This window comes from Ptychodera flava, chromosome 14, assembly GCF_041260155.1.
Source record: "Ptychodera flava strain L36383 chromosome 14, AS_Pfla_20210202, whole genome shotgun sequence".
Lineage (NCBI taxonomy): Eukaryota > Metazoa > Hemichordata > Enteropneusta > Ptychoderidae > Ptychodera > Ptychodera flava.
Genome location: NC_091941.1, coordinates 1,769,513 through 1,841,601, shown reverse-complemented (window position 1 = coordinate 1,841,601; position 72,089 = coordinate 1,769,513). Strand labels below are relative to the sequence as shown.

General features: G+C 35.9%; 1 protein-coding gene across 4 annotated transcripts; it reads right to left on the bottom strand.

The window, feature by feature from the left end:
• Positions 1-34,860: 34,860 nt before the first annotated feature.
• LOC139148942 (RAC-gamma serine/threonine-protein kinase-like) lies at positions 34,861-70,660 on the bottom strand. Of its 4 annotated transcripts, none has more exons than XM_070720405.1 (13): positions 70,474-70,660; positions 70,000-70,081; positions 56,224-56,349; positions 54,617-54,728; positions 48,184-48,307; positions 46,152-46,283; positions 43,989-44,054; positions 43,222-43,413; positions 42,515-42,643; positions 41,706-41,920; positions 40,999-41,086; positions 40,286-40,391; positions 34,861-39,224 (listed from the first exon to the last, which is right to left on the bottom strand). In XM_070720405.1, exons 2-13 carry the CDS (start codon positions 70,046-70,048, stop codon positions 39,142-39,144), a joined length of 1,422 nt encoding a protein of 473 aa, XP_070576506.1. In that variant the 5' UTR covers positions 70,049-70,081; positions 70,474-70,660; the 3' UTR covers positions 34,861-39,141. The 4 variants fall into 4 exon arrangements, with proteins under 4 accessions (XP_070576506.1, XP_070576508.1, XP_070576507.1 ...); XM_070720407.1 differs by having other exon boundaries at positions 48,187-48,307; positions 70,474-70,651; XM_070720406.1 differs by having other exon boundaries at positions 70,481-70,651.
• Positions 70,661-72,089: the final 1,429 nt, after the last annotated feature.

The following is a 72,089-nucleotide window of genomic DNA, read 5'->3' as shown; positions in this document are numbered from 1 at the left end:
GTTACACATTATAGCGAGCGCAGTGAGAGCAGCCGAAGCGAGCATTAAGACTAACGCGTGTACAAGAAAATTAGAATGAAACATTATATACCTACGAGTTTTGAAAGGAGAGCACTTCCATGGAGGCGGCCATTTTGAATACTTTACATGGATTGCGTGAAATTAAAGATATAATCTACCCCAAATCCTACTCGACAATGTGTATTTCCGACAAAAGAATCTATCTATTCCAAAGAAAGTGTGAAATTTGTTTCAAAATGACTATTTTCAATCACTTTTGAAAGCCCGGATCGGTCATCACTAGGCGCCGCCATTTTGAAACTAGCCAACTCTCGCGAGATAGAACGGTCAACTCACACGAGAATTAAAATAGTGTGCTGAGACTACCGCCGACGGGAATAGTACGTGTTTTACATTAGACTGCCTCTGTTCCCGCCCCTGTTACAATAAACTGATCTGATTATATAATTTACCAGTTTTAAATAATTTTCGTTTATGAACTTGGCATTTCCGAGTTAAAATGCTATAATAATCTATAAATGTTATTCTAGAAAACAATTGACAGCAATTCAACCTCAATGGCCAAAATATACGTCATGCATCAACATGAATGACGATATACCCTACGCTGCGCTCGCTCTCAGGTCAGACCTGTTACACATTATATGCTTCACTTAAGTACTTATCATGAGAAGTTCACGTACATACCATAATGGCACTTGCTTTAGATAGGATGGTGTATTTCACCATGGTGCTGGATGGATGCCATGGTGCTAGATGGATGCCAAGGTGTTAGATGGATGCAATGCTAGTGGACACGATGGTGCTAGATGGATGGATACCAGGGTGCTATATGGATGCAATGGTGCTAGATGGACACCGTAGTACTAGATATGGACACCATGGTGCTAGATAGACACCATGGTGTTAGATGGACACCATGGTGCCTGATGGATGCCATGCTGCTAGATTGACACAATGGTACGTGTTAGATGGACACCATGGTGCTAGATGGACACCGTGCTGCTCGATGGATGCCATGCTGCTAGATTGACACCATGGTGCTAGATAGACACCTTGGTGCTAGATAGACAGTGGTGTTAGAATTGGACACCATGGTACGTGCTAGATGGACACCATGGTGCTAGATAGACACCATGGTGTTAGATAGACACCATGCTGCTAGATGGATGCCATGCTGCTAGGTGGATGTCATGGTGCTAGATGGACACCATGAGCCATGGATGCCATGGTGCTAATTCTATAAATCAGGTGCTAGATGGATACTAGATTAACATTATGGTGCTACATTGGCACCATGTAATGCAGTTCATTTTCCATTAACCTTGAAACCAAGAAATGATCCACCATTTATGAAAAATGCCATTTGGAATCTTTTTTTTTCATAATTATAATGCATTATGCTACCATAGCCAGTTGCAACTTGTTTGCTAGGTCAACAGCATACTATGAAATAAAACATACTTTAAAGATTATTTGGGGATGAACACAATAGTCAAGCCACTGAAACATAAGTACAGTTGTACTATGTTCTATTCCATCAATCTCCTCATATTAACAAACTGGGGGAAAAGCATAACAATACAAATTCTGATGAATTTGACAGCAGTGTAGTACACACAGTCTAAATGAACATGTCACTAATTCCATTGCCAAAGCACATTTCTGTCACCATAGTCCTTTGAATAACACATATTTATTAAATAATTAGTAGATAACCATGTTTCAATCACATTATACCTTTAGGTAAGAAAACACCACTGCACATAGTCTCAGCAACTACAGGTGAAATTGAGTCTTGAAGCCTTAATGTTACTCACTGTAGATTATTGTTTCCTTTCAAACGTTTTAAAGTTTTACATGATGACACAACTGTGTAAATGTACTGAATGCTTGACTAGCCAAATGTCATCCTTTACTATGATTTCAAATATTGCCATTAATTTCAGAAAATAATTCTTAAATTTAACTTAAATGCCATATGTATATCGATCGAACAAAAATGAATAATTCATGAGTGAATTGTTGTGCATACTACAATGTTAATACTTCTTCAATTTATCAAATTGGAAATATCACTTTGCAAATTACAGGTCAAGGCTTGATCAAGCCTCTTGAATACACAAACAAAGGCTGCATTGACAGACAAACTATAGGGACATGAAGACAATGATATAATCTCTTTATCATCCAGGAACCAATCGATCTTTGACTAAGCCTTTGTAAAATATTGAAAGCAACCTGCAGAATGAGGTGTTCCTTCACATCTGAGGTCATATAATAGTTATCTACACATTTAATGAAATTTTCAATGCAGCATGCTCCATCTGGTAATTATATATGCACATTGATACATTTGAAAAGACAACAATAAATTTTAGTTGGCCTTTTAACGTTTAATACAGTGCTCCTGACAGAAATGTTGAATACATATGTATACTTCTGTACGGTTTATTTTGGTGATGCTTACTGTTCTATAAGATATAGACACTGTAGAGTGTGATACACAAGACAGAGAAAATTACAGCAATCGGTACATCTGATTCTAGAATTAAAATGATTTGACTATATAACCTAGATACTTCAGTTGTATAATATTTGAAATGTAGGCACAAGCCAAAATTTAGACGACTTACCAGAAATGTTTACACTAATGGACATATACGAACATTCTACATTTAGGGGATATACAACTTACAATTATCTCTTAATTTGCGTTGAAAATATTTCTGCAAGAATCCCATTCCTGGATAAACATCTAGTCTCCAAGGTTTCCAGAATTATAGCTGCTCTTTTCCCTTTCCTGCTTTTGTTTTGCAGCAAAGATCTCATTCTTGTTGATGTTCATCCCAAAATGCAAGTTAAAGGCAAACAGCAAATAACGTAAACAGACAGATATTTACCCAGCATGCAACATGGACTGAATTGTCAACATGTTTCTTAAAGGTGCAAGGAAATGCACTGCATACTGGCAACAATTACCATGAACCTAATTCATCATAATATAAACACAATAGCAATGGATTATTTTGTGGAGACAGTTGTGCTCATTGAGGAAAATTCATTTCAGAGTAATCTGCCAATCATCACCAGTACAAATGGACTTACAAATGTATGAATCAACCAGTTTATAAAATCCTTTCCCTCACAGCAATAATGATGTACCATTACTGCAGAGTCTGAGACTCTAGGAAAGAATACCTTGGGGAACTAGAAAAATTCCACTAAAAAAATAACAAGATTGAATTTATGAGGGAAATTTTTTTTTCACAAACCATACAGAATTGTAGCTAAAATGGAGAGAACACATTCCCATTTGGACAGAGAATCTCTAAGAATTACAGACTTTTCAAAACATAGAAATCAAAGACAATTTGCAGGTGTGAATTTCTCCCCCAACCACCATCAGGGCGTACCATCACCTTTACAAAAACAAACATGATGCTTTTCATTTAATTAACATGCCATGCCATGTCACAGAGTGAATGAAGTCATAGATAAAATAAATAAATCAGTAAGTAAGTAATATTTGTGGCCCTCTACTGTAATATTACATTTATTGCCCTGGTTCTTGATGGACTCAATGGATGTGTTTTCCTCTCTGGGAGAGAGTTATATTCATACAGAAATAATAGAGGTCAATGTGAAAAGGTCATGGGACTTTGAAAAAAGACAATTTATGAAGACAGAATGTCTACATATCCATGTAATTCGAATGGTTGTGATACTTGAAACACTGGTAAAATATTTGAGGAGTTAAGATTTGTATGTCTTAAGCAATAACGTCACATTGTTTTCATGAAAAACACAATTCGGTGAATCAACTTCTGATGAACATAAACAATGGAATGAACCAATACATTACATTTTACTTACAGTACTTATTCAGGGGTCACTTGTTTCTCTAAAAGTGAATCTTTGTAATCAGTTGTGTGTCACAGAATTTATTATCCTTGTGACAAAGAGGGAATGTGACTGAAAAGTCATAGAAGAATAGAGTAAAAACACAAGTCTATGGTGTAAAAATGGTGTAAAAATAACGTATAACAAAAATAACAAATTTGCCAACTTATGAAAACATAAATAATTGAGGTGAATTTGAAGAGTTCACAACCTCTTTGAAAACCACTTAATTTTACCTACTTTCGAAAAAAATAATTTTTTCCAAACTTATTGATATTGGAAAAAGCATGGATATTCAAACATATTACATAAATACACATTCATGCATTCAAGACAACTAGCATTGACCAAACAACAACCACTGACCTGTTTAACCTTTCATGCAATGATCATTACATTTGCAGTGGATATCAATAGCAGAAACAATGGTTATACTGTCTGAAGATGCAATAAGATAATCTCATCAGCTCCAACATCTAAGATGTTCATGCCATCAGTCTTGTACACTTCCTCATGTCTCTCTCATTTCTTATCTGTAAATCATTTATTTTTGTGAAAAATCATAATCTGTAGACTGAAAATGAAAATGTGGCACCTGTGATTGGTTGTCTTGATTGTTGAATATTTTGTCCACAGATAATTTATTCAAAGTTTATCAGCAGTATATGGATCAGGGAGAATTAAATGTAATTCATGCAATACGGACATATCATGCATTTCTCGTCACTGAGATATCACAACAAGCTGATATGCAATATCAGCTCCACAAGCTGGGAAACAAATTTTGAATCCTTATCAAAGTACAGCAACACAAAAGCTATAGAAGCTAGACTACCTGACATGCAACTAGCATAACTGTCACAAACAAGTAGAGATGGAACAACATGGTGTTCATATCAATTTCGGTCACAAGGTTTCATTAGATGAAATTACATTGTTCATTTTATGCATACATACAACAAACAGTAATTAGCTGAGCATTCTCTTCCTATTGTCAGAAAGAGGTCGCAAACAATTAGCAAAATTAGATGTCATCTGATTCAGTACTGTTAATGCCACATCAGGTTAAGTCAATTAAGACGATGAAAAGACACAGACAAAGAGCTCAAAGTACACTGACAATGACAATGACAAAGCATTTTCTTGATTTATGTTTTTTTCACTTTTGATCTAGCTTCCTTAAAAACATAAAATATTGACCAGAAGACGTACCGGTACTGCATATCACATGCAACTACAACGGAAATTAATCCATTCCACCCTACCTATATAAGTCACCCAAGAATGCTTTTTCAAAAAATATGTTTGTTTAAAACACAATCTGCTTTTGTGGTTGACGAAAAGACATTAAACAAGCATGTATGTGTATACCACTTCATCAATTACTGCAGCCAAGTGTTCAACAAACTGAAAAGTTTTGCATTTTTTCTATTCACCTGCAGTGCAGACTGGCAAATAGCTGTGTCCTAGCCTATTTTCATATAGCCCTAGACTCCTTTCATTCTGTAGGTATTAAAGGCTATGCAGGAACAGTAACTGCTGTCACACTTGTCTTTTCAGCTAGCATCCTTTTTTAGTTAATTTTATAAATAAGTCTGTCAATTGACTGCTGTTTTTAACTTTACCCTATATCTATTATCATGGTTAGGATGTCTTTTTAGCTAATCTAAAAACCAAATTACTGATTGCGATGAAAATTCCAAAACGCTAAAGAAGCATGAAGTGCTTTGCAATATTGTCTTTCTGGTTGAATTGAGTTTACAAAGTGGTATATCTGGCATATCCATTAACATTGAAATTGCATATATCATGCTAACTAAACAAGTTATGTCTATTCCATAGCATTACATTCAAAATGTTGTTGGAACCAGAATAGAGAAATCTATATAAAACAGCATAATTATATAATACTTTCCCTTGTTACAGTATGACTTGCATTGAGAAAAGAGCACACTGCGAAATCCCATGCGTATTCAATTAGGTCTGACACAGAATACAATTGAAGCATCATCTGACAGTGCATCTTTCATTTCTCCTGCAGGATCTACTCATGAAACAAGTAGCTACTCCTACAGAACAACACAGAAATCTATCTCTGTCACCAAGAAGGATTTAATCGCAGGAAACGAAGTGTTTTCTCCAACATCGACAATTGCTAGTTCTGATACAAATGATACTATAAAAACCTTAATTCATACATGTTTTTTTTTCAGTGTGTGTTTGTGTACGATCAGTGTCAGCCTCCATGGTAATGAATTAATTGCATGCATGTGTAATTGCTTCATAATAATGCGAGAGCCAGCACACAATGGTGTATATCACAGATATCGTCCATTAATTGATCACTATGTGACTGTATTAAAATATATCAGTACTTCATAACACATGATCAACCTTGGCTTTATCTTTAAAACATACACAGATAATAATTGGAGTAAAGGTTGATGAAACATACAGATCCTGAGAGACAGTACAGTCAATTTTTATTCACCTTGGGAATTACAAAGAAATAAATATAGTTCAATAGAACGAAGGCCCTTCCATTTTTAATTTACAAATGAAACTATTGAATCACATATGAATAATCCCAGTAAATTCATGCCGTAAGCCTCAGCTGGAGTGTTGTAACATTGTGATGATTCTTGCTGGTGCCTCTACCAGCAATATATTGCCACTCATTTTATTTGAACTGTAACTGATCCTCACACTTATATAATATTGATTTTAAAGGCCAGTAACTGTACCTTTTCTGATTTTTTTACTTTTATTGTTTTAAAGTCAACAATTGTAGTTTCCTGTTCTACTCTTCTAAGGGTATTAAGTTTAACAGTATAACCAGTACCTTAAGCTCTCGTCAACTCACCCCGTACATGTTATGTTTATTTTTGACAATGAATTCTAGTCTGAATAACAAAATCAAAAGTAGACAAATAACGGCATGTACAGACATTGTGTTTCCATTCTGAATAGTGAATGTTTCAACATGTTTTAGGGAGCAGAACAAGAACTTGCAATTCATACAAAACAAAATAGTGAAAATCATCAAAGTTACAGCCAACCAACCTTTTAATAAAGACTGAGAGTTTTCAACTGTGTAACCATATCTTTAGGCAAGGAATGCATTAGTCATGATTTTTTTTTTGCAACAATAACAATTTTGTGCATGTAATTTTTATTTTTTGAAGTTGTATAAACACTGCTGCCATTGTTGCTAAAGGATATGTGTGTTTGCTGTTTATTTACTCCAGTATTTTAGATATTGAAATTGTTCTCTGATAGTTTAATTACCAAATGTTCAATTTTAAATATAGAATATTCGATGATTATGGAGGTATATATTAAAAGTGAACATATGTTCACCAATTAGTTTATCATAACATGCAAATTGCACTATTTATAATACCAGGTACTGGAAATATGAATGGACAAGAACTAGTTGGCATTTTCATTCAGGGACAGATTGTCAGACTCTCAAATTTTTACAGTACCTTTCTGATCTACCATTTCCTGGGGCTCGTTTTGAATCTCTCGGGAGTAAATAAAATTGTCACATGATTAGCCTGTGAAAATTGAGTTACCATAGGGATGGCAGCCATTTAGTATTTCAAATATTGGTAAATTTTAGTAACGGGAACTTGTTTCTGTGGTGCCAAAATTTGCACAGTGACGCCTGATTTTTATTCTTGATTTTGAGAGTCACTAAAAGTTGCCTTGAAGTTGAGAAAAATTTGAACAAAAATGTAAGTCTTTCAAGTCCAAAACGTAAACTACCTAAGTAGAGATTTACGGCTGTTTAACATCTGAACAAAATAAAGTCCACTCATCTCCATACTGTCAAATTTTTCTTGCTCCTTGATGCATTTTTCTACATGTATAATTATTATTACTGACAGTATCCTATTTAATGTAGCTAGTTGAAATACAGTGAATGTAAATTTAAGGTTATAGCTGCAATTTAAATCTCTGAATGCATTACTACTGCCTTGACAACATACTCATTTGTTGCACAGTTCTAACTTCTGTACGACACAATTGCATAGCAAACAAAATAATAAAAACAAATGCACAACTTCCAATTTGTTTGACAGTAGCAATAGATAAAAATTTGTATCATAACGGCGTAAAGTTAACTTAGAAAAACTGATCATTTTTACCATAGTGTTTGGCAGGTATAATTCAAATTTATCTGTCAAAATAATAAATGATTTTGACCTTGATTTAGCCCTTGTATTGAATAACTCTGATGAACATTGAACATTCCATATTCTGTGTTAAGAATTTTCTACATTGAATTTTATACCATGTATAATTTTATACATGTAAAACAACTTATCTAAAATTACCCTTCAAATTTGCATTGAGATGCTTAATCAATAAGATTCCACAATGAAAATAAACTCTTTCATGCAGAAAACATGACATAAGAACAGACACGTCATATCAAAGTTCTGTATTTCTTTGAACTCCAGAAAATTTGCATCTGTAAATTGCCACCCCAGTCATATATAAAATCTAAACTGCATGTTGACACCTTGGATTTTTACACAGCAAAAGTTAGATACAAACTGAACCTTGTGTTGTCAGTTCCACATTACCTGTAGATATACATGGATAAAATAAGCCCCTTCACCAATTATACTTTGGCCCACATCAATTGTTCTCAATGCTCAGAGTGGACTAATTTACAAGAAAATGGGGGAAACTGGTTCTACTACCTTGAGAGCCCTTGAGATGCATCATTCAGAATTTGTGGCATGATGCCCTACGTAGCCTTAATACAACTAGTAGATATCCCAATGCTCAGCTAGTCTGCCACTGCAATAAGACATTTTGTGAAATATAGTTCAAGGAAAGGTCAGATAAAAAAAACAGAACTTTTCAGAATTATCCAAGTAAATATCAAACCATCATAAATACAAATTGGATTAAGTCTGTTTTTTGTTTTACTTTCATCCAAGTTGCTGGTCATGAATACAGCATGCAGAGTGCCTTTTATTATGAAACTTCACAGACAAACGCATCACTGAGGTAAAGGTGAACACATACAGGAAGATTCACTTAGTTTGCGACTCAAAACTGAAAGACTTCAACTTTTGCTCAAACTTTGTGTAAGAAAAGTTTAACCTGTTCCCTTCTGAAATCAAAAATACAAATCAGGGTCACCATGCAGAACATTACGGGAAGGCTCCATTAACTTAGGAATACCCTACTTCCCTAGAGGATCAATTTCACAGACCTGCCTTTCCTACAATGGCACTACAATAGCACCAGCTGGATTAGATAAACATAACAATGGAAAATTCACACCTTGGGGGATTAAAAGTCTTCTGTTTGTCACCCGAGTTGCTCAGGCAAGGACTCGGGTTTCAGGTACCATGCAAGTTAATGCAGTCGTCCCCTAATGAGCTGATGCTAGGGAAACTAATTTAAGACATTTAAAATTCAAAATGGTTGCCATCCCTGTGTTAACGGTATGGAGTACAGTGAATTTTTGAATTTCACATAAATAGGCCGGTGTAAACTTTATTTACTCCATAAACTTTAAAATGATTCTACACAAGTGGTGGACCAAAAAAGAATTGGAAAAGTTTGAGAGTCCAATTACATGTCCTGAGGCATGTTCTGCCCTACAATGGTGTTTATGATATCATTGGCAGGAGTCCTATTGATTACTTTTTTTAAGTTAGTTGTCACAAGAAACTACAGCAACTGTGTGTGATGAAATATTCATGGCAATGAATTCAACATTGATTTGATTCAGAACACAGACCAATTTTACTCCACAAACAGATACATTGACGGAAAAAGCTCCGATTGATTTGAATATCTACCATCTCAAGGAGATCATTAAACTTTATATGCACGTCCAACATTCAATCTTGAACTAAAATCTTAAAGGAAGAATCAATAATATTGGATGTGGATTTGACAATGCCGCTACTGTTCAATACAAAATCTGAAAATTGAAACTTTCCCTGGTGTTAATGTCAACAAGACAGCCTTTTACAGTACCAGCAGTTGTTGAGTCTATAACATGACAGGGCACCCAATTTTTCTTGATGGCTATACTTTTTTATAAATTACTGATGTTGCTTATTTGAATAGAAATAATATTAATGTAGCAAGTATATACTGTCAGATTTTACAGTTTTACAGTTTTTCTCCGATACACAGATAGTTACTGATGTTGCCTTTAGAATTCAAATAAACTTTCAAAATTCAATGATATCACAACAGGAAGAGTAAAAATTTCACAATGTAAAATTTCAGCCATGCAGAAAAGTACATTTGTACACAAAAACTTATCATGCAATTTAGCTTACCAATTAATTACTTGGTTAATTTTGCCATTCTTATCACTAAGCATCATGTCCTCACTCAGATTTGACACAAAGGTCAAAGGTCAGAGATGACAGATTTAATCAATGACTGTTAAATGCTTGGTGAGCATCAACGATAATTGTGAAGAACACTTCATTAACACATATCATCCCTCTGAGGGGACGAAAAGCGTTGCAAGGTCTTATGGGAAATAAATACATTCACACAGACGTAACAGTTATACTCAATAATCAAAGAAAAAATCATAATAAGGGCACATTATAATAATTGCACAGTCTAATCTACACATGTTGAAATATACTTTGCCTGATTACCATTTCCATAATGAATTAAAATATTGAAATATATTTGATTTATTCTTGAAATTCCCTTAATGCTGCAGCAAGCAGGGGAATCCTTTGTACTTATGCACAGGGCATGACACTCCCAGGCGTGAACCAATATGTACTCATATATCCTGCAGCTGTTCTGTGGACAAATCAATGTTTTAAATCACTACCAATACTATTAAGCATGAATTAGAGACAAAAGAAAGTTGAAAATATGAATATTTTTATCCGTAATTCAGAGCTGCAGACTGCCGTTGTGATGCAGGTGCAATTGCTGACAGGTATTAATAACCTGGACTGAGTGGAGATCCTAAAAAATGGATGAATGACCTGGATGAAGGACTTGTAGGGAATAAATGAGTGAACTATTGAAATATACTTTCATACAACAAGTCTGAATAAACTGGCATTTGTGCAGATATGTTAATAAGCAATGACCAAGTGTAACACATACACCATTCAACTGTTGGAATCAAAAATCAGGCAAATTAAGTCACTATGCCAGCCCCACTACAATATTCTCTAATCAACATTGGTATTATATTCATTAAGGATGTATTTAAAGGAGAAATATTCTGTATAACAAGTCTATTTTGTTAGCATTTTCAGCACCAACACAGCTGAAACCATGGGGACATTTGAAATTTCATTGATTTGTTGTTACCAGGGCAATTTGAATAGGAAATAAAACGATGAATCAAGCTCATAGAATTAACTGTTATAAAAGGAGATCGCTCTCACTAATTCAAATTTTGAGTTCATTATCAGAATTGGGTCAAAATTGGGCAAACATCATTAAATGGAAAGTAAGGTACTTTGCATATGACCATGGGTATATGGCAAATATCATACACATAGCTGGTATGTTAATAAAATTCTGTTCATTATGAATGTCTGGCATTTCAGACTATAAGCATGACTTGGGAAAGCCTTACAAATCCTTACAATGAGACTATTGATAATTTTCATAAATTATGAAACTGAATAATTCGACAAATGCTGTGGGTCTAGTCCTCCATTGAGGAAGTGCAGAAGAATGGCCTTCCAATGATGAGGTCATATTCAAATCAACCGCTGCATTAGTCAAACTGAAAGGTCAGCAGAGGTTTGAAGGCACTGCTTTTTCTTGGTTCCTCTAATGATCCGAATGGTTTTCTCTGCCTCATAAAAACTGAACTCATGGAGGGAGATGGAAATAAAGCCGACTGAAGAGATTTGTCAACAGTTACCACTCGAGGTCGTTGACTTAAATAGCTCTATTTGTGAAATCTGTCGGTAGCCCCAACTGTTCCAGGCAACACTGAATATGTATCCAGACCAAGATTTTTATGCATCACATGTGCTGAATAAATTTAAAAAATCAGAATTTACACAGACGATAGTTATGATAGACTGACCAATAACATACGTTTTTCAGTTTGTTAGGGCTATTTAAAATGATGGGTATGGCTAGCTGGTACTTCAATTCAAATATAACAACCCTTGCAGGTACCTCCGTTGGAAAAAGTACATTTACGTGGGTCATAAATGTGGGAAACCCTATTTACAAACCTCAACCGACCCAAAATTGCACGTGCAACAATTAGAGAAAAGAAATCTGTAAGACTCGATCAACATATTCACATATTTGTGAATGCCATACAAGTGACATAAGCTTGATCTGATATTGATGCATGCGTACAAACATGGAACTTCTGGACGAGTGCACATAGTGGGGCCTCTTTTTGCTTTCTTTCTCTGACAAACCCTACCAGATATGCTTGCACGTTTTTTATCAGATCAAATAACAAACTGCTATCACTGATCTATGCAGTTGTTAATACTTCATTGAACACAAAATTTTCAATCCTGAAAAAATACAGTATGTGATATTAATATGAAAATGAGATTATGGAACTAGCAACTATTTCAATATAACCTACTAGTCTACCATAATTATGGATTTGTATTTATGGTCAGATCTCCTGTGATATCCAATTATATGGTTTTTTAACAGTGGACATGTGATATATCAGGAAGGCCATCAATTAGCTACTTCAGTCTTCCCTGATCCATTATATCTTCCGACAGACCTTTAGACACAGTTATTAAATGTGCTATAGAAACAAATAACAATAAACATCTACAATTTTGCCCATCTTTGAATTTATCAAATGAAACAATAGCTATGTGGCAGACACCGATGAGCCAGCAAGTATACATGAACTGTCTCAATGAGGTCATTTACTGTTTTGTAAGGATGTGTTACCAAGGTTACGAACATAATGGAGGGACATGGAAATTATATTGGGTATGATATTCAAATTTCCATTGCCTAGTAGTATTCACCGAGGCAAATAGACATGTTGAAAGCGATAAAGAGACAGACTTACCGTTTACAAATTACAAGTCATATATATCCATTTTGTTTATATTATGTGCATATACTAATATACATTGAAGTACATTTATGTGCACACATATGTATTTATGTTGGCATGCAATTGTATGTATACATACATATAGCTGTCTCTATCTATCTACATGTAGAAATACATCAATGAAAGCTTATCAAAATAAATAAATAAATATATACATATATATATATATATATATATATATATATATATATACATCACTAAAGACCATCAGAAAACAATTGACAATATTTTCTTTGTTTTCAAGCACTTGAAATAATTACTAACTACATCTCGAAATTACAACAATGAGATTTTATCTTTCGAAAATGGCTATACTTTGCAATTTAGGAATTTTCAGAAGACAAACCAAGGCTTTCTCACTTATCCATAATTAATGCTAAATACACCCATGTGTAAATTACAATGACAACAAAGATGGCACCAGGGATAGTAGGCAATTAGCGAATATGTGCACGGTTCATTTGTTTTGGTAAATATTAACAGTGTTTGTACAAGGAAAGCATTTGTCAATCGTCCAAACAGTTTCTCGTATGTATGAAAACACATGCCTATTAAACTCTGGTCCTTGCACATAGGAAACAACAAACAACAAATTTCAATTCTACCGGTAGATGAAACTGCACCTGATAACAAATGCTGAAATCACACCGAGCACGCAGTCATTGATATTTTCAAAACAAACTTGAGAATACATCATAACATGTATTGGTGTTGCAATAACTGTTACTTTTAGTGCACAATACATATTTGCTTCTCAGCATCATTTTACATCGAAAATTAGTACCAATCTGTTTCCCACTAAAATCGTCTTGCTCTGTGGCCCTAGTATCGTAGATTTTACTGTTTATTGTGATGCCATGACTGTCCAATGGAAGCAACACATTATGCTCTTTTTCAGAACTTACTGGTAGTGATATATGAAGTTTCCATTCTTCGTTTCTATTTTCAAAATATGCTCTGACAACACTATTGAAATTGGAGTTAACCCTTTGAGCGCTGCAATTTTTCCCGCCAATTTTGTGAATTTTTCTGTAATTTTTTGGCAATTTTGGACCAAATGAACATCACATTTCATTGGCTTCAGATTTTTATCAAAATTTTCGCAAAATTTAGAAAAAAATTGACTTTTGTATATTTTGATATAGGCAACAAAAATTGACTTTGGCGCTCAAAGGGTTAAATGGGTATAAAATATATGATTCACAAATATTGCATTTTTTTTGGTCACAATCACCATTGGATGATTGACAATGTTTATGAAAATGTTATGAATGTTTATGAAATAAAGGAAACACTGATTTATTATGGTCATTAAAGCATCATTATCATGGCAATAATGAGATAACTTAAAAGTTAAAAAAACCCTCATTATGAACTCTTAACACTAATATAGCCTTCCACTGTCGTGTCTGAACCTCATCATATTATACATAATGAAAAACGATCATAGATTATGACTGTCATTCAGTTGGTTATGAGGCAGCAACATTGTGTGGTTTCACGACGTATGAGCTGATCCCCGACAAACTGACTTGATTCACATGGCTGCCTTCTTTTTCTTCTGCGGACATTTGCAATGTAGACTAAGGTTTGGGGTTTCTTACACCAGGAAAATTAGCAAAAAAGTACACAACCACATCTGGTGAAAACCAGCTGTGCTGGGTAGAGGGGAGGCAGCCATGAAACCCTGAGGGTTTCTCCACAGCCCTCATGGAGCAGGTATCCATGGCAACAATTACAAGGTTGAATTATCCTAAATGAATGCACAGCTCTCCTGCGCTGTACGTCTCAAGAATACCATCGCGTACATTGCATTATGGGTGCATATTCAAGGTGTCTTGTACTGACTCCATATGAATTTCCTTGCTCCATGACCTCTGACCTGACCATTGGCATATCATATTTAAGCAATAATGTACCCCCTCCAGGCCCATAATGGATCAAAGCAAACTTTGCACAACATAATGTATAATAGTATGATGCAAAGCCATATCCATTATAGAGTGCGAAGTTTGCTTGAGTTTATTACAGATCAGCAGAGGGTACATTATTGATAGTTTTGGCAATGCTGGTGAATTTGTATAGATGTGGAAAACATCTGGGGACAACATGCTGGCTAATTCGATTCATTATAAATAATAATTTGAGAGTATGAAGTCACAAAATTCACTGGTATTGACAAAGCTATAATATAATTGTACACAAACAGATCCTGATGTATCTCTAGTTAAATTCAGCTATCAACACAAACAAGGACTGTGGGCCATCTCACTTTGATTCTGCAGCACTTGCAATTTTTATCAATGCCACTTTATGTAACAAATTTGCTTTTTATGATTTACATTTCTATCTATCGACCACTGAACAGTTCTGAGCCTTGTCAAGGTGACAGTGTAAATACTATACCGTTAGATGTGTATACAAGTAATGAACTGCATTGAATGTCTTGAGTTTCAGACAGAACTTCATGATTCTATCTGATTTGAGAACAACAATTCCAAACTTACTAACCATGTCAAAAAAAGAATAACAGGTGTCATCAATACTTCTCTTCTGCATTAACCTGCAAAAATATAAAACTGCCACTGATCCAATCTCTGTATTGTGAGGCACTATTTAGAATTTCACTTTTAAAGTGCCACATTTCTGAATTGTCACTGTTCAACACATTGTAAATCCTGTAATTTTTGTTGTAATCTGCAATAAACAAGTCATCGTTGATGACACAGTCCCCGCTTGTCCATTTTGTTATAATCTTTTGTGTCTAGGTAGCTGTGGTCTAGGTCGCTGTGGAATGACATTGATGCAACGGGTGCATCAGGCCTGTGACTTGCATAATAAAGTAATCTGAGGAACGTTCAATAAATGACTCATCTCTGCCGGTAACGACCACTGAAGGAACTTTTGATTACATTACACATAACGATGCCCTCACTGGCTCTAGTGTCATGACGGCACATACTATACACATGGTTTGGTGGAATTTTCGAAATGGTATGGGATCGGGTATGTTGTTGTAATCAGCCATCAGCCATTTCGGATCATATAATGAAACAAATTAATGTGCACAAGAATGCAGCCATAGTATTTTATCTTCGTATCATGTTTGAACAAAATCAGTCCATCGAGGGACAGTGACCTATGTTTATGTTTAAAAGACATAAAAAAATCACACCAAAATTGAAATCAAATGGCTGTCTATTGACCATATGGATCATAGCACAAAATTAGTAGACATGCATATGTATGCCATAGTACTTTATCTTTGTACCAAGTCTCAACAACATTGGTTAAGGAATATTTGCATATGATTAAGCCTCAAAGACATGAAAAAATCCAAAAATGACCATCGGGCAGCGATATTGAAAAAAATGACAATCTGGCAGCCATATTGGAACATGTCACGAAGTAAATTGACATGTATGCCATAGTGCTTGATCTTTGTGCCAAGTTTGGGCAAAATGGGTGTAATGACCTTTGAATTACGATTCAAAGACATGCAAAATTCCAACAAAATGGCAGTTCTGCAGCCATATTGGATCCTATCGCAAGGTTAATTGATACATGCATATGCATGCCATAGTACGTGCTTTGCCTTTGTGCCAAGTTTGAACAAAATCGGTTCAAGGATGTTTGAGTTACGGTTCAAAGACATGAAAAAATCGCAAAAAAATGGCCGCCTGTCAGCCATATTGGATCATTTCACAAAATAAATTGGTGTTCATATAAAGGGGATACTGTTTTGCTTTTGTGCCAAATTTGAACAGAATCGGTTCAAGAATGTCTGAGTTATGGTCAAAAGACATGAAAAATCACAACAAAATGGCCGCCTCACGCCCATATTGCATTGTATCGCAATATAATTTGACATGCATCTGTAGGTCATAGTGCTATGCCTTTGTGGTAAGTTTGAACAGAATCGGTTCGAGGATGTTTGAGTTATGGTTCAAAGACACAAAAAATCGCAAACAAAATGGCCGCCTCGCGGCCATATTGGATCATATCGCAAACTAATTTGACATGCACATGTAGGCCATAGTGCTATGCCTTTGTGCCAAGTTTGAACAGAATCTGTTCACGGATGTCTGAGTTATGGTCCAAAGACATGAAAAATCGCAACAAAATGGCCGCCTCGCGCCCATCTTGGATCATATCGCTAAATTATTTGACATGGATATGAAAGCCATAGTGTTATGCCTTTGTGCCAAGTTTGAACAGTCTCAATCTGCTCAAGGATGTCTGAGTTATGGTCCACAGACATGAAAAATCGCAACAAAATGGCCGCCTCGCGGCCAAATTTGATCGTATCACAAAATAAATCGACGTGCATCTGTAGGTCATAGTGCTATGCCTTTGTGCCAAGTTTGAACGAAAATGGTTCAGCAGTGTCTGAGAAACTGTTGATGACGGACGGACGGACGGACGGACGGACGGACGCACAGACGGGACCCAATCTATAAGTCCCCGCCGGACTTCGTCCGCGGGGACTAATAAGGATTGTGCCTGAAGATTAATTCGCTACATATTCCTGAGATTCACCAGGTGGACAGAAATATGTCGATGGAGGGAAAAACAGGTACAAGATGGTGTCATTTTTAATGACCTGTGTCATACAATAAATTATTATCACATTGTTTATATATATATATATATATATATATATATATATATATATATATATATATATATATATATATATATATATATATATATATATATATATATATATATATATATATATATGCTTTCAAAATGTCGCCACCAAAACAAATATTATTTGTCGAATTTTAACAATACCTACAAATAGAATGGTTCGTCCCAATCATATATGTAAGAGTGTCGAGCTAGAAATCCTTTCACTCTATCTGAGGATTGCAAGATGCATGAAACTTAAGTAATAGATTTCATTAATTTGTACTTGAAGTAATCTGTTTATTTATAACGCTCTGCTTTTTGCATTGAGCACTGTAATTTCCCTCGAGGACATCTGTATACTTCGATATATATATATATATATATATATATATATATATATATATATATATATATATATATATATATATATATATATATATATATATATATATATATATATATATATATATATATATAATATATATATATATATATATATATATAATATATATATATATATATATATATATGGCTTCTGAAAGAAATTAAGAGGACCCATATGATGTGATTAGGCAATACATGATTGGCATGTATATGCAAAACCTAAGCTTACAGCACTCTTATATCAACATGTCTAATATATTTGCTTGTATGTATACTTTCATTGTGTTTATATGTATGATATAAGAAAGACATGTTCACTGGTGTACAGCAATTGTTTACACAGCACAGCAATTTAATTCTTATCCTGCCTTTGAGTTAAGGTGTTTTCCTTGACTAACAAACACAATGTCATTGGCGCATGTATTACTTTCCCTGTGTGAATATCTCATGTACACACCTGAAGTCATAATTTTGTGATAAAAAGAACAGAAAAACCACCACAACTACAGGACCTTGAAGCAGACATCATATACCGTAGACAGCTAAAAGACTATGTAAAGATAGTGCATTGTAATTTCTAACAGAATCAAAAAAATTTCTGAGAAATTATAAGTAGCTGCTATTAAATGGTAATTTTACTACTGGACAGGTTACTCAGCAAATGCAATGATATGGCTTGAATAATTGTTTGTTGATAGTTATACAACATTCAAAAGAGAAATCTATTCAATTTTTGATAATTAGATTTTCTTAAAATAGTGTGCAGATCTTTAATTTCTTGTTTTGCAAACAAAATTCACAGAAGCACATAGCTTCAAGTCTTGTTTGACATGCTCAAAATTTCACATACTTTTTTAGCCAGTTGGAAATTCAGCTGGGGCATCTGCATGATAGTAACAGTTTGTTAGAGCAAGTTTTGTGTTGATTACGGGCAATTTTATCGACAATGATATATTTGAGATAGTACACCACTGCAGCTTAAAAGTCACTATCAAAACTGCACTGACATTTATTTTCACCATTCTGAAGAAGCAAGGTAATGTCACTTTATGAGGAACCATACATTTCTTCAAATATATTTTTGATCAGTCATATATTGCTAACAGTGCTAATTGACCACAAAAATTGAAAACTGATAATTACAGGGAGTTTATGTGAATCCAAGGAAACATATCTATCTTGTATTTCACTGATTGCCCTTTTTTTTCCCAAACATTAGACTGCCAAAGGCAAGAAAATTGCTGTCTACAGTTAAGCTGATGAGCACTGCAAAACTGCACTGAATCGTCTGCTGCATTAACTCTCTGCGATGCACTGTATGAAATAATTATGTAATGAGGCCTCCACTCCATTGCTATGAAGGCATGATTGACAGTTTTGATTTGGCTGACCCCTAAACCTCAACATCTGGTATTCTATGAGCTCTCTTATGTGTAAGATAGATTTAATCAATCTGGGTTGGGACTTGTATTTTTGGTACTAGATATTGTGCATTTCAAAAGTTTCAGAAATAACATATTTGCTTTAAACTAAAAGTAAAATGACACTGAAAACAAGACAGGCAGCATGACCATTTTTCATATCATTATGAGTCGTGTAAGGAATACCTACATACGCATTTTGTTGGTTGAAGTCAATGTTAGAACTGAAGTGAAATGTTTAAATTTCATATATTTGTAAATTTTATCGTGTAGTGAATTACAAATCATGTAACATTAAAATTAAATTTTTTTAGGAGGAATTAGGAACTACAGTGTCCAAGTAGCCTGGCATCAGTGGTTGGCCACCTGTATGGAAAATGACAAGGAGAAATATGATTCACCTAAGCTGAGCACTAACATGTAAACAACACAGACAGGCATAGCACTGACGGGATCCAATATTGGTTCTCTGATGAACCAATCAAATCAACCATTTTTACACAATGCAAATATTACACATCTCATAACACTGCATGTCACTGCAACAATTGTATGCTCTCTAGCACAAGACTGCGACTTCTTTAGAAAAGTTTTAATACTACCGGACACAAGAAAACAATCAGGTAAAATGTATGTCAGCTATAACATTGATGTCATTGGGGTTGATTGTCATAATGATTTTCATGGTTGATCCATAGAATGGAATAGTATCAACAGACGATGACAGACTATTGAACACTGATGTAGAGATGTGATGCCAAACATAGCTTGCATATGGAATATCAAATCACATCACTTTCAAGTTGACAATTAAAATCCAACATGAATTGCTAATTGTGCATTTGAAAATGCAAACCTATAGGATATTGTCTAAAACTGTGAACTTGTATACTGACTGTGGCCCAGGCTACCAATATTGCTACAGTATTGGTGCACAATTTGGTACACAGAGTATCTCCCTTTGGACTGCAAGTGACAATGACATGGGTGTTGAATCGTGCAACAATTGATCACATACCGTAATTAAATTAACTTCAATCTTCACCTGGAATAGATAGTTAACAATACAGCATAGCAGACATAGACAATTGTCATAACAGTGGTGATGATGCCTTAATATCTTCCTCTGCAATAACAAAGAGACAGGTTGCTCAGGTCACATGACCTTCCCTGATTCTCCAATGATGACATGGCAAACATTGCAAAAGGACTGAGAGTTGGGCCAGACGAAACAGGACCAGAAAAATTGCTGCAGATGATTTTGAATTGCGGTGAACAGTTCCTGTGTGCAAGTCGATCACTAAGTGAAAATCCTGAAAACAAACTGTTACTACTGATGGCAGTGTGGAGCAGAACAGCTAAACTTCTGAGGCAAGGTCTCCAAACCTTGGCTTACTGTGTCATATAATATTACGAATCTGAGACGTACCGTACAAGACCAGTGCATCAGTGCTTGGCTAGAAAGGTCTACACTAACATATCAATAGAATTGTGAATTAAATAATAACACATGAAAGTGAGGGCAATATCACGATCTGTGGACTGCCCAAGGGACAGTGATCCTGACCGAAATATTGATGATACCCTCGCCTGTGGCTCTGGCATCATCAATATTTCGGTCAGGATCACCAGCCCGAGGGCAAGCCACAAATCATTATATTGCCTGATCTTTACGTGTTATTAATTTTATTACACCAAACATTTGTAATCATCACAAATCCTGTCTTTGTACTGTGCGCATCGAATAACAGGTTGAAATGACGTGCAAATTTTCAAATGACGCATTTTAAATATCTCGTGAGAGAGTTCCTGGCGTCTGTATACTATAATGCATGTGCACGCTTCGAACTTGCATTCGAGTGGCTAGCGCATAGTGGGCGAGAGTTTAGTGCAATAGCAAATCGACCCATGTTATATCACTATGGCCCAGTTTTAGCCAATCATGAGATCAGTACTGTAGGTGAGGTTTAATATGTGCAAGAATACTTGTTTTATTGTAGTCTAAATGGGGTGGGTTCGAGGCTGTGTGTGGGATCATAGTGGAACGAGGCTACCCTGGGTATACCATTGTTAGCTTTGACCCTTCAACGTTCCCACGTACATTGTACTTTGTCCGTGAAACTATGTTCCCGCCAACCAAACATTTCCAACTGTCACAACAATGGGAGACAAGGAACAAAGTTTCCAAGCATGATGCGACGATTAATAATAATGTACAATAAAATACACTGGAGTGGGGAGAACATAATAATGTATGTAGACCAGCCGTCAAATCACTATGCCAACAAAGTGATGACTACAGCGCATGTATCATGATGCCATTTCAAGTGTTGTGCATACACAACTAAGTTTATACAAATATACCAGAGTAACCAAATCAGGATATTGAATACACAGACTATATTTCACATCACCACATATCTGTTGTTGAAAACGTTTTTGTTTTGAAAATGCAAATGACAGGACAGAAACAGAAATTGCGGTTTGTGTTATATTTGTTCATCTGAAAGTGGCATAAAGAACATCTTGAAGAATGTTCCTATTTATGTACCTTCTTTTTTCTTCAAAAATAATTGAAGCCAAAGTAAAGGTATTTCAATGCATTGTGTTAATTAATGACCAATTTAAAAGAGGAAAATACAGTAACTGTGTGTCACAGGGGGCTCTATCAGGGTCCATGAAAATACAACTGATATGTGTGTAACAAAACCAGCCACATCGATATATAATAAACGTCATACACAGCTACAATGGCCAAAGATTATTGTGTCATGTTATTATTATGTCTTTCACTGAAAAAATGATCATAAAGCACATTCTAAATGATATAAATGAGCGGAGGTTCTTGCTGTGATTTGGACAATCCATGACGACCCCAGAACGCCAGCAAAAATTACACCATTGCATTGCAACATCTGCCAATTAGACATTGTAACAATATAGGTTCGTATAATCTCCATCCCTACAAACAGACCAGGGTTAAATGACAAGATTCCACCAAATGCTTTCCTATCTCATGGCAGTGAGTACATCAGCAGCAAAACATGGAGTACATATAATATCAAAGTCTGAATCTTAATACGCAAAATCCATTTGTATGCATGCTTTGCTGTCTTGGCATGCATGGCGGTATTTTCAACATTGGCACTATTTTAACATATTTGACATCATTCTCCCTTGGCTCTTCCAGTAAGAAATCATTACCCCACTAATTTTTATAACCCTACGTCAAGTAAACACAGCCATACCAGCATAACAACATCCCTGCATCATAGCACACAGACCTGGCTATATCTCAATGTTATGTGTGTAACAGTGCTCAGGTCAAGCAAGTACCCTATGAACAACCATGGATTTCCACTGGTCACTTTGGAGACAATACAGCATAATGTCATAAGGGACAGAGGAAGAAACAAATTAAAATACACTGATTTGAAATTCTCTTCAAGCATTCAGATTTTTATTCTTAATAATCCAGTGTAGGGGATTGAACTGTATTACATTATGCCCTTGAAGCTGGGTTGACAGGCACAGTATACCACTGAAGCTGGGTTGACAGATACCATACTCATTGAATGTGGGTTGACAGACACAGCATTGAAGGTGGGTTGACAGGCACAGCATACCTACAAAAGCTGAGTTGACAGACAACACATACCCATTGAAAACTGGGTTGACAGACACAGCATACCCAAGAAGCTGGGTTGACAGACATATGGCATACCCATTGAAGCTGGGGTTGACAGACACAGCATACCCACTGAAGCTGGGTTGACAGACACGGCATACCCATTGAAGCTGGGGTTGACAGACACAGCATACCCACTGAAGCTGGGTTGACAGACACAGCATACCCACTGAAGCTGGGTTGACAGACACAGCATACCCACTGAAGCTGGGTTGACAGGCACAGTATACCACTGAAGCTGGGTTGACAGATACCATACTCATTGAATGTGGGTTGACAGACACAGCATTGAAGGTGGGTTGACAGGCACAGCATACCTACAAAAGCTGAGTTGACAGACAACACATACCCATTGAAAACTGGGTTGACAGACACAGCATACCCAAGAAGCTGGGTCGACAGACATAGCATTAGAATATGTTAAAGTATCGGTGTATAAATTCCTGTAACATGTACAGGATACAAAATCATGACATTATATATATATTGAAATCATATTTTCTAAAATATATATGCCACCAAAACTCAATGTTTCTCTTCCTGTGAGTTCTCTGAGGTAAATATTTATTTTGGCTGTCTCCTTGGCTAAGATTCTATAATTATGAAGAGGGGCCCAAGTCAACCCTAAAATTAGATACATCGTTTATCAAGCGTAGAGAAAACTGAGTCAGCAAATGTCATTGAAAATAACAGAGATAGCTCAAAATTATATGATAAGATAAAGTAATTATAAAACAAATATATTTTAAATCATTGCATCTTTAACTTTAAACCTAAATATCACACAACCTTCTCTGGTTTAATGTATAAAATATTTCATTCTCAACATTACAATGTTTTGTCATCCTACACAATTTTTACTTTCAAATTTAAAAGATGAATTAAATTAATTTGAAGTGAAATTGTCTTGAATTATAATTGGCTGTGATATTTGATACATCAGAGAAAGTGATGTCAGATACCTATGCATCCTAGAATATCAATCAAGTTATTAAATCCATGGCTGTTGATTAAAATTAATGAGCATACTTGGATGGGCTTTGATAGATTACCCATTGCATGTAGTGACACCATGGGATGAGTTGGAGCTCATCAAGAGTGATCCATCATATGTCTGAGAACTGAGATTTGCCTTGTAATTAAGTTAATTCTACGTTATCAAAATGATGTGAGCTTTCATCACGATATGATGCCATCAAACCACAGTATTAAGGATACTTGAAGATCATTCTCCATGCAGTATTTACATTATGTCATTCTCATTTTCTTCCCTCCATTGTAATTGACATATAACACTGTATTTCCATGGCTTACTTGTCTGATAGCTGGAATTTCTGAGAGAATTTCATGCGACCAAAGCTGACAAGTTATGTCAGCATAACAGCTATCTTTGACTAGACTACAGAGAATCAGTCTTTAATAAGACACTTCAGAAGGGTGTTTAATAGCAACACTGATCTGGTGTTAGTAGTCATGTTCCTCAACCTTATCTGATCTCCCGATCTAAATTCCAGCAACATCAATGACCTTAAATCAGGTAATTATTTGATCTCAAAAAAATAATACGTGGCCTTCCTATCTTCTACAGTGCCTAAGTTCTTGATAAAGGGTAGCTCTTGTAAAAACTGTAATTTCATAAGTGGGATGGAAAAGCAAGCTAGAAATTGAGTGCTTTGTATCAGCAAATGGCAAATCCATTACTGTAACAGTGTAAAATAACAAGAAACACATGCAACTCAAAATATTCTCGCCACTGACTACAACTCTTTGTTCAATTTATGTTGGATCTGATAAATAAAAGCACTGTTCTAGACATCTAATAGCATTTTGTTGAGGTGAAACTGGTGATTGCATTGCATTTTACATATTATAAATTATTTTATTTTCTGATTAATTGCTGTCTTTCTCTTAGACTAAAGTATGTTCTTCATTTTTTAAATTTTCATTTGAGGGAATGAGAGAGCTTTTTGTGAAAGATTGTACACTATGAGAATGGTTTTGGTTGTACAGATGAGAGCGTATCCTCGTCCCTGACACGCAGCAAATTACATTTTGTAAGCCTTTTTATGTTGGAATAAGCTGATAGTTGGTAATGAACAGTCCCACCATTCAGCCGCAGCCTCAATCATTTAACAGGTAAAGTTGTCAATAAATTGCAGTTACTATGCTCTGTGAAAATAATATTAAAGTGTTCATCCCCATGCTGCCATAGCAACTCGCCAAATCACAACCCCTGCCACTGATTGGTCATTCCCCGGTACCATTAATCAGCAAATTACGACTTGACAAAATTCAATAAGAGCTGACGTCATTCCTGTATTGTTCCACTGCACATCGGGTAATGTGTGTTTCAATATTACCACTGTGGTATTACACTCACAGTATAAAAGCATGGGTCAGCGGCACTGAGGATATTTTGAAAAGTCTCTGACGCGACAATATTGACAGACAGATCTGAAATCAATTCATATCATTATTTTGCATGGAAACCAATTTTGAAAAAGAAAAATTTGTTCATTCAAATTGATTATTATCATAATCTAAACCAATAAAATGTCTGGAATAGAAACACGCACTGAGGAAAGTCGTCACAACAGAACAGCTTTCTAGGAAAAATACATTTTGTATATCCATCACAATGCACCTTCAACTAAGTAAGTCAGATGCACAGAAGCATCTAGACAGTATTGCCACTGTAACCTGGCAGGAAACTCTTTTTTTCCAAGCCATCTAGAGAATTATCCGCAAAAAAAAAGGCATGAAAGTAACACTGAGAGTAACACACAACAATGGCAAAGAAAAAATACAATTATACACCATCACATTGAATGACAGCTAATCTGGATGTCGTGACAGCAAAACTTGCGAAATGATACAAACCGGTGACCTATCAAAGATAAGGTCAACAATATCTAGCTCTCTCATTATCAAGCTTTATTAAGCAATAGATTGATTTTAAGATTCTTTATTCAAGCTAGATAAATCTCTTTATCTCAATAATCTTATTTACTCATCAATATAAAATTTTCCAAATCTGAACAACTGGACCAACATTATTTGACTTTCTTTGACAGTCTGCAAGCAATATCTATTACATTTGTACAGTTTGCTTATTTTTTCTGATGTGGTAGCAAATATTGCTTGCCACTGACAATTACAAACATTAATTATTTTTCATTCAACTGTGACTTACATCTTAGCAAGCAACCAAAGATTGACATTCAACAGAAGACGGAATATAAACAAATGTAGATAGCTGGAAATGCCAAATCCTATGTTTCTGAGCAAGCACTGGGCAACCAAACCTCCCATATGATATTAGCAATATGACAGTGCTATGGTGCAGAGACAGACGGTGTATATTGCATCACTGTATAACTTTCTGCATGTGTACATTACTATTTTCAGACACCATACGGACAGCAATGAAAGCCAATGCTTTTCAATCTTAACTTTTGACTAATTTAATCGAAATACACCATACTGCATTTTTTTTTTCCTTTTCTTATGATTGAGGTTTTGGTGATGTTGACCTTGACTTGTCTACCGGAGGTATTTGCCAGGCTTTTCCACATCTGTCAAACAAAATTGCATAAAACATTCCTTAACTCTCTACATGTCAATGCAAAAATTACATCATATAACCACAAGTGGTGGAGGGACTGTGATATATATTACCGTATTCAACAAGGGTACCAGACACGTCCCAATGTCAAGTCCCTTTACACATATCAAAATGCCCCAGAAATGCTTTGTGCAAAATATGCAAGGCAATAAAATTCTACGAACAGAAATAATATGGAATTTTTCACTTTTTCTGATATGAACTAGAAGACAACCTCTTAAAATGTAAATTGTGATTTTAAAACTATGTAACACCGTCAGTTCAGGTCAAGAGTAGAATTTCTGTACACTATTTTTCAGAATAAATTCATCACTTTGAAATTTGAACTGCTCATTATACTTATAGTTCATCGGCCAAAACCATGACGCTGGCCTTTACTGTAATATGGTTTCAATAAATGCAGTAACTTCTGTTACCATGTCAACATCCCACCAGCTTATTGGACAGATTCCGCTAATAAATGTGTTACGCTGCTCTGTCTGTCACCAACTGCCTTGCTGTGGTGTGCATGTGATTTGCTGCACTATATATATTCACTAAAATGATCCTCAAAATAATATACCATCACAATGTCATTCTTACCACATATAAATATGAGTCGATCTGAGTACAAGTTAAAATTTCCATGTGTTACCTGCAAAGGGAATTGTCAGCTACACTATATAACAGACGGTCCATGGCTATGTATACATGCATCACTGCATGTATAATTATGCGAGCTTGCATATAACGGTACGATGCAGAACCAGTCGGTTGGGTTTATTTTCCCTCGCTATACAATCAAAGTTCAGGCTAGGCGAACAGGGAATATTAATTGCCACATATTTTGTTCTGACAGTTTTAAAAGGTGAGCGGTGTATACAATTACGAGGATTCTTATTCTACTACTTTCATTAGTTAAACTCACACAAAAATTTAACGTTGAAGGAGAGACTGAAGAGAAATGCGGAGCAGACATTATACTCTGTGCATGATGTGAAGACGACGTTTTTGAGTATCAATATAAATTTCGCATGAAGGGTATCGTTATCCAATGAATTCATTATGCTGTTCGAATGCAGCCAAGGGCAACCCTTCAAGCTCACTTCCCGAGACTACTGGATATGATACAGCTTGTCAAAATGCTACCATTGTTTTATGAAAATAATAATAATAATAATAAAATACTGACGAAGATCCGTGCCAACAGAGAAGGGACAAGCGCGGTCACGAAGGAGCACCACACATCGCGAGACCTTCAACATCTTTCTTACGATCTCCTTCAAGATATGCACCGTCAGAAGTCTCCCACAAATCAATTAAGTAACTAAGTCAAATATATTTATCCTACCTTTCGGTAAACTATGAAATTGGGATTATATTCATTCGTCCCATTCGTAGAGTCTTGTTTTCGTCGGTGAGCCATTATTATGATGTTCATGTAGCTTGGTGTATCCGTCCTTCCGTAATCCCGTCAAAATAAAGTATCCCTTGGCGAAGTCAAGAAAAATCCATGCTGCAATCACATTCACTATGAGTCGTAGTGCTAATAAAATGGGACACAACAAAACTAGCTTTCGATAAAGACCGGTCGCTTCTCCAGCGATACCAACAGCTTTCATCAATGAATGAAATTCCTTCAGTTCTGACTCCTTTCCTTCCACGGATCGCACTGACCGCTGTTATTGCTAAATTCCTCTGGGTAATTGCCGGTCCAGCAGCATTTAGGGCAAATCCTGAAAGACACAAAACATCGGAAACGCCATTCCAATGAAAAGAAAGGTTTACTTTCGACCAAGACGGCGGTTTTTCGTGCGATCAGCAGCTCACCTACCTCATCGCTACGTCGATCTGGCTGCCATGTTGAAATCGACATCAACCAATCAGCGTGTCGCGTTACCAGGGCGATACTAAGATGATGAAAGGGAGTACTTCGTATCATGGATACGCTTGTTTCTTCCTCAAAAAAATTGTCACGTATGTGTTTAATAATGCCGCCGTTCATCAATAAAACCCGCCACATTTTGACCATATTTTCTGTTCGTCCATCTGGCACCAATTCACCCTATATATACAGGGAGTTGGCCAAAACAAAGTACTGCGCTAGTTTGATAATAGATTTCCACTCTTGCACTTGATATTGCAGGTTGTATGTGTTTGAAGTACAATCTCACAAGAAATGATTTAGTTTCCCTTCTTGCTGCTTTTGTTATTATTGTTGAATATTGTTACTTTTCCTCACCGTCGCTTTTATATCTACAAAAGCCGTAATGTGTGCATCATATATATATATATATATATATATATATATATATATATATATATATATATATATAATATTATAAATTACTTCACTTATTAAAATAATTTAAAATTAAATAATTTAAATACATAAATGATTTTAATTTAATAAATAAGTAAATTAGCTTTTATAGAAATATATATACACGCACACATATACACTGTCTGAAGATTGCAGGATGCATGAAACTTCAGTAACAGATATTACAGTATTTGTATACACACAGAAACACACATCCATATTATATATATATATATATATATATATAAATAATATATATATAATAATATATATAATAATTATATATAATAATAACAAAAATTACTTCAAGTACAAAGTAGTAATATCTGTTACTTAAGTTCCATGCATCCTGCAATGCTGACATTAGTGAGTTCAGTTCTAAAATTGCTCCACTTCACTTTGTAGAGAACAAATAATCACGATTGGTCGAACGGCAACACTTTGGTCACAAAAGTATGCTTTTACATCTGACAACGCCGAACCCGACGTTGGTATAGAAAATTACATTTCCTGTGTATAGTAAATATGCCGAGGTTTGAATTTATGGCGTCCGTCATACACTCCTTACGCGATGCTTCCTCGATCAATTAAAGCAAGTACGGACTAAGTTGAAAGTTACCAGTAGGCTATTCGCTCCAACGCGTAAGCTTAGATATATAAGTGTACGTTGACTTCAGTAGTTTTGCCGGTACCATTATCTTGAATAACAAACACGTAAAGAATACGTTCAGCACAAACGTGCTGGCATGAAGAGTAAGAGAAATTCATAAGTATACATTAGAATCCCTGGGAAACAAATTTTGTCGACTTTCAATTTTCTCGGGAACTTTGAAAGACACGACATAGCAGAGAGAATTGCACCTATCTACCCTCGAAGATCAAAGCTTGTATGGACGTTGCTGGCGCACTAGCAGAAACACTGCCCTCCTCCAGCGGTCCTAAGGGAACCATCATTATTTACGAAATGGGGGGTTGAAGAATCGGGGAGGGTCACTTAAAAACTTATGAACAGTTTGGTGGGGTTACTACAAAATGATAAAAAAACATGGGGGGTGGGAGTAACGCAAAAATTTTCACATGTGACGTAATTGTTGTAAGTATCACCAAATATAATGTTATTTTGACTTGTTTTTCAAGAGTGTCTGCATGAGGAGGGGGACCCGACCTCCCCAATGTATTCACTGCTAGACAGTTGTCTGGTCAACAAACACAGATATCCGTAACTAGATAATGAAGCGACTACATGCGCTACATCTGGCTTCAAGCTGTCCCTGTAGTGTTTTTCATTGACATGCTTGCCTTCATATTGCATCTTATTGCTTGAGGATACTGTTTAAATTGGTATAGATTCAGTGTTTATAAACACAAAAACCATCAAATCACGGGGTTTTGTGGAGGGACCGTGATCAAATGTAGAAATGTGTTTTATGCACTCGTGGAATTATGGGAGCCATCATTATTTATGGCCTGGGGGTCGGAGGAATTTAATTGGAAAAACACCAAAAGTTCAAGCAACCTCGCCCCCCCCCCCCCCCCCCCCGGCCAACCGTGATGAATTTGAGTAACCCCTTCTCTAACTCTGAAATTTTGACTGACCCCCCCCCCCATCTCCCTCTTAGAAAAGTTACATACCAATTTATATATTTGTAAAATTTATAAAATACACAGCAATAGTAAAGACCTTTAAAATCCTGATGTACCCTGCTAGATAATCATCGGTTGTCTTATGACGGTTGAAAAAAGTGAAACCAAAAAATACAGATATACAACCAGTATACAACCATATAGTATATTGTTTGATGGGTATCATGACAGAGTTTTCACTAGGATATCTGACTGGGCAGAATTTGAAGGTACAGGAGGGAGAACACGCGAGAGGCTGTGGGGAAAAGTGTCAGAGGGGGCTGTGCTCTATCTTGCATTGAAAATTTTGAGAAATTGATGTGTGTAATAGTGGAATCTGAGAAGTGTTTCAATTTATTTCACACAAAAAATTTGATTAACCCCCCTTCTTCCTCTCCACATTTTGAGCAACCCCCTTGAAGTTTTTCAATTTTTTGAGTGACCCTCCCCCCCCTCCACATTCCCCAACCCCAGGCCGTAAATAATGACAGCTCCCTAGGATATAATGTTAGTCCAGGCTTATGGAACACCACCTAAGATATACTCTACGTATTCCACTAATGTGCAGGAGTACCATACAGTACATTCATATATGTAAATATATACAAGTACATTTATCAAGTATTTTACCTAGTGTTACTTTCAAAAGTTCAGCATTGGAAAGGAGACCCCCCTGTCCTCCCCAAGTGTAGTCATTTATTCAAAGCTTTTTGCTTATCAAATATAAGGTAGAGATTTTCTTCTGATCGGCTATTTTGACTAGAACAAAACAAAACATATAAATTTTACTTTTCATGTGTGAAATTTTGCATACAATGTGCTACATAATCTTTTAGAACTTGACTTTTATTAAAGACATTGAAGGAGGTGATCCAGAAGCAATTACCCCTTACTTTTACTCATTAATCACTAAAGAGGCTGTTTTTGAAAGTCAACACTTTTTATTTTCTGCTTGATAGACTATGAAGTCACTGATAAAAGATTCATCATTGAAGTTAGTAAAGTGCAGCCGCTTGTTTAATAGTCAACAGTTTGTTTCCCTAGTTAGTATGTGCAGACTAACTATTTGTGGGAAATGTGTTGATGAAGAATTGATAGCTCATTTCAGGACGGCATGACCAACCAGATGAAATTATGCTCACATGTTTCAGTATATATTGAAGTTGTCTGTAAATTGAAACTTTTCCACAAGTTTGCAACTTCATTGAAATTGCTATGATCAACATCATGAACAACATTCACAACCGTTAATTCCAAAAGTCATTAAACATATATAAATATGCAATTGGCTGAAATAAAAATACTACATATCTTTGACTGTTGTCATCCTATCACCACTTTATGTAGCAAGTGTAATTGCCTTTGCTCAAATCCTTCAAGCTATATATGCCAAACTGTGAAAGCTCATTGGATATGTCAATAATAAATGAGCTGACATGACGAAGCAAAATATCTTTCACAACTAAAATATAATTGTCTCATCAAAATACATTCATTGACAATCATCCAAGCTGAACAGTTGCCTGTATGTTACCTTTACTTTTTTGTGTAGCACACACACTATGCAGATAACATTGTAGATAAAGTTACAGTTCCGTCTCAGTGAACAAACGTCATTTGACACCTTCTCTTTATTTACAGCATGTTATCTACAAAATTTGTGTGTGCTGCACAAAAAATAGATGTAACAAACAGGCAACTGTCCAGCTTTGCTGAGTCTGTTGCTGTACTACGTTTCATAAACTTTTGTAGTGTCCTTCCAGTCTTTAATGTCCCTAATTTGGAAAGTTAGTTCAATATGCAAATTAGTAACTACCAACCGTAAAAATGCTGAGTGACTTTCAGTAATATTTTATTATAGTATCTTCAATGAACATAGCATGTTTTGTCAACTTTGATTACAGTCTATTCAGATATTTATCCCTAATTATGAGTTCATCAGGTATGCAACTGAGCTATTAGTTTACCTAAACATGCTAACACAATGCTAATGAATGTTATATCATAGTATCTCCAATGTACACTTTGTCACTTGACTTGTCAAGTCAATCCAGATGTATATATTTCTAGTAAGAAACGTTCATTAAATATGCAAATAAGTAATAGCTGATATCAGTAATTAGCTGTAGTAAAAATGCTAAATGACTTTCAAAACTGTTACATCATAGTATCTTCAATGTACATATCAAGTTTCATCAACTTCGATCAAGTCAATTCAGATATATATATCCCCTAATGAGGAAAAGTTCGTTGAATATGCAATTAGTAATTAGCCAATCACAAAATGCTAAACAACTTTTATTATTGTTGTAAATAGTATCTTCATTGTAAATGGCAAGTTCCCTAAACTTTAATTAACACATTTCAGATGCATATCCTTAATTAGGAAAGTGCATTAAATATGCAAATTAGTAATTAGCTGAAGTAAAAATGCTAAATGACTTTATATAATGTTATATAATATTATCTCCAATGTACACAGCAAGTTTCATTACATTTTTCTGAAGTTAATCCAAATATGTATACCTTATTAGGAAAGTTTGTTAAATATGCAAATTAATAAATAGCTAAAGTAAAAATGCAAAATGACTTTCAAAAATGTTATATCATAGTATCTTCAATGTGCATGGCAAGTTTTGTCAACAATGATCACGTCAATTCAGATGTGTCTTTCGTTAAAAAAACTCATTAAATATGTAAATTAGCAATTAAGTTGCATGTCAACCCCCATTATCATTCACTGCCGATATATCCTAGTATGATGAACATTTGTGGCAATTCTCATCGCATTGTATGGATCCGTTGTCAATGTATATGTTTTTTCTACAAGCATTATTAATGCAAATGATTTTACATATGCAAGCCACGCCCACCAGAACTAATTAGTTCTTGCAATTTGCAAACTGAATCAATTTACCGTATTGAGATGTCGCGCCAACAGACAGAAAGACAGACACACACACAGACGTAAGCCTCAAAAATGCAAATTTTCATATTTCTGCACAATATGCAAATCTGATAAAGTTCATCCCTGGGGACTTGTACTCTATATTAAAGGAATCAAACAACTGTTTTGAAGAAGCAGCTTGGAATGTAAAAAGTTGACAGACAACGATGACACCACACATCCATCTATAAGATAAGCTCGGCATTGCTGACAGTGGAGCTAAAAACACTGCAATTTGGTGTTATGAACAAATGAAAAACATCAAAGGCATACTTTGTCAAAACATTACTTCTAAACATCACTTGGAGAAAAGAAATACAATACTTGCTAATGCATTGATATTTTTGTTTGTGATTCCTTGGCATTGTTTTGTTAATACCAAGGTGGAAAGATTTTTCCAAAAGAACTTTGGCATCTTCCTAAAAATATTTTGAAATCCATCATACAGTCTGCCCCTTCCCTGTGTGTGGACGTGGACATCCACACACCTGTCTAATCGCAAACCTGTTGTCAACCAGTATATCCTGCTTTTATACTTTGCAAGCATAAGAAAGGTGTTAACCAAAGATCTCAAATTCTTCCAGAAATATTCGTAAATATAGAAAGCTAGTCAGCTTGTGTGAGGAAGGGTCTGCTTAATTAATTCATTAAATGGGGTTGAAACATTGGCCAAGCAACAGCTATCTGGAGGAATCCAAATGTATTAGATGGATTGACATAAAAGATGTCACTCATGGAATAAATTCAAAAGCACAGATGGGAGAGGGATGCTGTAGGCAAGTGGGGTTAATGTTTACAGTTCCTTGCTAGTTTGGCACAATGTAGCTGTGCATAATGATCAAAAGATAGTAAAGAAAAGGTCACTGACAAGACAGAGGTGGGTTGGTGAATTTTGACAAGACGGAGGTTGGTTGGTGAATTCTGACAGGACGGAAAGTTTTTTCATGTTGTACTATAGCAAGGCCATTTCATTCATGAAGTAGAGAATGTTCATGTTTTGTTTGGGTTTTTTTTGTGAGAAGAAAAGATGGGGTGGAGATTTAAGCAAGTATCTGAGAGAGGGTCATCATTTCCATTATGTCAAGTTCTTGTGGAAATCCTATGCATCCCCCTCCCTTACAGTAGCTGGAATACATTTTGCCCATGCTGTAAGACTCTCACTTTCTCAGATGGCCCACAGCGATAACAAGACTAAATGATAACAACTGGCAAATCATCACTTCTTTATACATACAATCATTTTATTTGAACCAGTTTTTCAGTCATGACAACCCTCTCCATTAAGGTATGTCTGGTAGATTTACACTATCAGAATTAAAAATACCACTTGATATTTGTTTTTATTTATGCCCATTCTTTATTGATTTTTTTTTTGTTTGAGTGAACACCCCTTCCTGCAAGGAACTTCTCTACATTTAAGTATATCTGAAGTGTACACAAAGGAAACTCAGTACTGAGGTGGTCCTTTATTCTAGATTGTTATTTGAAGCAACTCTACTTAAGAATGAGAACTCTATAATTCTGTCAAAGTCTTTGCTTACGGAGAGTACCCACAGGAAGTCCTATCCATGATTCACTTTAGTAAAAACTGGCGAGTTGAGAGTGTCAGGTAAGTGCCTTCTCTGTGCAATAGATACATCTATTCATTTCAGCATTAACTGAATGAACATCATCTGGCAGTTGATCCACAGTCAAAGCAACTACCAATATTATAATTTATTTAATATTGGTATTTCTGCATCTGATTGCCTGCAATGTATAGCTGTCAAAAGAAGAATATCTAACTCTGAAGTGCAGTGTTCTTTATGTGAACACACAAAAACAAAAGTTGATACAAGGGACACAGTATTGTACTTCAAGCCATTGTGTTCAGCATTGTGGCTGGACACTATCAAGGGGCATAGGGACTGAGATGCTTACACAACATGACAGAACTCTAAAGTTAGCTTAATACTAGGAGTTAACTAAGAGTGGGTAATGCATTTGAAATCTTACATCTGAAAAAAATGCCACTATTTCTATGATGAGTCTCACTGTGAGTCTACTGTGTGACACTGATGTCAGCAATATTGCCAAAGTTGTCTTCCTCAAAACCACTGACTATATGTTCCATCCCGTTCTAGTCCCCTGACAACACAAAATGCCATAAAATATTATACATATGGGGAGTCTATGGTATCAACATGAAAATATCTACTTTACAAAATGGTACAAAAAAAGGCATTATTTTTGCAGAACAGAGGAGCAATATCATAAAAAAGGAAACCTACATAAAACAAGAATACTGCAAACTTTGCCAGTTTTCAACAGGTTTAGAGAGAAAAAAAAACTTGCATGTCTTTCATGACCCGAACTTTGACCTCTCCTGACCTCAATGATTTTACTGCAGTATCATCAATTGTACCTTACTATGACCCACTTTGTACAGGTCAAACTGAGCATGCTCAAAACTACTCAAGGTATTGTCTGCTGCTTTGTGCTCTGCACTCCTTGCACTTTGTTACTCATCACTTTTGTGATGTTTTGATGTATTTTTCCCAAACAAGCAACAATGAAGCCTCTGAGTTGAAGCACCATTCTCCATAAAAATCAATTCCCAATACATCATATCAAACTCCCTATTTTCTGTGTTAGTTTTGTCCATCATGAGTCCCCAGCTGTCCTGCAAATAAGGGTCTGTGTCAGGTATTTATAGTCGCAGAAGTTGCTGAAGAAAGCATTAATTACTAGCAACCCCCACAACTTGGCACAAAAAAATCAAAGAAAAGTCAAATTTTTTAGCTGTAGCATACAGATAAGCAAGAAAATACACAGCTTTTCATGTCTGAAAATAATCTGAGTTCTTTGGAACATAGATTTACTACACAGTTGGGATAAACACATATTCGTACATGAAACTTGCTCCTCAAATATAATCCCAGATATGTCAATACATGTATATGGTCAAGTGTCAAAAAAATCTCTAAATTTTTTTTTTTAATATGGCTTTTTTTAAAACATAAAACCAGTAGAACATACAGGGTACACTAAAACAGTAAAAAATAATCTAACCAAAGAAATCAAGCAAGTTCCTAGAAATGATTGGGTTTGGTCTAGTCTATGGTTTTGTCCATGGTTGGGTGAACATAATCCAGTCAAATTACAGCTCAACTGTGTACATACATGATTAAAGAAATTGCCCGATGCAATCACTGAGATAGTGCTTTACTTCTGAGTACAAGTCAGTTACATCTGTAAATTTTCAATCAAATAAAATAAAATACATGATTTTTGTAAACAACATGGTATCTCTGAATACTTGCCGTATAAAATCTGCTTTAGCACTGTTGTCCTAGGTGCAACTGCCTTTACATTGCAAGCGTTCTTTCCTCCGTGATGTCTACGGTGCAGAAAAACTACAGCAACAGTGCTACAGGCTACAGATACATAATATTTACGTCTTAAAAAGTCATGGTTTTATTTTCACAGGTGGTGTGCCTCAATTATCTAGGTCCTAAGACACTTACACTGAATTCTGAAAGCAAATCAAAAGTATCGGAGAACCTGCTCACTACAGAAACTACTTACACATATTCAAGAAGTGTCCACGTTGCAAATGGTTATAATGTGCTCTTTGTTTACACCTCACTGCAGACTTGAAGCATCTATCCTTGATTGACACCTGCCAACATTACCAGCAGCCAAGTTCACAGAGAGAGTTGCAGTGTTCGTACCTCAATGCCATCCTGGTTTTTTTTTTGTAAAATGTTCAAACAATCAACACTGGACAGTGTAGTTCAAAATAGAATTTCAGCTTCAATGCCTCTGCTGTATCATTACAATTTTTGGGCTGCAGTGTTAGTCTTAGCTTGGCTTTGCCCGAGCAAACACTCAAGACTCTTAAAAAGATGTACTGATTTGTCACAGTGAAATGTGAGACATTCAGTGAAAGAAGCATACATCATCTTTCTTTCTGATGTCGAGAATGACATACTGACAATATTTTAACTCAAATGCATCACAGTGTGGTAGGAACTACTCCCCTCAACTGCACAAACTGTCATGGAAAATACACTCATATTCAGATTGTTCACCCTGAACAGCATATCTTGAAGAAAACGTTCATGGCATTATCATTCTCCCTGGTCATTCACATGCAATATCTTAGAAAGATATGAACCAAGGTTAAGACACTTCCAAAATTTGATGACAAACAATATATTGCTTGCATCTATCTGATGGCAAACCTAGAACTGACATACATTTTTTAAATTCTACGAATATTGGAAATCTCCGACTACAGGGAATCATACCAGCTGCATGAATTTTACTGAATCTGAATGCACTCTAGTTCTTACAAAACTTGATACAATATTGCCTGATTTCAATTACATTTTAGACTCTATTCATCTACAGACACAATCTGAATCCACTCTCAACAGTAGTCATATCCTATCTCAGAACTACCTGATTCTGAATCCGAGTACATTTTAGACCCTATTGACTCTAGTATTTCATACGACTGACAAACCCAGGAACATAAGTTTGGCTACACTTGGCTGTGGAATATTAAGTAAAACAGGTGAAAATAACATGATCAAGTCTTTCTCAAAAAATAACGTTCCTTTTGATGGAAATACATAGTTGAATAAAAATCACAAATTTGGACAAATTTGTTAAAACATGATTAATTTTTCATCATCAGTGTCCAAAGAATACATATGTTTGTGTCTTTCTCTGGGTTTCATTATCTGTTTGACAGTTGTACATAACAGCAACTATTGCTTTGATACCCACTGTGTACTGGGACAACTACTAACACGAAAACTGTCGGGTTAGAAAATTACGTTTTCCCCCCTCAAAGCATGACTTTTATTGTCCATCATTTTGTAAGCTTATAATGGTGACACTACAAGAACATCTCTCTATCTCTGAGATTTTCTTTACATTCATCAGCAAAGTTTAAGCTGTTGCAGTTGCTATCTTGCAAAACTTGATTGCCAATACTCTGATGCAACTTGATACAAAGTTCATAGTTCACTGTACAATAAGCAAATCAGAAATAACTACCACCAATAAGACAGCCCTACTATAGTTTCCTAACATGTACAAGTGTTTGTACCACTCACAATTTGGAATATTTTCCTGCCTGTGAAAACTATAGCACTGACCATAATGCATTTCAGTGAATCTGAAAGTTTGTTTGAGTATATGTGTACTTGTAACATTAATATAGTGTACTTTTATATCTGCAATGATAGCACCGCCAGATACATTGAGATGAGGATTTCAAAAGCCTACTACATACGATGAAATGAGTGACAGACACTGTACTTTGATGGAGTCAGGACCCTGATTCAATTAATATATCAATATATGTACGTCAGTTTGAGTGCAAAATGACAACAGATTCATTTGAGATCCATCTGCTTGATCAGTGGCAAGCATACTGAATCTGTTTTGTTATTAATATTTCTTTTTTTACATCTTCTCTTGGTTCCTCACAGTTGTTTTTTGTTGTTTCAATCCTTCTTCAGGAGTCCCTTGTCAGCAGAATATGAAAATTTCTCAAAGTGTGGTTGTTCCTCCTGTATTGTGTCCAAATCTGAAAAGTGAGCAGTATGCCAGTCAAAATTTCAAATGCACAGAACCTACATATGGGTACATTTCTTCTACTCAAAGAATATGCATCTCGTTGTTTGATAACTGTATTTCACAGAATCTGCATCTCAACGAAAGGCACACCATATCAAGTGTTTTCTCCATGTTTCTCTGAGGGGGAATGTTGCCCTCAGATCAAAAATTTTGGGGATTTGGTTCTGATTGGGGGCCCTCTCTATAATAAATTATGCAAATTTATGGAAACAAGTTATCACTGATGACACAGTCCCCGCTCACAGTATTAATTGTGATGCACATGCACACTACAATACAATGTCTGTGTGCCAAGTTTAAATGAAATCTGTTCAGGGATAGTTGAGTTATGGTTCAAAAACATGAAAAAATCGCAACAAAATGGCCCCCGGCGGCCATATTGGATTGTATCACAAAATAAATTGACTTGCATATATATGCCATTGTACTTTATCTGTGTACCAACACTGAACGAAATCGGTTCAGGGATAGTTGAGTTATAGTTCAAAAACATGAAAAAATCGCGATAAAATGGCTGCCAGGCAGCCATATTGGATCGTATTGCAAAATAAATTGACATGCATATGTATGCCACAGTACTTTATCCTTGTACACAGTTTGAAAAAAATCAGCTCAGCGGTGACAGAGAAATGGCTGCTGACGGACGGAGGAAAGGACAGACGGGCGGACAGACAGATGGACGGATGGGACCCAATCTATAAGTCCCGCCTGTTGATACCATCCTGGATGAAACACTAATCTGTTTCTCTAGTACCAAAATTTGCACGGCAAACCGCAATTTTTATTCTACATTGTGAAGAAAATTGTTGAAATATTCCCTGAGAAAAGTTTGAGCAAAAGTTTAAGTCTTTCACTTTCGATGGGCATACTACCTTAAATTGCAAAATGTAACATCGATGGTATTCTTAATAATTATATGTGATTTTCAAATGCTAAAACCATGTACAGAGTCCAAATTTACAGCTAGCATCAGCAAAGAGGACACTGGAACAGCAAGACTGAGGCACTTACATTTATCTGTTGGAGGAGTGAGGTCTACTGGTTCAACTGTAAATTCTGAATCAAAAAACCTAGTGTCTGTTTCTGATGTCACCTCTGGTTTGAATGGTGGTGGTATCTGCAAACAGGAAAATACAGAGCTATTTTGTCATCTAAAAGCTTTGAAGTTTTACTGCACAAAATTCCATTTAAGAAATGATGCATGGCAAACAAGAGATGCAGCACTCGACAGCTGGCCATTCTGAGTCAAGACTTCTGCTTTAATGTACCGTAGCCAGTTGGTAGAAGTTACATGTTTCTGGAGTGAACACATGATCAAAGGGTGAAATTTTACAACACTGAAGAAGGCCAGTCGGAGAAAGAACTACACAATGAACAGCCATGCCGCAAGACAGCAATCAGTGTATTTTTAATGCTTTCATGGCATGTAACAAATAGTTCAAAGGTTATTTGTAGACTAACAAAGAGAAACTGACTTGCAAGGAATGGTGAAGTTAAAGGTATACTGTCACCTGTTCCAATTTTGCCACACTTACCAAGGAAAGAGAAAATCTAACCAATTATAGATTTTAAGCGGGTGGCCGCTTTTTAAAAACAGCGCCCTCACATGGGCATGGGCATACCAAGGAACGCCCCCTTGACCATATATGGGCGACAGGTGACTGTATACCTTTAAGGAGTATCAGAAGTACTGTGGCTGTTGGGAACAACCAATTACAACTCACCCTTTTGTTGTAGAGATCATCCCAGTGAATAGACTCAAAGAACTTGTGTTCCATAATTTCTGTTGCATCTTCTGGCCCTCCCCCAAGCCTGCAAACATGAATAAAACACCAATGCAATTTCAACAATCTCCAAAACCAAAACACAACAAAAGTTAGGCTAGTCTTTGTCTGATAACAAAGATCGGTGTTTTCCCTTGGTGCAAAAAAGAAATTACAGGTTTGTTTCCCATTCTAGGTCTCTTACAAAACTGTGGCGATGTTTTTTCGTACTTTTTTTTTGATTTTTGTTTGTTATTTTGCTCATAAGATCAGACTATCTACAAGCAGAAACACAAATTAGAATGTTTAAATGCAATAGTAATTCTAATATCCCGCATGATGGCTGTAACAACTGTTCACAACTGTACATTGTATGCATATGACAGTACAGATAATATATGCTGTATTTTCTGCCATGCATAACATACTGTCATTTTTTACATGTACATTATTCCCAGTGAACATGAATAAAAGGGTGAAATCTGATGAAAAAAATCCAAGTGAAACGGTTTTTATTGAAAAATAAGTGAATTAAATCTCACTGAAAATGCCAAAATGGTAGTGAAATCCCCTTCTTTTACAGTATAAAATATAGATATATGTTCACTGAATGTATAAAGTAGATCTTGACATAACATGAGATAATCATGTGTGGCTGTCTCCCTTACCTGAGTTTAGGATCCTTAATCAACAGCCCTGAAAGGAAGTTCTTAGCACTGTCGGATAAGTTCTTTGGAAACCGTATATCTTCTGTTAGAATCTTTTCAAAAAGCACTTCATGATCTCTGTTGTAGAACGGTAACCTACCACACATCATTTCATACATGACAACACCAGTTCCCCACCAATCAACAGCACGGCCATAGTCATTGTCTTCTAACACCTGAAAGTGTAAGCAAGTGTACAGGGGCCATTCACACAACAGCAGCCTACAGAGGGCGCTGTCACAAATGTAAAGCATTATTACGCTCACTTCTGGTTTTGAGGGTTGTTCTAAGTGTGAAGTAATAATTAATATTCAGTCAGCATCTTGTGACCTTGATAGCCATCGTTATGTAAATATCATGCTATGATGTCATGTTCAAACTTCACAAGTTTCTCACATGAGTAAAACTGAAATGTTAATCCCACCAACAAATAATGGATAAATGGTATCAGTGAAAATTTCATCTTGTCATACCAAAAATTACAGGGTCTAAACTTGTATGACATCCAAAATACTTGTAATATTCTACAAATCATTAGTGCATAAGAATGACACCATCCTGTAATAGTCTCTGCAACTGTGTAAAATTCAAACTTTTCAAATCAAAGTTCTAATACGTTACTGATAACATGCTGGAAAGTTGGTAGTTTGTGAAGCAGAGACTGGTAGAATCTCACTCACAGGTAAAGCATATATTTTGTCACATATACTGGAACGTCAAACTTTAACATTCTTGCAGATCAACAACGAAGCTTTCAAATGGTTACCTACCTCTGGAGCAAGATATTCCGGTGTTCCGCAAAATGTTTTTGTTGTAGCTCCATAGGATATTTCCTCTTTGCACAGACCAAAGTCTGTTATCTTTATATGTCCATCTTTGTCTAATAGTAAGTTTTCTAACTGTAAAGGTTAAATGCAAATAATATGAATGTGAGTGCAAAATGTCTTGACAAGTTAGGTTAAGGTAATATGCGCCTCAAGAATGAAAGATTTCAATTTTTACTAAAACTTTCAAGGAATCTTTTAACTACCCTCTTTCAATATCATGAATAAAAATTGGGGGTCACCGTGCACATTTTGGTACAAGAGAAACAATGACCCAAGATTTACTGATATCTTAAATTCAAAATGGCCACGCCCCCGTGTCAACTCTATAGAGAAAAATAAAATTTTTGAAAAACTAAGAGTATGGTAAAAAGTTTTCTTACAGCAAGAGCTTTAAAGTGAATCCCCACAAGTGGTGGATCAGAAAAGAATTGTAAAAGTTTGACAGTCCGAATATCTGTCCCTGAGGCGCATTTTACCCAAGTCCTCATCAAATCCAATCATGCCAATGTCTACCATTTTTAAGTCTTGTTCACTCTGTTTAGCAAATTATTCATCTCTATTTTTTCAACTACTTTCTTCATGTGTTGTTGTTATTGTTCCGGAAAGCAATATGGATATATGTAAATTGAATTTCAGCATGCAGCACAAACCTTGAGATCTCTGTAAATCACATTGCAGGAATGTAAGTAGGCTAATGCTGAGACAATTTCAGCGCCATAGAACCGAGTTCGTTCTTCAGAAAAAACCCTCTCCCTTGATAAATGAAAAAAGAGCTCTCCGCCATTCACATACTCCATAACAAAGCATAGCCTGTCTTTTGTTTGGAAAGAATATTTTAATGACTGAAAAAAAGAAGAAAAAATATTATCACAATCAGCATGCATATACTTTTAAATAAATCAACTTTTAACAAAAACGCTCAATACATGACATGTCTATCTTCAAAATTTTGGAAAAACTACTTTTCTTCTCCTCTCATGATCAATACAATGTAATCTTTCCTGAATGATAAAATACCATCCAACTGATCAAAACACAATCTGAAAAGTTGCCACTTCTCAACAAGAAAAAATCACAGCATGACATCGCACATTTTTACTTAAGAGAGTTGAGAGATGAGCAACTATTGTGATAATAAAACTTGACACCTGTATATCATTGTAGTTTTAATATTAACTTTTGGATGAGGTTTATATAATTGTTAATAATATATGTTGCTGTGTATCAAAACTTACACTTCTTTATCCTAAACAATGAAGGATTTCTGTTGCAAAAACACAGATTATAAACAGTTTGGTACTCTCTTTTTTTATTATTTATCCAAAAAATAAACCGATTTCTATTCAAAACAGATCAGTCACGAGGTGTAAGGTTGTATTTTGATGTTACATTTCAAGTTACAATGTAAGATACCTACTGTGAGAAAGGGATGTTTTGTTGTCTGGAGTACTCTATTCTCAGTAAGTGTGTGTGCTACTTCATCCTGTAAAAGAAGAAACAAAAATTCAAGCTTCAGATTCCAAACCTGGAAATAGTAGGTGTTCTACATCACTATGTCCACTGTTTTAGAAAGACTGAGATACACTCATGTTTTTTTTTTACGGAAAGTTGATCAACTGAGAACTCACTGTGCCCTAAGTGAGTCTTCCTAACTTTACGAAGTGTCTTTACGGAATACGAAGTAAGTTGTATTTGTCCTTGTGGCAGACAAACATTATCTTGTTCTGCTTTTAATGATCAGAGTTGATGAATTGAGGACCCTGGGCAAGATAAGCATCTTTACTAAAGCTTACCAGGCTACCCTCGGCGTTAAATAAGGTTTCATAAAATAAAATAAAATAAAATAATAAATTGTGTAAGTCTTTTTGGCACTGTTTCTGTAATTCACTCATGAATAGTAAGTGACTAATAATCTGGGGTCAGGCCTTCAGTACAGTAAGGTGGCTTTTTGTGTCACAACTACTACATCTTATGCCTGTGGCCAACACACTACAGAGGTTCTAATGTTGAACAGTACCACAAGGATCAGCACAGAAAAGCACCCAATAATTTCTTCAGTTATTGTTTGGTATCAGATTATAACTTTTCACCATGTGAAGGGAGCCATCATGAGTTGATCAATAAACTGTCCAACAGTTAAGATTCTAAAACCAGGTTGAGGTACTCAGAAACCAATACAACTATGAGGAGCTAAGTACCTAACCCAATGGCACAACGTAACATTCAAGTCTGGACCTTATTTTCCTCTGATAGTGAGTCGTGAAGTGCACATTCAGCACTATGATGTTGAGATCATTAGACCGTTGAGTTAGCAAAGTGGGCAACTGCGTTAAGATACTGCGCCACCAGGAGGTGAGAAGTGACCATTAAATTGGTGAAAAGAGCCGCATTTACGTGTATATATATTATTAGACAAGAGAGGGCTGAATTGTTAGCAGGGCAGAGTCACTTCAAATGGATAGGCTTTGACAAATCATTTTTTCAGAAAAATTCAATATGAAATGCTGGGACACACTATGAAGTAAGGCATTACCAGACATCACAGCATCACACGAGTAAAATCAGTTTTGGCTGTGTGATCCACTGTCATGTGATGTGATGGGGTACAGACGACATAGTTGAGAGATAAGCTCATTGTCAGTTTATCATACAAGGGATTACATGGTTGGTTAATGTAGCTATCATACAAGGGAGGAAGTGAGAATTGCACAGTAAGCAAGTGATAAATCAAGGTATAAAAAACATGACACATATGCACCCTTTGCAGCCATTGCTGGACGCGTAACACTTCAGATTTTGACATTTTAGCTTCCTATGTACCGACAATAATTCATTTTACTTAAAAAAAGAACTGACACAACACAGGCGACTCAAAAAGACAACATGTTTCATAAACTGGACTATTGATCCAGCAGACACGATGATGGATGTAGTCTACATGGCTGTTTTTTGAAGAGTTCACAACAAAACCCACACATGTGGCTACATCACAGTTTAGGAAATCAACCCTCATTAATAACCATTTCAGTTTGAATGTCACTGTTGAATCATTCAGCAGATTCTTTACTGACAGATGACTTATGATAGGCATTTACTACCAGACATCGGATCAGTTCTGTGCACATGGGACATCCTAGAGGAAATGAAGTTAGATACACTTTGACACAGGGACAGATAAAAAGGTAACACTGAAAGTGGGCAAGTTTCATTTGTTCTGTAAATAAGAAGTGTCACCTAAACCGCAACAGGCCAAATACAGCTCAGTGAAAATTATCAGTAAGAAAATAAAGATGGGTTGAAATCAAACTTTACAAACTGCACTGCCACTATTTTGGGGAATTCTTCTCTTTTTTTCCTCCAATATCTTATTTGAAATAAATACTACAGATAGTTAAGGCAGCCCATGAATCCTTGAGGCTTGCGGAAATACTGACCTTTTTAAAGTGGATGGCAAAGATAGATACAGCCAGATGAACAAACTGAATGGAGAGGGAGTGAGTTTATGAAAACAGCAGCTAAAAAAATAAAGATTCTGCAAGGGCAACAAGTATGAAGTACATTAATCAGAAATTGATCTTACCTTGGCGACAATGACTTCCTTTTTGAGTATCTTGATTGCGTAATGTTGACCAGTAGCCTTTTCTGTGACAAGGATCACTTTTCCAAATGTTCCTTTTCCCAGCACTTTCAAAAATTCAAAATCATCTAGGGTCTGGAGAAAAGTACAAAAACGCCGATCAGAATATAATTTGAAATTGGTTTGCATACAGATCTGACTATGAGGAATGTCAAATTATAAAATACACTGAAATTATTCATTTGGAAACAAAACTTGGAGATCAGACTTTGCTAGAAGAGTTGTTCACAAACCAACCAAGAATGTAAAAGATATAAGAGAGCATTTAAACTGGAAAATTTTCAAAATCAGTCCACTTGAGGACTAAGACATATTTGCCTGAACAGAATCTTTGTCCTGTTAACCATACCAGTATATGTGATTTATTGTACTTTCTTACTGATAAAATAGCATCAAATCTTTGGAGAGATGTTTTGGATTCTCATTATGGTATATTGTTTTTGAAAATGTCACTACGTCAAACCCTGGTGATGGCTTTTGTTGATAAAATTTAGGCGCTTATATATATATTTGCGGCGACCATATTTTGAGTTGCAAATCAAAAATTATTAAATTGTTAAACTCTAAGTTGTGTACTCGTTGCCAATGTTTGGAAAACGATTCATGTTGTGGTCATGCTTTGGTAAACAGTTTTACATATGTTGCATTTGATTTTGAACCATCTTACTGAAAAAATGGAAACAGATACAGTTAAAGATCCATTAGCTGTAACTTTGGTCATTTTTTTTATTTTATTTGTTCTGTGTATCATCTGCAGTTTCTGGTTTGAATCCTTGAACCATGGAGAAATTCCTGATATTAAGCTCATAAATATACCCTATATGAGTATGATCTGCATTGTTATTGTTTAAATTTTGTATTCAGGTCCGGACTAGAATACATTTGTCAACAATAACAATAGTCGTTTCACATATACAGGCTGTTTTGGCAAGCAAGACACCGGGCATTGGTCATGAAGATCGGATTATAGTAATATTCTGTAGTTGATATATTAAAACAGAGCAGTGAAAATTACTCAAAAGTTACAGCTAATGTCCCTTTAATTGGCTTCAATGGTCTCTACTCCTAAACCAGATATTGACACTGCTACCTGTATTGTTACGGTAGAATACGCCTCGAGGACAGATATTCAGACTCTCAAACCTTAACAGTTCATTTCTGAAGTCTTACAATTGTTGGGCTCATTTTAAAGCTCTTGGTGTAGAAAAAATTTCATAGGCTAACTTTTCGAAAATCGAAATTTTATATTTCTCCTTAGAGTTACAGGTATGGCGGCCATTTTGAATTTCAAATATCGGTAAATCTTGCGTAATTTGTTTCTCTGGTAGCAAAATTTACAGATGACCCCTGATTTTTATTCTTGATTTTGAAAGAGAATGGTTGAAATATTCCTTGAGGAAAGTTTGAGCAGAAATCTTTCACTTTCGAGGCGCATACTACCCTAAACTCTCCAAAAATGGCTGAACTGAACATGATTTAACATGAGATTTACATACAGATTTACTTGGATGTGAATCACAATGGTATGATGGTAGCATTTGGATATCAAACACATACATCAAAACTCACCACTACAAGCTATACACAGACATGATAAATGTTGAAAATCAGGGGAAACATAAAATATACACTCAAGTGTTAACCTTTCACAGCCATTGTTTATAACTTTTTCCAGAGTGATATCGGCAACCAAAATTTTAGGATGTACAACAATTGAAAATTTGACACCAGATTTACGCCAGAATAAAACTGCCCATATATCAGTACACATCTGTGAAAAGTTCAGCACTGAAGTTCTGAGTTAAATATACTTATGGGTGTGATGGGAATTATCATTTTAACAATGAAAGAGTCACACAACTTGCAAGCCACAAAACAGATGTAGTCTCATGTAGATGGCACACATCCCAGATGAATGAATGAAAACCACAACATCAACATGGGGATGCAGGTGACAGAGAAACAGAATGCTCACAACTTTTTTAGGTCTTTGTTCTGGCGTCTGGTCCTCTTCCTTCTGGTCAGCTGCTTTGCTTTTGCTCTCTTCTTGTTCCTTCAATGAATTGGCTACTGACTGTATAGCATCTATCCATTCTTTCCTGCAGATAGAAGTCAGATCAAATGCCGTGTGAGAAGGTATCACATTGCCAGATATACAGTCACATGCAGATAGAGGGATATTTTGAATAATAGAACTGGCCAACTAGTCCAGGGGATGTATCTTGATAAACTGACACAATGGTTAGAGGAGTGCATCCTGGATAACTGGCCAACTAGTCCAGGGGATGTATCTTGATAAACTGACACAATAGTTAGAGGAGTGCATCCTGGATAACTGGCCAACTAGTCCAGGGGATGTATCTTGATAAACTGACACAATAGCTAGAGGAGTGCATCCTGGATAACTGGCCAACTAGTCCAGGGGATGTATCTTGATAAACTGACACAATGGTTAGAGGAGTGCATCCTGGATAACTGGCCAACTAGTCCAGGGATGTATCTTGATAAACTGACACAATAGTTAGAGGAGTCCATCCTGGATAACTGGCCAACTAGTTCAGGGGATGTATCTTGATAAACTGACACAATAGTTGAGGAGGTCCATCCTGGATAACTGGCCAACTAGTCCAGGGGATGTATCTTGATAAACTGACACAATAGTTAGAGGAGTCCATCCTGGATAACTGGCCAACTAGTCCAGGGGATGTATCTTGATAAACTGACACAATAGTTAGAGGAGTCCATCCTGGATAACTGGCCAACTAGTCCAGGGGATGTATCTTGATAAACTGACACAATGGTTAGAGGAGTGCATCCTGGATAACTGGCCAACTAGTCCAGGGGATGTATCTTGATAAACTGACACAATAGTTAGAGGAGTCCATCCTGGATAACTGGCCAACTAGTCCAGGGGATGTATCTTGATAAACTGACACAATAGTTAGAGGAGTCCATCCTGGATAACTGGTCAACTAGTCCAGGGGATGTATCTTGATAAACTGACACAATAGTTAGAGGAGTCCATCCTGGATAACTGGTCAACTAGTCCAGGGGATGTATCTTGATAAACTGACACAATGGTTAGAGGAGTGCATCCTGGATAACTGGCCAACTAGTCCAGGGGATGTATCTTGATAAACTGACACAATGGTTAGAGGAGTGCATCCTGGATAACTGGCCAACTAGTCTAGGGAATGTATTTTGATAAACTGACACAATGGTTAGAGGAGTCCATCCTGGATAACTGGCCAACTAGTCCAGGGGATGTATCTGATAAACTGACACAATAGTTACAGGACAGCATCCTGGATAACTGGCCAACTAGTCCAGGGGATGCATCTTTATAAACTGACACAATGGTTAGAGGAGTCCATCCTGGATAACTGGCCAACTAGTCCAGGGGATGCATCTTGATAAACTGACACAATAGTTAGAGGAGTGCATCCTGGATAACTGGCCAACTAGTCCAGGGGATGTATCTTGATAAACTGACACAATAGTTAGAGGAGTCCATCCTGGATAACTGGCCAACTAGTCCAGGGGATGTATCTTGATAAACTGACACAATGGTTAGAGGAGTGCATCCTGGATAACTGGCCAACTAGTCCAGGGGATGTATCTTGATAAACTGACACAATAGTTAGAGGAGTCCATCCTGGATAACTGGCCAACTAGTCCAGGGGATGTATCTTGATAAACTGACACAATAGTTAGAGGAGTCCATCCTGGATAACTGGCTAACTAGTTCCGTTCCGGGTCTCAATAAAGCATAGTAGGGAAGAGCCAATGGCATACAGTATATGTAGTGAGGGTTAAGGCAAGAACCAAGTTACGTGTGTTTGCTTTGAAATGAGATTGCGATCTACCCTTACATATCCAGGAGTCAATCGAAAATGAAATCTATTCATTGTTGTGACATTCATCAGCATGTCAATAGGTTTTAGACTTTGTCTTTTTATTGTTGTCAGCAATTTTGTTTTTTGATGCTCTTGTATTTTTGATATTTATTCAGGTCTGTTGTCTCTGTGTAATTTTTAAACATTTTAGAATGTTTTGTTTGTTGGCTCCTTATAAAACAGCGTTTTTGCTGACAGGATTCTAAATAAGCTTAAATGATTTATACCACTGCGAACATTCTGACAAATAAATTACAGATTTTTTTTGCCACATGGTAGGATGCCATGAGACACGAAAAGATAACTTTGACTAGACTGAAACAACCTTATGATATGCATAGATGACAGCTTATACTTCAAGTCAATCTGCTTTGACAAATATTCCAACTCCTACAAAACAATTTATCAGAACATCTTCCACAACAATTTCATCAATGTGAATTTACTTGGCTGTAAACTATTGTTGACGCAGAATAACAACAATTTATTATAAGCTTGTCATAACAAGAAATGAGAAGCATTGTCAAAATCAACACAAATCCCCTTAAAATGAAACCTTGTAATCTGCTGGGGAGATAGTTTCAAGAAACTCATTGACATTTAACAATGACTTTAACAAATGGTAAAAACTTAACAACACATCTCTCTCTCTCTCTCTCTCTCTCTCTCTCTCTCTCTCTCTCTCTCTCTCTCTCTCTCTCTCTCTCTCTCTCTCTCACATATAAGAAATATATAAGAAATGAGAAGCATTGTCAAAATCAACACAAATCCCCTTAAAATGAAACCTTGTAATCTGCTGGGGAGAGAGTTTCAAGAAACTCATTGACATTTAACAATGACTTTAACAAATGATAAACATAGGGCCATTGTCCCTGAAGCTACTATAGACATGGATACAAAATTAAGTATTTCCTGACTGTATGAAATTATCTCACTAAGGTCATCCTAGGGACATGTAAACCAAATATTAAAGCTGTCTGACCAGCAGTTTTGAAAAAACAAGCGGCTCAACAGTTGACAGAGCTCTGCTGTGTTATGTAGAGAATAACCTTTTGTGACACATGTATTGATGAAGAAGGTGGATATCTTTGATAGCTCATTTCAGGATGGCCTGACCAAAAATGGAAAAAATTCTGTAAAAATACAGATTTGCATATTTCATCAGACTATATTAGTCTATAATAGCAAATAAACGAGAGTTAATTACATTCTAATTAAAGTAAACAAGACTTGCTTAAATCAAGATTTACGTCATAAAAAAACAGCATGTCTGTCAGGTTATAAAGAATCTTGAGCTGATTATCTTTTAATATCAGTATTTTCATCCTATTAACCAAGCACATTTTAACTTTCAAATTAACATTGTGAGTAAGTTCTGTCGAATAAGTTGAGACTGAACGTACTCAGAGAAAGCACACTGAAAAGACAAATGTTTGAAACTTAAGAAGTTCAAGGTCATCAAAAGCATTATAAGGAATCATGTTACACTTTCATTGCACTGTTTACACAGATTGCATAAGTGCTATAAATAGCACATGAGGAATCTTACAGCCCAGCTTTACCATAAAAACCCTATCACTTTGACCACTCTTTTAATTGACCACTCTATTTTTTTCCTCAAAAAGTAATCTTATTTTATCCTTACCAAGTCAACCATAAATGGAAATTAGAACTTTCTCTATCTCTATTTATTTGACCACCCTATCATGACAAACTATTATGAGCAATTTCTTTAGGATAACATAAATGGTGGTTCAGAATATATCAAAGTTGGGATTCAGGAAAGTTGCCTTTACATGTTTTAATCCTCAATTCACTATGAACTGTCAAAAAAAGTTGAACTTTCTGATAATTCCACACTATAATTATTTTGGCGTTGATGATTTCCTAATTAATTCAATTATTTAAAATCATATTCATTATTTTTTTTCTGGTGAATTGATAGGGTTTATACAGTACAAGAATTACATACAATGTAAGTCAAACTTTGACCAAAAATGACAAAAAAATTCCTTAAAAATACACATTTGCATATTTCATCAAAATTTGAACAAATCTAAGTTGGGTTATCCCTAGGGACCTGTATACCAAATAACAAAGCTGTCTGACCAGCGGTTATGAAGAAGAAGATTTTTTTACCAAAAACACCTTTTTTGGCATTAATTTGCCTATTTTCAACAATATCAAAAATTGAAAAAATAGTTTCTCAAAATCATATTTTTCATCTACACAACAAATATCAAATCAGTAAGTACTGCGGTTCTCAAGATATTTGAGTGGACGGACGCCTCACAAACGGACATACATACATACATACATACAGACTGACGACGGACGCCGGACGGATACCCATCCCAATAGCTTCTATAGACTATAGTCTATAGTAGGTAAAAACTTAACAACACATCTCTCTCTCTCTCTCTCTCTCTCTCTCTCTCTCTCTCTCTCTCTCTCTCTCTCTCTCTCACATAAAATGAAGTCCCACTTATAATGTCTGCAGTCACAACTGTAAAATTTATTTAAATATTTATTTATTGGAAAAGTGATTGTGAAATATAGCTTAATCATTGAGCAAGCCCAAAAAACTGTCTTTGAGTCATAATATTTGCTTTCTTTTTGATACAAAACTGATGGAGAGCTATAAAATCGTATTATCAGTCATGCAGATCAAAACACAGTTATCTAAATACATGTATGAGACAGTTTAGGCAATCACGTACGTGAAAGCTTATCATGTCCATGGATATCCCCATCAACGTATAGTAAACAAGAAAACTTGATGGGACTTGAACTTCAAGGTTTTCTGTTTTCTACTCAGACTTTTCTCTTGTTTGCATTTCAAATTTTGACCTTGAAACCACACAAGCTGTCTTCAGAGGACACACTGTCAATCATACTTCCTGCATGTGTTTCTTTTTACCTGATATCAATGCCTGTTAGTCTGTGTTTGTTGTTTGCCAAGTTTTCTTACAATTATGGTATACACCCACACATGAGATTTTCATGGACAAAAAAACAGTTTAGCATGGCTAAAAAATATTTACAACCAGATCATTTTATGTCATGGATTAGGAAAACGTGTATATATATAAATATCTATATATATAGGGAAATCAAAACATCATTATATCAAAAAATACCACCTCATTTGGTACATAAAATGAAACAACAATTCATATTTAATTCCCCCAGGCTTCCATCAATGCTAAGTTTTCTACCGAATAACACTTCAAAATATGCAATTTAGTCAATACAACTGGTAGTTCTTCAATGAACTTTCAACCTGGCAGAATAAAAACAACTGGAGGCAAATGATTTCAGAAAAATACACATCAAAGGTACATAATTTGTTTGAACATCAAGCAAGCACATCAACTTTGCAAAGTAGATGATGCAAGGTTGGGAAGCATGAACAATTTTGCGACCTTGATAAGGTCACCTAGCTTTTACTCCTCCTATTATGGTCGTGTGAAGATAAGAATGGACAGTGAAATTGATCCAAATGTTATCACACTTGTGTAATTGGTTTGTAAAGTTGTTCCAAAACTTGCTGCAGTATCAGTACTTGTAATTAACTTGAGGCAAAGAACAGACGGATGATAGTGTTGTTTCACAGCAGGCTTCAGCTGTAATTGCTGAAGTAAAGCAATAAAACCTGTCGGCCGGTAGGAACTGATTAGTGTCTATGTGTGGGATAAATGTTTCCCTACAAGTGAACACACACTTGTATTTCAGTAGTGGCCATGGCCGAGTATATGTTCAAAGTCGAGTTCTCGTACTATTCCCAAACACGGATAGTGCCCGTCTTCATTTCTGAGGATGACTTGCCAATGCTGTGGCTGTGACACTCAGGGCAGCGGTACGGAATGTAATATGATTCTGCATATGTGAAGTGCACCGCAAAGTGTACTCCCATGGTGTGTGTTTATTAGGGGTCCATAAAAGCTCTCTGATTTTCACCGCAATTATAACAAGTCAGTGCAACTTCTAAGGCAAGTTTTGAAACAACTTTACAAACCAATTACACAAGTGTGATAACATTTAGATCAATTTCACTGTCCATTCTTATCTTCACACAACAGTAAAGTATGTTGTGCATTGGTTAGTCTACTAAGAGTCTGCCATACTCTTGGTAGAGTATACCAGTATGATCAGAGCAAATTAGGAGATACACACAATGTTCTTCACAGCTACAAGAGTAGCAGCTACTGTAATTATCATAAAAATACCTAATTTGCATATTATGATAATGTGCAAATGAACTCTGTTGTGTACAAATAGATTTATCCAAAAACACTTGGATGGCCTATCCCTCAAGATTCCCTCATTGAGAACTCTGAACTCAACAAGAGATCAGCTTAAAATTCCATTCATGTGTTCCTGTATTTCCGCATCTCATAGTGTAATTCAGAGCTAACTCCTGACAAGGATATAGGTTTAAAAAACCTAATAACATGGTTTAAATTCAAAGACTGTGCATTAATAAGCATTGTAAGAAAATTCCATAGTTACCTTTGTTGTGGAGTTTCTACATGAAATGTTCTTTCAATAACAGTTGTCCATTGAAGACATCGAATGATAAATGTGTTAGACTTGGGTTTTTCTGTTTCCATCAACTGACATTCTAAAACAGGGAAAAATATTGGAAAACAGCCTTAAACATGGTACTAAAACGAACGAGAGGTTAGAAAGCTTTAAAAGCGGTCAACAAACGCTGAGCATCCTTCCTACAACATACACATTTGATCTGAAAATCCATGATGAAAAGCTGACAGAATAATACTTTACTTTATAGCTCAACAACACACTCAGGGAGTGTGGTTTACGGGATGAGGCAAAAATTACAAAAATCTAAGATGGAAACTTCAACAAACACTGCATGAAGCTGCTGTTTGGGGAGAACTAAACTGTAGGAAATAAATTTCACAAGAGGTAGTTTATCTTTGTGAGAAAAGATATACATGAACTTTTGAAAGCCAGGATTATACAAACTTGTGGATGACAACAGAATAATGTTAATTAATAAATGTACACTTTGAGCTGGCTAACTCTTTCTGAGTCTTCATAGACTTAGATATGGTGACTCCTACTGGTAACAAATAGATGTTAATCTTGATTTGGTTACACATTTCCCTCTCTGAGACTGTTTTGACGACAACAAATTAATTGCAACAATATCAATTATTAGCTTAACAGACAAAACAATTTGCATGAGGGAGGGAAGAATTTATGAGAGGAACAGTGAAGCAACCAACATTTTTAGCTCTTATATAGAAAAGAACAGTAACAAAACCATGGTCTGTGTACCATGTTTCAGCGAGCAACTGTGAACTGCCCAACATATGTTAATTACTCAGGCAGAGTCATGAGGACAGAGATAAAAGTGTAAAGGATGTTGTATAGTAAGTGGCCAGAGGAGGAAAATAAAGCCATTTAGTACATTGTTTCATTGGTGAAAACACTCCTAGCTTGACAGATGGACAGGATGTCCCTGTACTCTGGCTAATGGGATATAAATGAGTTCCAACAAAGGCTCTAGTCTTACTGTTTGTCTGAAGGCAATGCAGCAAAGACAGGACACACTATGCTGGTGTAAAATTTCCATTGCTCTGTGTACGGTCTGTGACACCAACATCAACATGTTATAGACTTGTAGTCAGAAATGTGTTCATGCAGTCAGTGAGAGTGAAATATCATAAAATGAATAATACTGGCTATAATATTGATATAAATATTTATGACTACAATTTATATACAGATATTATTGCTCATTACTTGTTGTAGAGACTCTATAATATGGTAGCTTGCATAAGGCAAATATTTTTAAATAATACCATGGACTAGATCAAGCTAGGAATTGATCCATGATTAACCCTTTGAGCACCAAAGTCAGTTCTTGTCACCTTTATGATATATAACAAGACAATTTTTTCAGGTCCAAACATTTTTTGTCAGATTTTACCCAAAATTTTGACAAAAAACTGGAGTCTATTAAAAGTGCTGTCCATTTTGTCCAAAATTTTCAAAAGAATTATAGAAAAATTCACAAAAATTAGGAAAATGTTTTGATGGGAAAAATTTCAGCATTCAAAGGGTTAAGCTTATCATTCTATACTCACTTGCTACTGAGAAATTGTTGAGCGGATCATTGACATCACTTTGTGGCGGCTTTTCTTTGAACCCAATGAAAGATCCATCAGATTTCAACACAAAATACCGAGGCCTCCAATTCTTGATGTATTCACCTGCCAAAGCAGAGAAAAACAGGATACTGAGTTACGACACATGTAGACTACTTTGTTTTTCATTTTAGAAATATCTACATCATGAAAACAACATCATGCAGGCAGAGGCGTGATCACGGTTTTCTGACTCATTTTCTATCACTTCCAACCAGCATTTTTTTTTTCAATAGATGGTAATATAGTAAAGAGGACACATTTATCACACTTTGTCAATTTGACACAATGGAACAATGCAGACAGATGTCAAGGTCTTCACTATGAAGATGTTTACCCAGAATCATTCTATCATGTCCTGTATCAGAGTAATGTAGCAAAACAGTAGTGTTCTCTGCTTGCATGCCAAATGTGTTGAAAAATGAAATTTTCTTGTGCTGCTGGTTATCTTTCAAGATATCCTATGAATTATCAATGTCGATATTACTTGTTTACAATCTGCAATCTCACAAGTCTCCTTGAACAGATATCATATACACATGTTGTTTTCATAACACAGAGATCTCTAAGTCAGGGGAGGGTAATACAGCCATTTACTCTGACAAAACTCAGAATTGTTTCTGATTATCCCTTCGTATTCTTTATGAAGGATTGCAAAGAGTATGGTACATGTAGTTGTAGGAGATAAATGTAAAATACTCAATTTGCATTATCAACATTTTAATTTCCCTTCAGGCTGTGGTGGTACAGTGAGACACATGTTTGTTGTAATGAATCCCCATTGCACCTATGCTATTAAAACGTACACCTTCCAGTCTCGTTTCTATAAATATCCAATAAATATCCAATAACAAGAAAATTAGAGTCTGCTATGTTAATATGGTTTGCTGAGGACAGTAATAAGGTATGTAATGACAAGGAACTGTGTTTGTCAAGGAGGAAGAAATTTTACCATCATTGGATAACTAATATTAGAAAGTATTTGAGCTTACACGTTAGTTATGTAGCATACTGTAGTCGTATTTCCTGAAAAACACTGCACTGAAAGCTAATAGAGTCACTACTTCAAGAGAAAGCTGCACAACAACATAGAAAACATCAACCTTACTCATTCATGAACGCACATCAGGGCAACATCGATTGAAGAACACATAATAACATGGAAAGCTGACAAGTTCATACTCTTTTTATCATAAAGATTCATTTCAAGTACTTGTTATTAATATACATGTACACGTTCCACTGAGAACTGAATTTTTTGTGTTTGTTAAAACACTTTACAGAATACAAACTCCATAACTTTGACCATTTCCAGACACCCACAGCAAATTGCTTTTTTGTAGGTGCCTCCGTATGCACTTTAGATGGTTTCAAATGAACCATCAGAGGGAATCATGGTCTGACAATGGTTTGAACATGTGTCCTAAACTCATAGAAAACTGGTCAAGATACCAGCCATTAGAAGGCTCAGTCATGGATGTCAAATATACAGTGATCAGACTGCTATGAAAACACTGCACTGTATGCACTCAAAACAATCTAGTGCCACACATCACACATATTGTATGAATGTCTTTGTGCATACTTTGCAGTACTTTGGTTGTACCTTGATATTGTTAGATTAATATTCACCACTCAAACATGTTAAATGTGAGCTGATTCACTGAAAAATCACATAATATTCCCCTTTCAGATATTCTATTGTTGTAAAAATAAAACAAAGTGGCACAACTGAAGATGGTGGACCTAATCTTTATAAAACAATGTAACCTTATGGGGTATCCTTTTGAAACGACTGAATCCCCTAGGATAATGATGATTTGTAAAGTGTTCAGTGGGGACAGTTGTCTTTCCTTTTGAAACAACTTGACCCCTTAGGACAATGTTGATTTGTAACTGTGTGCAATCTTTCCTTTTGAAACAAATGGACCCTCTAGGATAATGTTGATTTGTAAGACTGTTCAGTGTGAGCCATCTTCTTTAGTCTTGCTGAGTAAATTACCTCAGAGAACTGCAAGTGGTACTCTGGACAACTTTACTGTTTTCCGGACACTACCATTAAAGCCCCAATAGCTGCGAATGTGTAATAAACCGATCTGAAAATATCCTGAGTTTTCCATGACTTTTCTTTGAATAAGACTCATTGAAGACTGAAAAAGTGTAGAACACTGTCACAAGTGTCGAAAGTGGCATGTAAATCCAAACGTTTAACATCATTTTAGATTTCCCGCCATTTTCAAAAACTTAATCATATGACAGAGAAAATGAAGATTACACCAACAAATGTTGGCCTCCATGTGTTGTGCATTTAAGTCAATGGCATCATGCTTGTTTCTGGTATGATCACGATTTGTATGTCTGGAATTACAGTTTTTTGTACTTTTTTGTGGGGTGCCATTTTATGAGTGCGGCACCCGTTTATTATTCAGACTGTTAAAACATGTAGACATGGTCAAAATCAGCGAGCAGTGATACTTCTATACACCTCCTTCAGTTAACACATTTATACAAACCAACTTACTTTGGTTTGAAAATAAAATCATGAAAATAATGCATAAAATTCGCAGCTATTGGGGCTTTAAGTGGCAAGCTGGATGAGAAGAATTTTCAACAATGGCAGAGATTAAATAAAATTTGTCTGTTTATAGCACATAGGAATTGTATTCTACATATAACACAACATACGTTTATTCTATAACAAAACTAATGCGAAATTCTTATTTTATTCACCTTCCTCTTTGCTTGGGACTACTATATTACAATATTTTTTAATTATTAGAATTAAATATATGGTATTTGATCAAGCTAAAACATACCAATTTAACCCTTTGAGCGCCCACGTCAATTTTTCTCCCCTTTAAAAAATATACCTTAGTCAATTTTTCTCAGATTTTTGCCAAAGTTTTGATAAATAACTGTAGCCAATGAAAATAGATGTCCATTTGGTCCAAAATTATCAAAAAATTTCAGTAAAATTTATGAAAATTGGTAAAATATGGCAATAAATTTTGATGGGAAAAATTACAGCACTCAAAGGGTTAACAACTTTTCACATTTTAAGAGTCAAACAGAACAAGAACAAAATATGACAGGGGAAAATGCTCAGTTCAGGTGTAAAGCACCTTTCTATTCCACTTCCAGTTTGTTTTCACAACTCTTCATTGTACCTTGGTAGTAAATAACAATAGCTATACATACATGTACTGTATAACATTGTTAACAGAGATGACTTGCACATTACATGGACACAATTTTTTCAAGGCCTTCGTCATTCTTTTCACTCTCAAATTTAAAATACAAGAATGAAAGCAGACAACATGAAGTACTATCTATAGAGTAATCGGTTACACCCTCTGAATACTGACATTGTGACAAAAACATTCTTCAATTGGACGTACATTAAGATTCAACAACTGTCATCAATTATTTACCAGGATTCCTTTGTTTTCTGATAATCTGCAATAGTCTAAAAGCTGCTATTTTGGGCCGATTGGGAAGTGTAATGTTTACAAGTTGTAAACAAAATTTTTCTCCCTGACTGAGCCTGAAAGCGTAATACTCCAAGAAAGGCACTTGGTGTGGGTTGAACATACAGTAAACATCATAATGTAGTGATGAGTGAGTGATGAATGCTCGTAAATAACAAACATGTTTTTCAATCTTCTTTTAATATTTTGATGGGTTCAACTATAGAAATAATGAAGTATTGACAGATATAAATCCATTAGTTTAATGGTGAATTAAATGTGTTCAACTTGGAAGTTATTCCTGTAGGTACAGGAGCAGTTATACCAACCACTCACTTTGCTAGATGTGCACTCTTTCAAACAAGTTGTGGACCAAAGAGAGATATATATTTTGTGGCAACATAGAGGGGAAAGATGTCAATAATGAGATAATGAGCTACAGGAGACTGAATTGATTATTTACATATATACATGTATAGGTGTACATGTGTTTGTATCATGCACTTCAGATCATCAATTCCATACACTATTATCACTTCATCAAAAACATGTTCTGCACAGTTCTGAAGCAAAGCTCTATCACCAAAAATATCCAAGCAAATCATGGCCACAACTGTGTTTCGTTCACGATCTGAAACTGTTGCGATTTTAACAGACAAAGTTTCACTACAGTATCATAATGTTGACAACGACAGTGTCTAATCAAGATATCTTGATTATTTTAATTACAGAGGAAAACTTGTACTTTGCATTGGATTGATAAAGCCTAGATAATGACTCCATGAAATATCTGCATTTACCTAAACACTGAATCATACCAGTAGAGGATTCACGATAGACTGTTATACATGGTAAAATTACAATATTTATTTAACCATATCTGAATGGCACTATTAAAAACACAAAAGTGATTCCATCTCTTCCTACATGTTATCTTTACATATGATACCAACGCCCACACCTGAATGTTACCTTCACATATATGTGCAGTGTTGAGTGGGCACATCAAATATCTCATATGGCACGACTCTATCTTCGTACATATGAACTAAATGGGTGAATCAGATGTCTCACATGGCACCAGTGTATTATCAAAGCTCTGACAAAAAATAGCCATTCCAAACTTCAATCTATACGTATACGTACATATGCATGTACATAGATTCATGGACATGTATAAAGCTGTGACTTTTTTCTGTCAGGCATATTACTAATTGAATGTCACTCTTGAATGGAGGTGGACACGTGTGTTTTCTCAAGATCTTTGTCTGTCAACACCAACCCATCAATCCTTCACATAACTAGTGATCCAGACAGGGTGAAATAACTGGTAACAAATCTCTGATATTTGATGAGAATGGTTATTGTCACTATTATATGTATCACAGAATTTACTCTTCAACCAGTGCAGAAAAGTACCACCACTTTATGGTATCTTCATACACATGTACAGTATAAAGTAAAACACTTTGAATTAGCTGTATTCTTTTTCAGTGAAATGGCAATTTGAATTGATGTTTCTTAATTAATATAGCTGACAAGATACTTTGACCAATATCTAGAAAATGTTTGAATTAGCTGCATCATATTAAATCTGTAAGCAAAAAGAGTGTGCTAGCTAAAAAGACATGTTTTACAGTACTCTGGAACAGCCTCTGGATGACAGAAATGTTAGTATGTACAGGTATTGCTGAAGTTGTGACCATTGAAAAAGGTAATGACTGCAAAGCAGTATTAAAAACAATTCACCGAAAGATTAGCATCAATGTTTCTTACATCTCTGTATTTACAACAGTAAAATATAATGAACTCATCAGCAACAGGCAGAAAGTTGAAATCAATCAGCTACATCAATGGATACGACATTATTTCTGAAAACCTTGAAAAGAATACCACTCTCCACAGCAAAACAATCTATCTATTATAATGAGCTAAATCATCAGTATATAATGAGCTATCTCTCTGATAAAGTTCAATAATATTCAGTTAGATGAAAAGTTTTCATGATCAATTTTCATAATATTGTTGTTCACACTGAACAATACATGTAACATGTACATGTATATGACACTCTGGATAAGTTAGTTCAGGATCCAATTCTCTGATTTGTGTTCTCGTTGTTAACTATAATATTGTTTTCTAGGTTATGAAGGTACAGATTCGATGGTCTTACCTAATTTCATAAATGGGGAAAAATGTTTATTCCATTGACAATTTCCACTGGTATCACTCAAGCTTTATCAATACCAGCAGTACAATGCTCCAAGCATATATGATTCATGTTCAACAATAAGCAAGGTTTATACCAACTAATTCTTTGCAGAACCTGAAGTTTCAAAGCCATAATGAAACTGTCGATCTTTTACAACCTACATGAAAACTTCTTTGAAAAATTTCCAATCATTCCAAGGACACCATTGACATGAACAAATGCAATACATCTCAATCAAGACATCATTTACATACATAGCTATTGGCGCAGGTCTATCGCTGCAAACGCTATGTTCATGAAGTTCTCACAATTGAGTCCATTGTTTCTCAGTAAAATATGCCAAAGTTTGACTTTGGATTGAGAAAAGCAAGCATGAAAAAAATTTTACAATCAATACCAGTCAAAATTCCTGGACAACCATGTAGGAGCTCATAACTAAACATAAATGATGTGGGTGTTTATTATTTGGAAGTGTTAATGTAGTTGGAATAAACTGAGTCAACAAATACCTTGAAAAAGACAAAAACATGGGACGGACAGAGAGAAGATATAAAAAATCCACCGTTTTGATATAAACCCATACTGATTGACCACAACAAAACCAACATTACCTTTCATTACCAACTATAAACAGTCCGGGTCAGCTCCAAATTGGAGACTCATTATGATAATGTATTCCGGCATTCAGCCAATCATCGACCAGATTACATCATTAATAAAGTACGGGTCACGCTGTGTCACAAATTACCCACCAAGTGTGATCGGCAGTTTTGGGCCGCTTATTAAGCCCCTGTCTTGTGAATTTCGACGAATTTCGACAGTCAACATAATCCACGTGTTCTGCAGAAGATCATGTCCAACAAGGAGTCCGATTAGTGAACAAATATTCGAATATTGACGATTCATTTCTACCCCAAGTTTATCGATTTCGCTCAAGTACCGAGAATCATTTTGTGGATGTTCGTCATCTCTATTAGAAATACTGCTATAAAGGTTATTTGTGTAGGTACGCGTATAACATTTTGCAAGAAAGAAGAGCAATGTCAGAGCTTTGAACGATACCTGTTTTGTAGTTGTCAAACGCAGACTAAAAATGGTACGCGATTTTGAAAATGTGTTGACAGAGTGGCCACACAACTGTTCCCCATACGGTAGAATTTGTATCGCTGCCATCTCCGACACAAATGGGGTATTCTGAACGATCTGTGTAGGTACACGATTTATATCTCGCAGGACTTCAAGCCAGAGTCTAGGAATCACAGCGATATATGGGGTTTGGTTGTCTTAGCCAGAATAAAACTGGTACGCGATTTTGAAATTGTGTTTTGACAGAGTGGCCACACAACTGTTCGACATTATGACAGAATACGGCGCGGGAGTTCGACACAGTATGGCGTACGTAACAAAGGACGCATGTGGAGGTTGCCAGGAAATACAATTTTTACTGATGGCGCGCTGGCCGTTGATTGGCTAATGAGAGGGGAAAATATTATGGTATAGCGCTCCAATTTTGGAGCTGACCCGGACTGATAAACACATTAAGCCTTAAAGACAGTAAATTGGTTATCAAATAGAAATGGCATTTAGTTGACCATTATTATTATTATCCTGACTTGGAATATTTTCAAACATTAACGTTACTATTTATATTCCGGCTGTAAAACTATACCAATTACTTACAATAGCATCTTACAACAAGCCAGTCTGCATAGATACCAGTACATAGGGGCTGCTTTTTTTCAATTGATGCAATCTTTTTTCCAGTCACTAATGACAGTTGTAGTTTCACTGACTCTGTTTCAAGTCACTTCACTTTCTATCTCCTGAGAAATTACAATTCATTATCCCCAGGTTGAAGTTGTTGAAACTTTTTTAAAATTTCAATGAACTACCTGTTCAAACTATCTCCTTCAAATTTATTTGATTCCATATGTCATCCATTCAATACAAATCAATTCTCAAAATGGATGTTTATTTTTGAAATATATGAATGAAAATTACACTTCCTATCTTTTCGATTATTTGTTTTGGAAATATTCTGGGCAAAGTACATTCATTTATCAAAATTCAACTTTACATAGATGTAAAATATGATCAAATTCCCCTAGGTGCTGATAAGGCATCAATCTTTTTGGGATATTAGAAATCATAAAAGCAGTCTTTCATACATTCTTCAACTTCAGCAAAACTAATGATTTTCAAATGCAGGAAAACTCTAAGGGTAAAACTATTAGGTAACACATTCTGCAATTGAGATTTTACTAAAATTTGAATAACTTTATTTCTTTGTACAAATGGTAAGACAAGCCTCAGCTATGTTTTAATATTCCAGCAAACTCTTGTTTCTAAGTCGACCATTTTGATCAAGCAACAAAGTAATTAATGAACACCTGTTCTGCATCATGATTTGGCTCATCTCAATTGTTTTCAATGGTGAGTGTGGACTTGTGTACTTGGAAAAGGGGGGGGTGAAAGGTAAAAGAAAGGAATGATTACCATTTATCAAAACAATACACCAAACAACACAGTACACGGCATTAGGTTTTGAATCCAAAAGACACTGAACAAGTTCAATTACCTGTACATCTTAAATGGTTAAAATGGAAATTACACTGCTTTGAAGTTGGATATCCTTATGGACAAAAAAAGGTTTTGACATCTGACAGCTTAAATGTCCGTCCAATTTTGAGAGGAGTCTTTGAAAAAATTTATTGTTGTTATGAAAATCATTGGTTTCCATAGCTTGATCCAAGTTAATTACGTGTATGTAACATGTACTAGTGGAGTATATGTATCTCTATGATATTATAAAGATTTGAAATCATAATGGTTATTTCCTATCAGAATTGTTTTCAACTTGAAGCAAGTAAAAATAAACAACAACACCACTACCAACAAGATCCATCATCATCTTTGCCAACAAATATTTCATTTGTTTAACACCTTCTGCATTGAAGACTACAGTCTTATAGTGAGATCATTCTGTCAACTAGCATTCATGCAGACTTATCCTGCCAATGGCTGGATACATACAAACAGGTCAAGCATGAGATCTAACCTTTAACCCCTGCCCTGCTGTTGGTCAACTAAGACTGAAAACACCTCTATCTCTCTTTGTCCATCACAAAGTCTATTCACGGCAATTTAGTGGAACCACATTCAATTGTGTTAAAAGCCAATTAAGGTCATTTAAGTGATCAATATTCAGACTGTATTTAAAAATAGCAAACATTCAGTATGTCCTGTATTTGATACATGAAACAAGGATTCTATTTACTTCCTTGTCTGTCTGAAATTCCTTTAGAAACTTCCCTCCTGTGTTTACACAAAACTAACTGAAAACAACAAACAACAGAGATTATTAACCTTGGAATGGCATTGAAAATCCACATGACACCAGAGAATTCACTACTCAGACAGTCTCTCACTTCATTGTAGGAATTAATTTACAACCTGGAGACTCGTTATCTTGCGACTTCCGAGTAAAATAGTCTCAAGGATTTTACACAGTACTGCTTGGATGATATGACAAGAGTCACATTTATGTTTAAAGGCCAATAAATAACAACAGAATAAATGGCAGAATTTGTATATGATAATTTTGTTCACATTACAAGTTGTTCAGGAACATTGTGATGCAGTCAGAAAATTATTCATGATGATTTGACGTTTGCCAGAACTACTACGAATTTGATTTACTGAGTGCAAAAATCAAAATACTTCTGTTTTTAAATTCAAGTGGTGTAAACACTTTGCATAGTCTTGTATCCATATGCAACAATAGCTGTCATTTCAATTTAGGATATTTTGTTCCACTTTGTGTATTGTAATAACAAGATTATGTTATGTGGCTTAACACAGAAAATTTTGATAGATTCATGCTAACTACACACAATAATACCTTCTGACAGTAATAAAAGGCAAACTTCTTAAAATGCTTAAAATTTTAAAAGCAATGAAAGATTTTATCAGTCAAATACAAAAGAGTCCCATCTGCCTCAGTAACGACTAGCCTACATGGCTGGTATGAGTATTCAGTGTTTTTGCTAAGGTTGGGGAACACTGGTAAATGATTTGGGAACCCTGGTAACTGTTAACATTTCTGCTCTCTCCTTATCTGATTGCATTGATATACCAAGGGGAACCCCAGTAAAATGACTGGGAAACCCCCCGTAACATTTGCCTGCTTACTGTCCTTAACAAAAGCAATGGCATTGATATATTTTTCAGAAATTTATCAAACCAAAGTCCGTTAAATAATTTCAGTCAGCCATGACCTTGACTGTTTCATACCTGGGTTCCTGCTACACACCTGAAAACATCAGGATAGTAACAAAACTAGGTGTTGAAAAAGCTTCAATTAATTTTGATTGGGCATATTGTGACCGAGTTGCTAAAAGTGATCAATCAAATCCAGAAACTGTAAGATCCATAGCAGCTTACGTTTGCTAAAAAATCATTGAAATTGAGTTCAATCATTAGCAAGTGATCAAAGCAAGATGGACTCTCAGATGAATCACTTTTACTTAGAATGATACACATGATATGAGGCATGTTACAAAACAAAAAACAAGTAACGTACGATGAATGAGTACATTTTTAAAGCAGTAAATTCAAATCCCAGGGATTAGGCCAACACTTGATATTCATTCACTGCATTGGTCTACCTTGTGTACATTTCATGAAAACTTCACAACAATCAAAATGCCTTTCAGTTCACTGGGACAAATTGCCACGGACTAAATCTCTTCAGTACAGATGCAGACCTACAGTTTTGTGACAATGCAGATGAGACACTCCTATATATAACTTTGAAAATAGCAAAATGTTACAAATGAATTTTTAAAAAGCTAAAAAAGATTACCATTATTTTGATACCTGCTTGACGTTCAAGAACCATGATAATGTATGCACGTGATATCAGATAATAATATAGTATAGTGTTGTTGCAAGGGATCAATCCCGGGAAGCAATCAAATGAAACAGAGGAGAAATGAATTGAGACAGACATACACAAGATGGTAACATTGTTTCAAATGCATCAAGGTTGGATGATACTAAGGGTACCTGCAATTTTCAGATATGTAGATAAGTAAAGTGGGGAAACGACATGCACTGAGACCACTTCACCCTAAACTTCAGAAGCTTCAATCTGTAATGTGTTTCATGTGCCGTCAAAGACGCATGGTTTGGCAATGTGCTGCACTGAAAAACAAAGACAACATGACAGTGGAATTGTCCTTTTTGGTAACGTTCTTACTACTATACCAAACAGTCAATATTTGACCCTAAAATAATACCCAGGTCATGCAAAGTTGAAGAAATAAACATAATTTTATGGCACAACCCACAAAATGCTGCCACTTTGTTTCATATTTTGAGTGGACATTGCATGTCCCCATACTGCATGTACTGATTGATACCATGTTAGGGAGTCAACAAGAAGCACACCGGAAGCTCACTGCATTTTATAGCATGTCCATACCCCCTAGCTCAGATTACAAAGTGCCACTGAATGTCCAATCTTCGGAACTTGAAATTCAATGGGTCATCAAAATGCAAACTTCTCTGCCAATATCAATAGTTTTTCATTGATTTTACAAGATCCACACAAAAGTGTGATTTCAAATACATCGGTATTAAAATTACATGTGGAAAACATGTTACGAAAAGATAATGCCACTTTAACATTCAACTTGACCAGCAACTACAATTTCAGTTTATGTTATTCACACAGCTATACCTAAGACGTTCCCTCACATAGATAATGTTTGGAGTTCAATATCTACACTCAATAGCTGTTTTATATCAACCCCTCTGCTGATATGAAGTAGAAACAGATCCTTTGAAAATATGAGCACCAGACATACATACTGTAAGGCAATCATAATGGCAATCATTGCATTCTGAAATAAATTTCCCTGTTTTGAATATTAAAAAAACTTTGCAACTCTTTGGGGTAATACCATATTTACTTGGGTGTAAATGGAATAGTCACAACTGATTTTTCTTCATGACTGATTGATTTACTCTGACCCCAGAAACCAGACTGACACTTGTTTATGTAGTTCCTGGTTCTTCTCATCAGTTAAGGATGTCAAGGTCATGGAGTTTACAGAATACAATGCTCCAACCCCTAAGGCTTAGTTATAGTCCTGTCAAATCTAGCACTTTCATTTCAAAAAGCTGTTCCTGAATCCCATGACATGCTGGAAAGTTAACCATACAGTGATGGCTAAGTCTTCACAGGATGGACTTTCGCGAAGTCACATGCATCAATGGCAGTTGATGGTCATTATTTTTGTGCATTATTAACATTGCTTCTCAATCATTGGCTCCCCTGAAGTTAACAGTTTCATTATCACTTCCAAAGTAGCTCTGAGCAACGGATAACCTGTTATATATTTGCATATCAACTGATGACAGTGTTCAATCATTCAGTACCCCTGTCAAAGCTTTGTTGCCATGACACTCCACACCTACATTGCATTATCTTTCTTCACCAAAATGTAGCTAACAGATAAACCTCTCATTGTGATTACTGTAGGGCAGCAAATAAAGTATTGCAGGTATGAAGACTTGGTGGGATAGCCAATTTATAATGACATGATATGGAAAACATTACCAAAATATTTCCATGAAACCCATTGGTACACAATTCATTTTATCAAGCAATTTGCAATAAATCCAAAATTAATAAATGAAACATTTCTGGACACTGAAAATCAGGATGAGTCAGCACAGTGCTTACAGTAGTTGGAAGGTCACAAGTCAATTCCACTGGAAATAAATTATACATCAATGACAAGAATCTTCCGAGAAAGAGTGCAGTGTTATTCCTCTATTGACATGACTAGGTCTTTCCATGTTGACAGCTTGTTCTCTTCACAATGACCCAACCCTGCTGAATAGCTGACATAATTTGGAAAACTTCACATAATTTTTGTCAGAGAAAAGCTGGTTAACATCCCACTGGCATTTTTTTGTTAACACAATGCACAAATATTCACATACAGCTTCTTGGCCAATTTTGTTTGAAAGGCTAACAACTGTCGCTATGAAACTTGAAAGAGTATCAAGTCAGAAACAATGAAAAAAATAATGCAATTTGGAATAATTCATGCCTGCACATATCAATAACCTTTATTTCCATCCAAAAATACTTGGTGAAAAAAAGTCTCTGAAAATGAAAATCACACAAACACCATGCTATAAGACTCATGTGACCAGACAAGAAGTATGTGGGTGGCACACATATCTGATGACAATGGACTGTATGGCTCAGGGATGAGATAAACATATTAGATCGGAAAGATTCAAAGAGCTGAGACGAGATACAGAGAATGTCTGTCTCAGCATTTTTGATGTCTTGGGTAGTTTTGCCAAGACCTGAGATCTAAATAAAGAACACTGGTTAGTAAATGTAAATTCTTGACATTTCTCCCCTGCGCAATTTAATCATGTATCTTATTTCTATGCCAGCGCCATGCTACATCTTTAGACCAAATTGTCGAAGGACTAATGTCCTCTGTTCAACCAAAATGTCAATGAGTGCATACGACAAAAGATGTCTACTTTCTGCAAACATTTGCAATCAATGCTTTCACTTTAAGAATTTTGTGTTTTTTAAAGTTTCTCATGTATTGCTTCAGCGACATCTGCAAAATACCAGTAGTGAATATTAATGCCATTTAAACACATAAATTTGTATTCTAGACCACTGCATTCACATTGCCGTTATTCTACATGCATCTTAAATGTTGTCAGGTCATAAAACAAAACACTGAGTAAATCCTGTGGATGTCAACATTGTGCAATACACATATGATTCCAATTCTGAGGAGTACTATTCACTTTACCATGTTTGACAGTTGGTTTGAAAAGATGGAAAATAACATGCATGACTTAATAGAGACAGAAAAAAACATCTACTTGAAAATGATAAAAACCGGAAGTACAGCCCAGAACATTACATCCTTTGCGGATGCTTTCGGTTTCTCAAAAAAATCTACACCAATCCGAACCAATTTCACTTACCTCGTTTTTGAACCCAGCCTTCTTTAACAACCTGCGCTTCAGTTGACATCTTCAGAGCCGAGGCTCAAACTAACTGCTGAAACTGTCGCAAAATGGAAACATGAAAGCTTAGCGTCACGATATTGACGTCGTTTTCGTTGTTTTTAGAGGACGAGCAAGTTCGAAGTAGTTGCACGAACCTGAGTGAGTACGTATGTGTGACTGGCTGTGAGTGTGTACGTATTGGGGTCACGGAATACTAACTGTACGTATTGGACCGATGCAAGATCACAAACGACAGGCGAATTGACGGGCAATAGCATGCTCTCGGTAAAACATGCCGATCACACGAAACATGACTAACAGCGGATAACAAAGTCGACGAACGTAGATATATTATCTAGTAATACACGGTCACACACAGGTCTCGTATACCTTGTCTACCATCAAAACCGCCCCAGCCCACAGTGTTGTGTTGACTATGGGAAAGCTCACCTTTTACCTCTCGGTTAGCCTTAGAAAATGTTCTGTTCTTTCTTCTGTTTTCCTATCGCAGACTAGTCACTCCGAAAGTTCCATGGATACCACGTTACTGCTGAAATCTTACTTTTTAAAACCAGGAAGACACGCTTCCTCTTCTTCTTCGTCGAGCTCTGCACGGAGGTAGTGACGTCACAATTTTGCATACTCTCGCAATGTGCGAGACTAGCATGTGGACCGGTTCATGCACCGCTTTACTAGCCCGCAAAAAGGTAGTGCATTCAACGATACACGTGTACGCTGGCCGGTGCATCTATTACAATGCACCCACGCTGTAAACCCACACACATTCTTTCGGTACTTATTCTAACATTCCGCTAACAACATAACATTCCACAAACTAAGATTGCTTTGTGTCAGCAAAAGTAACCTTTTATTGTGCCTGGGTTTTCTTTATCTTAAATACCCTAAAACAATAGCTCAAAAATTCTTTTAACCATTGACATTGAGTCTGTACCCCGGAGAGGATCGCAACACTTACAGCATCAGCTTTGCTGTCCTTGAAATCGCAGGCACTGGCTTTTGCCTACCGCACCGTTGTTGTATAGGGACGCTCAGGATTATTATAATCGTTTCGTATGTACGACATCGGAACTATTCAATGTAGGGCCTACGTGTGGTAAATATAAGCTCATGACCTGAGACAAGAACTGACATGCAGGCTAATGAGAAACGTGCTATGTTCCGCCTTAGCTTCGCATTGTCTGTCAGACATGTACCTTATTGACAACAAGGGATTGAAGGAAAGGGAAGCAATCACTCAAAAATGATGAAAAGTAAAGGGGTTACTCAAAAGTCAGGGAACGTCCAGTTATTACGGCCGGGGTGGGCCAGCAAAATCCGGGGGGGGGGGCCACTTAAATTTGAAAACTGCAAGGGGGTCATGTATTTTTCAAACAGCACAGGGACGGGGGGTCACTTGATTTTTATAAGTATCCATCCCGTCAAAAAGCAGTTTCAGTGTTCAAAAAATATTCTTGGAAACAAAAATGATTCTCTGCATGATTTCATTCTCTGTAGTCTTTCACTTCAAATCCAAATAAAAGTATATTTATTATCTGTCACCTGAACGTCTTGCATTGGCTATACAGGCTTGTCTTCTTGTAAATTGAGCTCGCTGAGAGCAACGAACAATTCCTATCAGCCTTTTGCTGAGAAAAGGCAATGATTAGGGAGCCGTCATTATTTACAGCCTGGGGGTCGGAGGAATGTGAGGGGGTCACTCAAAAAAATTGAAGGCTAGAAGGGGGTTGCTCAAAATGTGGAGAGAAAGAAGGGAGGTTACTCAATTTTTGGTGCAAGGTGAATTGAAACACCTCTCAGATTGCACCATTTCACGCATCAATATCTCAAAATTTTCAATGCGAAGGGGGACACCTCCCTCTCGCACTCTCTCCCTTTGGGTGTTCTAACAGTTTTACTTAGTAACAATACAAATTGATACCACCTCTCAGACTGCACCAGACTGCAGCATTGCACACATAAATTTCTCAAATTTTTCCATGCAAGAGCCTCCCGCTTGTTCTCCCATCTGTATTTTCAAATTCTGCCCTGTCAGATATCTTAGTGAA

Excerpts from the sequence above, each read along its gene's own strand:
- LOC139148942 (XM_070720405.1), bottom strand. The coding sequence starts at position 70,048 with ATGTCAACTGAAGCGCAGGTTGTTAAAGAAGGCTGGGTTCAAAAACGA. Across the intron at positions 41,087-41,705 it reads ATTAAGGATCCTAAACTCAG|GCTTGGGGGAGGGCCAGAAG; the intron begins GTAAGGGAGACA and ends TCATGTTTGCAG. Across the intron at positions 39,225-40,285 it reads CACTCCTCCAACAGATAAAT|ATTTGGACACAATACAGGAG; the intron begins GTAAGTGCCTCA and ends CTCACTTTTCAG.